At 36.1% G+C, this 66,188-nt stretch overlaps 2 protein-coding genes across 5 annotated transcripts; both read right to left on the reverse strand.

The window, feature by feature from the left end:
- Positions 1 to 4,392: 4,392 nt before the first annotated feature.
- On the reverse strand, positions 4,393 to 29,857 carry LOC149781639 (alanine--glyoxylate aminotransferase-like). Its single transcript, XM_089935705.1, has 13 exons — positions 29,718 to 29,857; positions 28,352 to 28,585; positions 27,426 to 27,504; positions 24,896 to 25,009; positions 21,317 to 21,381; positions 20,716 to 20,816; positions 19,352 to 19,422; positions 16,499 to 16,583; positions 11,117 to 11,212; positions 9,199 to 9,268; positions 8,432 to 8,527; positions 5,603 to 5,685; positions 4,393 to 5,005 (listed from the first exon to the last, which is right to left on the reverse strand). The coding sequence occupies exons 2-13, from the start codon at positions 28,550 to 28,552 to the stop codon at positions 4,852 to 4,854; spliced, it is 1,215 nt and encodes a 404-aa protein (XP_089791831.1). The 5' UTR covers positions 28,553 to 28,585; positions 29,718 to 29,857; the 3' UTR covers positions 4,393 to 4,851.
- Positions 29,858 to 33,123: 3,266 nt separating this feature from the next.
- Positions 33,124 to 55,870, reverse strand: LOC149781640 (uncharacterized). Of its 4 annotated transcripts, none has more exons than XM_089935707.1 (6): positions 55,786 to 55,870; positions 51,175 to 51,284; positions 48,888 to 49,066; positions 45,323 to 45,644; positions 34,774 to 34,991; positions 33,124 to 33,750 (listed from the first exon to the last, which is right to left on the reverse strand). In XM_089935707.1, exons 2-6 carry the CDS (start codon positions 51,248 to 51,250, stop codon positions 33,319 to 33,321), a joined length of 1,227 nt encoding a protein of 408 aa, XP_089791833.1. In that variant the 5' UTR covers positions 51,251 to 51,284; positions 55,786 to 55,870; the 3' UTR covers positions 33,124 to 33,318. The 4 variants fall into 4 exon arrangements, with proteins under 4 accessions (XP_089791833.1, XP_089791832.1, XP_089791834.1 ...); XM_089935706.1 differs by having other exon boundaries at positions 55,759 to 55,848; XM_089935708.1 differs by lacking the exon at positions 55,786 to 55,870 and adding an exon at positions 51,492 to 54,011.
- Between the last annotated feature and the right edge of the window lie 10,318 nt (positions 55,871 to 66,188).

A 66,188-nucleotide genomic window follows, 5' to 3' on the forward strand; every position in this document is an offset into this window, starting at 1 on the left:
CAATAGCAATTATGAGGGAATATGTTGATTATTTGTAGAGCTTGATTATTTAGAATTAAATTGTGACTAGTTCATAATTTGACTCTTTAACTAGCTATCAGAACTGCACGTGCTAGAGCAAGCCCACATTTATTTCCATACGTATCCACATTATTAAAATAGTGTAATTTTCATTATGGATATATGTCTCATTGTCTCTTTACTAAACCATCTCAGTTTATACTTCAATCATTTCTCGTTGATGAGAAATGAATGGAGCAATTTAATTTAGGAGAGAAAGGATTTGAAGGATACGAGTCTTTGTGACGAAAATTCCAGGACTATACAACACAATTATACGAGCCATTGGACAACGATATTGGTGGTGATGCTTCGTATATGTCACTGAGTGACATGGTTATGCAGATTGGTATATATTCATTGGATAAAGCACTGGATATTAGATAAACATAATTTAATTGTCTTGGATAATATACCAGGCCCTCTTTTGCCTTTAGCCAGGTATACCATTCGTTTTACGCCAAAGATGAAAGTTGTCTCTGGGACGGTTACACGCGTTCTTCGGGACATCTTCTGTTGTGTGCTAGTTTCACTATCACACATCGTTTCTGTCATGATTGAACGTGTTTCATCTGGACATCATTCCATAGTTTGCTAATTTGACTTTCACATATTGCCTCTGGCAGGACTACACATGTTTCGACATGACATTTTCAGCTGAGTATTTGTTTCACTTTCACACATAGTCTCGGACACGACGGTAATTTTAAAGTCACAATAAATGACATACAGAGCTGTTAGTTTATGTTTATGGTGTTTTAATTTTTGATAGATGAACTTTCTTCAGATAATATGTATCAATGACTTTATCTACATTGAAACATAATCTTTGACTTTTCGATACTTTTTCTAATAAATTAAAATATTCAACACCATTTTGTAGAGAGATTGTATTTGTAATGCTTGTTTATCTGCGACTACACCAATCTTCATTGCAGTGTTATGATATCATCCAATATAATGATGGTTAGGTCAACCATGTTCTAATATAACTAACATGTCAGTATATCTTTGCCTTGTAGTTCATTAAGTCTAAAAGGTATGATGGTTTCTCTCACTTTCTCATGGCACAGATTTTTATCTCTCACATCCAAACTTTCGAAAATATTTACGGACACGTCAAATATATTTTCAGTTTTAATTATCCGCAATTATTACCGCAATTATATATATATATATATATATATATATATATATATATATATATATATATATATATATATATATATATATATATATATATATATATATATATATATATATATATATATATATGTGTGTGTGTGTGTGTGTGTGTGTGTGATTGAAACCCTATTCGTATGTTTGTGCATAAATATATTACCCCCACTTCATCTTCCCGGGCATGAAGACTGTTTTGTCAAGAAAATAAAAATGATGAAATTCTTAACGCCTCATTGTTAGCAAACTTTACATATTCACTCAGTATTTTGGTGAAGTCGTGCAGCGAGTTGCTATGGTACATAAAGGTCTTAAGTGTTGCTGTGGAACATAAAGGTCTTAAGTGTTGCTGTGGAACATAAAGGTCTTAAGTGTTGCTGTGGAACATAAAGGTCTTAAGTGTTGCTGTGGAACATAAAGGTCTTAAGTGTTGCTGTGGAACATAAAGGTCTTAAGTGTTGCTGTGGAACATAAAGGTCTTAAGTGTTGCTGTGGAACATAAAGGTCTTAAGTGTTGCTGTGGAACATAAAGGTCTTAAGTGTTGCTGTGGAACATAAAGGTCTTAAGTGTTGCTGTGGAACAAAGGTCTTAAGTGTTGCTGTGGAACACAATGGTCTTAAGTGTTGCTGTGGAACATAAAGCTTTTAAGTGTTGTTGTGGAACATAAAGGTTTTAAGTGTTGCTGTGGAACAGAAAGGTTTTAAGTGTTGCTGTGGAACAGAAAGGTTTTAAGTATTGCTGTGGAACAGACAGGTTTTAAGTGTTGTTGTGGAACAAAGGTCCTAAGGGTTGCTGTGGAACATAAAGGTCTTAAGTGTTGCTGTGGAACATAAAGATCTTAAGTGTTAATGTGGAACATAAAGGTCTTAAGTGTTAATGTGGAACAAAGGTCTTAAGTGTTGCCGTGGAACATAAAGGTCTTAAGTGTTGCTGTGGAACTTAAAGGTCTTAAGTGTTGCTGTGGAACTTAAAGGTCTTAAGTGTTGCTGTGGAACTTAAAGGTCTTAAGTGTTGCTGTGGAACATAAAGTTCTTAAGTGTTGCTGTGGAACATAAAGGTCTTAAGTATTGCTGTAGAACATAAAGGTTTTAAGTGTTGCTGTGGAACATAAAGATTGTAAGTGTTGTTGTGGAACAAAGGTCCTAAATGTTGCTGTGGAACATAAAGGTTTTAAGTGTTGCTATGGAACATAAAGGTCTTAAGTGTTCTGTGGAACATAAAGGTCCTAAGTGTTGCTGTGGAAGATAAAGGTCGTAAGTGTTGCTGTGGAACTTAAAGGTCTTAAGTGTTGCTGTGGAACATAAAGGTCTTAAGTATTGCTGTAGAACATAAAGATTTCAAGTGTTCATGTGGAACTTAAATATTGTAAGTGTTGTTGTGGAACAAAGGTCCTAAGTGTTGCTGTGGAACATAAAGGTTTTAAGTGTTGCTATGGAACATAAAGGTCTTAAGTGTTCTGTGGAATATAAAGGTCCTAAGTGTTGCTGTGGAACATAACGGTCTTAAGTGTTGCTGTGGAGCATAAAGGTCTTAAGTGTTGCTGTGGAACACAAAGGTCGTAAGTGTTCCTGTGGAACATAAAGGTCTTTAAGTGTTAATGTGGAACAAAGGTCTTAAGTATCGCCGTGGAACATAAAGGTCTTAAGTGTAGCTGTGGAACTTAAAGGTCTTAAGTGTTGCTATGGAACTTAAAGGTCTTAAGTGTTGCTGTGGAAGATGAAGGTCTTAAGTATTGCTGTAGAACATACAGGTTTTAAGTGTTGCTGTGGAACATAAAGATTGTAAGTGTTGTTGTGGAACAAAGGTCCTAAGTGTTGCTGTGGAACATAAAGGTTTTAAGTGTTGCTATGGAACATAAAGGTCTTAAGTGTTCTGTGGAACATAAAGGTCCTAAGTGTTGCTGTGGAACATAAAGGTCTTAAGTGTTGCTGTGGAGCATAAAGGACTTAAGTGTTGCTGTGGAACATAAAGGTCTTAAGTGTTGCTGTGGAACATAAAGATCTTAAGTGTTGCCGTGGAACATAAAGGTCTTAAGTGTTGCTGTGGAACATAAAGGTCTTAAGTGTTGCTATGGAACAAAGGTCTTAAGTGTTGCTGTGGAACATAAAGGTCTTAAGTGTTGATGTGGAAAGTAGATGTCTTTTATAAAGTGTTGCTGTGGATAATAGATGTCTTTTATAAAATGTTGTTGTTTTTGTAAGGTTTAACGCCATTTTTCAGCACAATATATGCTATACATGGCGGCCAGTATAATTGGTAGAGGAAGAACCCTGGAAAACTCCGGGAAGAACCACCGACCCACGAGAAACTACTGGCAGGCTTTCTCATGTACCATCGTTAGCCGTGACTGAGACTCGAACTTACGCAGACAGAGGTGAGATGGCAGTGATCCGTAACAGTGTGCACTTTAGACCACTCGGGGCCCCCTTATAAAATGTTACTTTAGAAAACAGAGGTCTTTTTTAAGTGCTTCTGTGGAAAATAAAGATGATTTTTTAAAGTGTTGCTATGAAACATCATGCTACAGACATCTTCTATTAAATATTGCTGTAGAAAAGCATGCATTATTACAGAATCATGTATATTTCATCTCATCTGTACGAGATATTTCATTGCCATTTTTAAAAATGGAGCAGTTACAACAACTGCTGCTCTTGCCACCACTACAACACGACGATAATAATGACCACAATACATCATTAGTATCACAACCATCATCCATAAGAAAACAATACTAAATCCAAAACAACAGCTACCACTTTTACGAACATTTTTACTGCTGCTACTGCTAATATAAGGTGGTGAAATAGAAAGTAAGTATGCTGGGCTTTTTTTGTACCAGACATGCTTAGATATGAACATATGGTTCAGATACCAACAGACTAAATGTTTCGGGCTAGCTAGGACGGCTAGTATGTGATAACTCTTATTTCGACCGTTTTACTACTAATACTGTGGCTGATACTTGTACATGGAAAAAACGTCATTGATCTCTCCTGACTGGTTATTCGTTGTTCAAAGAAAATTGATACTTCTTAATAGATTTCTAGTTTGTGCTTATATTTTCTGATTTATTAAGAATCAACCATGTTATTACAAGAGGTAAAATTCACAATTGAAATAAATCTATTTAAATTAGCAGCAGATACAAATTCGGGACAATACGATTTTATTTACGTTCCAAGCTACGCACATGTGCTTGCAAAATGGAAATCCATTGGAACATCTACCGTTTAGTGAGCACTGGTTTCAACTCTGTGGGTCAAAATATAATACAAGCTTAATATTTGTAACAATAAAAAAGCAAACGACAATCAGGACTACAGAGAAAACGCTGGTATAATTGTCTGAATATATTTAAGAACTGAGTTTAATTATACCAGCAAAGAATTACAAAAATATTTCTCACATAATTTCATTTCGAAATTATCGAATACTCTCTCTCTCCCTCTCTGATTGGATTCACCAGTTCTGATTATATCTATAAAATCCACAAATATTCCATCAATAATTCGCCTTGATGCTATTTTTTTGACTAAATGTATGCCACTCTCACGGTAGTAACGGCGTGTAGAAGAATTCAAAAATGCATCTCCATGTTCCTTTAACGATTAAAGCTTGGAATATCCTGTCATTTTCAATCCCTCATCGAGTGCTCTCAAAACGAGGCGGACATTGTCAGGTGTACAGTTGTAGCCCATCACACCAATCCTCCAAACCTTTCCCGCCAGGGCTCCAAGCCCTCCTGCTATCTCAACTCGGTACCTTAATAATAATAATGATAATAATAATAATAATAATAATATCTGATATGAAATCTGAATATTATCTAAGATTTGCACCATGCGGTGTTGAACTTAACTAAAATTAAAACAGAAAAAATAAATAGGGTCCATCACAGGATGAAATTTTCTTCCACATCCAAAACCATTAAACACCAAAATCCACTTTTTTTCAACTATGTGATATAAGTTGATATAACTCTTTGGTCAAACGAATGAGAAAATAATGTTTGTTTCTTAAGTCCTGTTTCTTTCTTTCTTCATTTCGGATAGTCAGAAGAAACGTTTATTACTAGCATTGTTATTTAGTTATTTCTCACATGTATATTCATGTGTTTAGAGATCAGTCCAAACAAGAACGATAACGAGTAGTATTTTGCTGTTGTCGCTGTTTTGAGCATTACCTTCAATGGATAATAATCATCATCATCATCATCATCATCATCATCAGCAACACATTTTCACAAATCTTGCTAAAAGTCACTGCGTAATAAATTGTGTTAGCAACTCTAGAAAAAGACAAAATAGTGGTACAAATAGACATATTCAGTAGTACAAGAAACTGAAATATATTGGTTACGTTTTCATTGCATATTCCGTCACTGCCTTCCAATCCACACCATCGGGAACCTTCACAGCAGTTACACATGGGTTTCTGATGGCCTGGAAATAAACAAGTACGTTTCTATTAATGGTAGAACCAGCGCGAACTAGCGGATTCATGACTGAGAGTAACTTAGGGTTGAACCACCCAGCTTGGTGGCTTGACGACTGACAGTCAGATAGGGTAGAAGAACGCGGCCTATTGGGTTGATGAAAGAGTCAGATTGGGTGGAACCACGCGAAATAGCGGGTTAACGACTGAGAATCAGATAGGGTTGAAAAAGCGCGGTTTAGCGGGTTCATGAATGAGAGACAGATAGGGTTCAAACAAACGGCCTATCGGTTGATGACCGTGAGTTAGATAGGTAGAACCATGCGGCCTTGTGGGTTGATGACTGAGAGTCCAATAGGCTAGAACCACGCGGCATAGCGAGGTGATAGATAAGAGTCAGATATGGTAGAACCATGCGGCCTTGTGGGTTGATGACTGAGAGTCCAATAGGCTAGAACCACGCGGCATAGCGAGGTGATAGATAAGAGTCAGATATGGTAGAACCATGTGGCCTAGTACGTTGATGACTGAGAATTAGATAGAACCATGCGGCCTAGTGGGTTGATGACTGAAAGTAAAATAGGGTAGAACCACACGGCCTATTGGTTTGATGAGAGTCAGAAAGTGTAGAACCATACTGCCTAGTGGATTAATGACTGAGAGTCGGATAGGGTGGAACCATGCGGCCTAGCGGGTTCGTGAATGCTAGACTGATAGGGTAGAACATGACGGCCTAGTGGATTGATGACTGAGACTCAGAGTTAGAGGGTCAATGACTCGCCATGATGTTATGAAACTCGCTGCTTGCTTTAGGAGTCAACTCGGCTCTCACTGTGAAAAAGCATGCGCAATACAGAGTTTGTGTGCAGTGAATAATAAATGTCACTAACATTTATGAACAATCAATTTAGTAGCAATGAGAAGTGAATGTTGTATAAAGCTTGGAGAAATTGAGCATGAGTGGTATTTCTGCAAGTACAGTTTGCCTATACAATAGATGTTTGTCAGTCCTGAGCAACTTTGACAGTGGTTCCTTATTAAAAGGGTAGGGAGACCATCACATTATGCTCCTGAATCTGTGGTATGGTTTGAAGTTACATTGGCATGTACCGAATGGTCCTTCATATTTTCACGTCTACGGTACTACGGTACGCAGCCATATAAACTTCTTGAAATATGACTTCCTATCATCTGTTGGGTAGGATCTGATGCCAATTGTCTGCTGTAAGCACGGTGCGTCTGTGAGGAAAGAAACCACGAAAGGACGCGATTGCTAGTTTTCTATGTTTTATATTTCGGGTGGACTCTTCTGTCGAGGAGTCTAGATTTGTTAATATGCTCCTCAATGTATCTCATATATCCTCTCCTTCTAAGGTAACCGTAAGCTCTCAGAGTTTTGTTTTCAAAAGTTGCCAGATTTAAATTTATTTGGTCTGAATGCACATGCCGTTATGAAGCTTTCGACACATATATTTGTAACAGAGCAATTGTAAACAGTTACCAACATTTCAGACTAATCACTCTCTTCGTTTAGACAGGAAACAAATTACTCAAATCTAGACTCAAAAACCGAGAGAAAACACAGAATATTACATGTTGGAATGGAGAATCTACAAACAAGAGTTAAGTAATGGTAGGAAAGAAAGAAACAATATTTCTAATGGTCCTAAAATTAGCAAACTATGTGTCTTTTTTGTATTGTCAAATTAGTAGAGTCTTTTTAAACAATAATTAAAGATGAGGTAGTTTGAGCGAATACATATTCATTGTACTGAAAACAAAATTGTTTTACCTAGTTCCAGGATGAGGACAAAGGACATAAAATATTCGTGGTGAAAATTAACGCCGTTTTAGACTTGATATTAAGGGATGTACCAGAGTTATGGTCGTAAAAAGGAGAGATATGGAATATTTTACTTTTGGAAGCACGAATTGCATACGCATGAAAAACGAAAGCCTTACCGTAATGTTGATAATATTGAATTGGGAAGGTAGGATCTGCTTTTGTTCAAATTATTCATGAGTTTTCATATAAAGTATCCGTGTCATATGTGTGTTTTATATCCTTTGATGGGTAGGGATTGGCGGATTGGCGCGTTTCATATTAATCTTGCTGTGAATGCGACTCTCGTTGATATCCCGTTGTTTCTGAAACGAATCATTTAGCAAACATTTTCAGCAGCATCGATTTCGCATGTCAGGAGATAAATTATATTTCTTACTGGACATTTTAAATACTGATTGACAGTAAAGATATTAATTGTCACCAAACTTCGGAACGATTCGGTCTCCGGCATATGGAGCATCATTAAAACCGATGCCAGTCAATCCGATTGGCAAGCATAATTGCCAAGCACTGAGCAGCTTAAATGAGCCTGCTATACACCTCAGTGGTCGGAGTTTCAATTCTAGCTTCAGAAAATGCCACGCCAGTATTATAATCATAGAAAATAAATTTTAGAGATTGATCGAAATTATTGTACAATTTTATTACTGTTTTGCACTTGAAACAAAATTATGTAATGTGTTTTATATTGTAATCCTCAATTAATGCGCATTAGAAACGTGTATTTGTCTACTCCGAGACCAACCCAGTTGTAAATTACGTATATATATATATATATATATATATATATATATATATATATATATATATATATATATATATATATATATATATATATATATATATATATATATATATATATATATGTATGTATGTATGTATGTATGTATGTATGTACGTATGTATACCTTATTTGTCACGAGAAGCTCAAGACCAATTTTTTCCAGGCCTTCGTGAAGCAATTCCGCACACTGCTTATGTATTTTCCAGCTTTCCTCAAGTCCCTGTAAAAGTCTAAATTGTTCATACAGGCAGAGGAAAAGCGGATTAAATTAATGAAAGACAAAGCGCTTCACAGTAAAAGGTTTTAGGTCATACCAGAAACTTGGACAAACTGTCCATTATTGACCAAAGAAATTATCAAAGAATTATGTGAAAAGACTTCACTTCATTATAATGAACATAGAGCTGGTGTTGAGAAGTCACGTGTATAGAATGAAATTAGTATTTAGCCTGGAAAGGAAATTAAAGAAACATTAAAATCTGCCTTCATAAACCTGTTGGCGTGAAACTGTGAGGTACGTATGTAGGCTTAGACGTAGCTAGATCAGATAATCAAGATAATTACATGGAGAATGCCAACACGTCAATTTTAGGAACTGACCAGATGTCATTCGCTATTAACATAGGGCGTGGCTTATGCTAATTATATGTTTATCCAAGCATGTTTTCTGCATGTACAAATTTAGTATTAGCATCCGAATATTTATATTAAGGTCAGCCAAACTTTTGTAATCCGACTTGTATTGTATTCCCTGAAAAGGCTGGATAAACAAGGTCAAATTGTAATTACAAAATGATACCATTTCCTAAAATAATGCAGAATAATCAGAACGTTTATAAACCGTCCAAATGAAATCTTTGGATCAAAAGTAAACTAGATTATTTTGTATACCTGTTCTGCTAATCTTGCAAGACCCTCTCTTAATGCATAGATGGTACTTATTGGACTGGTGTGATGGTACCTGGCAAAGATAAACCAAGAATTACATCAGGGTCTGTGCTGGTTGTTTTCCTTACTGCTCTGTCTTTGTTCTACTGATTACTCTCCTAAGAAACTATATAAACTCAGATCTATCAGCGTATTATAGGATGTCAGATCTGAGTCTATATAGTGTCCTGGTGAAGCCGATAGATAAGCGAAGATATAGGTATTCTCCTGAAAATATTACGTGAAAGGACCTCAAACTTTGTTCACTTAAAGCCCCAAATCCACCGTTACGTACAAAAAGTCGTATATGCCAAATCATCTGAATAATGCTGAATCTTGAAAAAATATTGGTCCTAAACATCGTTGGGTGCAGATAATATCAACGTTTCACCACATCATGAACCATGGAATTCCTCGCTCGAACAGAGAAACCCGGTTATTTTTCACGTGCACGATTTAATCAGATGTTGATTGGCGACATCAGTGCTCCAACCGATTTTAGCCGAAATCTGGAACTCAATATTGTATGATATTATTATTGTAATCATAAGAAACCATCACAACGTTATGTCGCCTACAGCATGTGATCCTTTTGTGGTACGCTATTTTCATTTTCCGTTTGATATGACGCATAACTTGGCCTATCATTTACGAGTATATTTTTTTCTTCAAAAGCTGAATTGACGTAACGTTATTTTTACAAGTCATAATAGAAATACAGATTCCTTGAAAACGTCATGCTCAGTTGACAGTATGTTATAGGTGTCTCAATGTAAACTTTTAAATCCGTATCTATAACACAATGCATACAAGATATCTCATGCAAAGCATTTTTATGCTCATCTAATTTATATATTTTCTTTCTTAACTGAATAATTTATCCAGGATTCCATATTTAAAAAAATACACGATGATAACAATATGTCCACATGGTTAAATATGATAACCATTATCATTATCAGCAGCAGCAGTGTTGATCTGAAAAGAGATCCTGGCAAACTCACGACTTTTAGACAGTGATATGTGTCGGTTTGTCAAACAGTGTGGACGGACGGACGGACGGACGGACGGACAGAAAGACAAACAGACAGGTAGATAGATAGATAGATAGATAGATAGATAGATAGAATATGTGCTATAAATAGGTGTTTTCAGATTGTTAAATCAATCTTAATTTCCAAATGGACTGATGAGTCTCGTGGTTACCGCTGCGACTTGAGGTAGTGTGAAATATGTCACGTGGGCGGTACTGCGATAGAGTAGGAAAATATTGTGATGTAGATCCTTAGGGAGTATAGAACAACGAACGAGAGGACGATTCATTAACTCCTATTGGCATTTGTTCTTTTTTTTAAATATCAATCGTCAAATGTATTTAATGTGTTAAGATATAATTTGAGATGAACTAGTTGTTTGGATTGATAAAGTGCTCATTGACTCTGGACTAAAATAATATGCTTGGATTATTGTAAATACATTCAAAGAACTTTCTGACGATGTCATAGTGACAAATGAAGACTCTAGTTGCCTTAGCACATTCAAGGGGACTAGTACGTTAGCACAATCAGTACCAGGAATTCGTTCCGAACACTCCATTCGTTTCGACTTGGGTCAAACGTTTTAGGATTATATTAGGTTTAATTAATAATACTGTAAGTTCCTTTTAAACATTCACTTTATAATTTAGACAGCTAAATGATTTGCTAAGTTTCACAAAACGTTTGAATTTCCACTTTTAATACTAATTTACGACCATAGAGTGACAACATTACATACACATGCATGCTGCCAAGGGCGATGAACATTATTTTCAAAAATAAGATACATCCATTATACTCTGTACAAGGAAGTTAAGGGAGAAAGGGACGAGAGGAATTTTTACCGTCTGACGTCTCCATCACAACCCCAGTAGTTGGCAAGATGATTCATATCAAAATTAAAGGACCTAACCCGTGTCACTCTCTTCTTTACTTTTTCTCTGAAATGGAAATCAAATATCACTCAAAATTCAATAATTTTAATCTTTCATAACTATCTTCAAAATAAAGGTAGAACAGACTGAAATTCTAATTATCTTTAATATTGCTTGTTCTACATCCAAAGACAACAGGTGTGGTTAATGGCTTTCAAGCCTTAGGTCACAATTTAAGTTTTTGTGCTCAGTTTTGTGAATAAGGGGTTAGTGATACTGTAATTAAACTTTTCAATACATCCAATCAGCTTCACTATATTTCTGAAAGCTACACTGCCGGAAGGAGAGCATAAGACCAAATTCCTGCTAGACAAAACTTGTTCGAATGTTTGGTAGGGTAAGAAGTCGCAAAATGTTATCCTTTATATGCAAGCATTCGCATTTGTTATTTAAGAATTAAGAATCCAAATCACACAGACACGCATACTTTGGTGTCGTTATGTAACTCGATCCGTGAAAATGTTTGTACTGGGAAATATGAAGCTGGATTTCCAATCATCTGGAAAACATCTATCCGAAACCTCCTCTGGAATAATTTCAATCTTCTTGAGGATCTTTGCATAACTCTTATCAATTTAATTTCCTCATTAATCTGACAATATTTGCCATTATATTTAATACAGAGCGGTCGACAAATAGTGCACTTACCAGCCAGAAGGAACCATTTATCCATCAACACATTAATCCATAAGCAAATTTCACGGTAGCATTTGCCATATTTTCAAGACAGAAAAATAAATTGTCAAGGAATCTGTGAATTTTAAAGTTTAGCACATGGTTATCCACCAGAATCCGTATTTGGAGGGTCTTTTATACACAGGGGTAAATTTACAATCAATATTAAGGATAACACACGTATGTCACAGTTTCACCTCCTCCAAAGATCAGAAGTTATATACGACAGTGACACCGATCACTAATTAACCAAGAATGACCCAACCACGGATATTCATGCCATATGTAACTTTTCCTTATAATAATAGCCTATATACTACAAGTTAGGTGTGGGTTCAGTATCGTTTTATTATTTACAATTTAATTTTCTAAATTGGAACTGATGAAAATGAAACATTTTCTTGTAATAAATATTAACTATTTACTGTTAATTTCAAAATAACAGCAATATATTAAACGTGATAATACCTCAATACTATGCAACGTTTTATGTTCTTTTTTGGTTCACGCATAAAAACTGTACTTCGTATGACACAGTCACGCCACAGTCCTCATTAAAATTATTTGTATTAATGCACCGCAGGTAACATTGGCCCGTGAACTATATTGCACAAGTGAAAAGTTCTTTTTTACTTTAAAGGAAAGTATTGGGTGAGAAAAGAATCTACGCTGGGGTTTGGATCGAGACAAGGAAATCCAAGTCGCAGGGTTACATTATATATATCTCCCCCTCGGCAAGCCTCGAGGGTAGACAAATATTGTAAACCCTTGACTGGGATTTCCTTGTCTCCGTCCAAGCTCCACCATAGATTATACATATGTCCCGCTCAACCAACCGTCATAGATTCTCACGGCGATTCACAGACAATGGGAATTACCATTACAAAACTCCCTGGGACGATTCACGGACAAGATTTATACGGACAAAAGGTTGGGACTCTGTAGCAACAAAAACTATCGGGTATGTCTAGGGACAATATGAATGGTGAGTGACGTCACGGTACTGGACATTGGCAACAATGTTGCAAGGGGCTGACTTCAATCGGGCCAAACACTGACAGCCAAAAAATCTTTAATGCCTGGCGGGGCGGGACATTTAACTTTATAGACATAGAATGACCTACCAAACAATCCATAGAGATGAGACTGCTAATCTAAAATAAATTTGTATACAAAACAAGACTCATACTAACAAAATCCACGTTGTTTACTATCAATGCATTGTGGAGAAGGAACTATTTTATCTACAAAACACACCATTAACTACAATCACCTCAGCAAAAGAGTTAGCGGTTCTAGTCACGGTACTTTCACACAAAACAAACACATTGAGCAGGGACAAGGTTTTTTTTGTTAGGGGAAAAAAACAAACAAACAAACAAACACATAAACGTATCACACACATATATACACATACACACGCTTTTTTGTTAACGGATAAGTTTTGTTATGTAAAATACAAACACAAACACATAGGAACTTACGCGCGCACACAAACAAAATAAACACTCACAAACGAACGCGTGCATACAAAAACACACCCATACACACACATACAAATACGTTTATGTTAAAGGATAAGGTTTTTGTTAATGGAAGAAAATAAACACACAAACACATCCAAACGTATGCACGCAAACGAACAAAATACACACACAAACAAAATGCACACACATACAAACGCGTGCATGCAAAACAAATACATACACACACTATTATTTGTGTTTTGGGACTGTTTTAAAAAAAACACACACACACACATATACACAAACGTGCCCGCTCACACAAACACGCACAAAACAAACATAAACACACACATAAACACACAAACACTCCGAGCTTCAGCTGAACCGAGCAGGAGATCTCGTAGTTAATTATACACAAGATATGTATATATCTGAGTAGTCAGCTGAGCTAGTCTATGTGATCCGTTATGCGTTAGAATATTTTTGTATTTAGAGACATATGATCAGGTACGCTATAGCTATGCAGATTAAAATTGTTGCGTAGCTTTAATGTCCCTGCAATTTCCCTAAATGTGTCTTTACAATGCCCCTTTTCAATGCCCCTTTTCTATGTCCATATGTTTTGTTTGTATAGTGAAGCTTAGGTATCGGTGAGTAAGTAAGACAAATAGATCTGTTCAAGAGGCTCTGAGAGTTAAGCTGAACTGAGCATGAGATCTCATAGCTATTTATAGATGGGTTATTTATAAATTTGATTAGTTAGCTACATTTTATATCCATTGGATTTCTATGTCTATTTTTTTTTCTCTATAGTGTCCCTAAAGTGTCGCTAAGTATGATACTTTTATGTCCTTCTTTTTGTATTTCGTGGTCAATTTTTACTAGAGACAAAGTGGGTCACCTGAATGAGCGCTACCGTAGGTAGGTGGGTAGAATGAATTTCATAGGGACAAAGGGAGTTGTATAGGGACAAAAAATGACCAACTCTCTCTCTCTCTCTCTCTCTCTCTCACACACACACACACACACACACACACACACACACACTAAACGTTATGTTAGCTTAGAATGTAAACGAAGAAGATGAAATTTCACAAAATAGCTTATCCCTTACACCACAAAAATACTATCCATCACATTAATAATGCCATTTAACACACACACCCTAACACACTATCCCAAAATTCTTTCTTTCATTATCTCAGAATGTAAACGAAGAAGATGAAATCTCACAACGAAGACTATCCCTTACACCACAAAAATATTATCCATCACACAACTCTGCTATCCAACATTTCATTCTCACTATCCAAAATGCCATGTGTTTGCTTAGAATGTAAGAGGAGATGAAATCTCACAAAATATATTGTCTCTTACACTACAAAAACTACTATGGGGAAAAACACTAGTATATATTTATAGTCACAACTTGGAGGAAATTCCTCTGGCAAAAACCAGTATAAATTTATAGCGTCAGCTTGTGTGACGATCCTGTTTAAAATCCCTAGTATCTTTTTATAGCTACAACCTGTGTAAAGCCCCATCGAAAAGCCCAAGTCTATATTTCTAGCCTCAACATTTCTAGCTTCAATGACGTCACTGTAACAATGTTTGTCCGTTTTTATTTCTCTCCGTTTCTTAAGAGTGTAGTAGAACCAGATTTTGTTTTAGCGCTGTCCATATTTTTGTTGGAAACTTCGCCACATTGTTTGTAGCGTATGGTGCCAAATACGACATATCCTAAATTGGGATATCCAACAAATGTTATGGTAGACTGAAAACAATTGCATATGAATATTTCTCACATAGAATATATCGTTGTCCTGTGTGTGTATGTGTGTGTGTGTGTGTGTGTGTGTTAATTAGGATTTTTAACGTAGCTTTAACAATTTTTCAGTCAATCTCTATGATGTCTGCAGTATTGCAGATTTTAGTGATGCCTAACACTGGGGCATCATGCTGCAGACATGTAGCAGGATTTCCCACCTAGTCATATTATCCTGACACCAGGTGGACAAGTCCTAACACTAACCTCTTAATGCTGAGCGCCTAGCGAGGCAGCCGTTAGTACCAGTCTTTGGAATGACTCGGCCGGGGTTCGAACCCACGACGTCTCGCTTCCGATGCGGACGCTCTAACCTCTTAAGCCACTAGGATAAACTCGGAAAATGTATGTACTCATTTGAAAAATAAATTCAGTAGAATACCTCAATCCTTAAATTTTTTTCACTCGGTAGGATTTGCAGTAGGATATTTTCCCAACATAATAATGCGAAGCGTATGATCTGGTTTAACTTGATATCCTTGACAGTTGTTTCTGAGTAGAATAATGTAGTCAAAACGTCAGAAAACTCGCATCTCTGGCCAGAAAAATTCAACTTTCATCGAATAAACTGAATTTGATTAATTGCATATAGCATCGAGGTAACGTCGTCAAGTCATGAGCTTTTTGGAATACTTGTTAAAAGAAATCCGATATTTTATATCCTAATATTCGGCTAAATCATATCGCAGCAATATTTATTGATGAGATAATAATAATAATTTTAAAAAAATATTAAAAAAATGAAATGGAGAAAATAGAGGTGCTGATTTTAAGAAAAATTAATGCAGAGCGAATAAGATGATCTTTCTACGCTTAGATGCTCTTGAACACAACACTTGCGACCTTATTGTAATACTGAAGGACTGCATTGTGATATCATGTTGTAATGCTGAAGGACTGCATTGTGATATCATGTGATATCAGCCATTGGATGTACTCAAAGTCGAACATTTGCAAGCAAAGAATGCAATATATACATATATATATATATATATATATATATATATATATATATATATATATATATATATATATATATATATATATATATATATATATATATATATATATATATATATATATATATATATATATATATATATAAACGTTGTGGCCTGGCTGGTTAAAACAAAAGTAAGTTTGAGTTTACATTGATAAATCGTCTATCATTTCAACAAAACATTAGTACATAATGATTTCTGGCCACATATTCAGGAAACAAGCAATTCCTTGATTAACTACTCCTTGTATGCAGCTATGTAAATTTCTTCAGTCATAAAAGCTAGTGCATTATACATTATGGGAAGAACAAAATCCATTACTTACTTGGCTCTCTCTGAGAAGGATATCGGACTTGCTCCCGGTGGGGAACTGAGCACCTTCTGGGCTCCAGTGTAGAGGACGTCGATTTCTACGAAGACAAAGATAGAATGAGGGCAAATCTAATCATTAAGGACAATGGTGTAGCTAGGATATTGGGGCCTATGCAGAGCTTACCAACGGGCCTCTGCAATGTTAATTGCAATTTCGCTGGTCCAAAATTACGGTATTTGATGGGTGGATGTTGCTTTTTCCCAGTTTCGTTCTATAATGTAACAAACAAATAAAAATTGTTTGGAAGGGTCGTGGGCCCCCTGAATTTGTGTCTACTATGCTTTCCATACTCTTCCTATGTTGTAGCTATGCCCCTGCTTCCAGGGAAAATTGAAAGCTTTGATAAAATGCAGAAACTTCATCCGGACCATCCTGTTCTCTTTTAGCCAATATTTAATCCGCTCAAGGGTTACAGTACACCGCTAAAATGAGGAGTATCTCATATTCTCATAATGCAAAGTTAAGATACACCTACATGCCATTCACCTACTAGAACTGGCATGTTTTGTTTACAACCATCAGGAAAACAAAGTTGACCGATCATGAAAATTGCCAGGTCATGAAAATGGATGCTTATTTGTGTTTTGGAAGTATATTTTATAAAGCAGGAAGTAAACTAATTTCGCCATTCATTGAAATACAGAAGTAAACGTTTAAATCATAGGTGTTTCTATTTTCAAAACGTGGTCGAATAAAATATTTACTCTGTCAAAAGCACGCTCCGGTGGCCTAATGGTTAGAGCGTCCGCCTCGGATGCGGGAGGTCGTGGGTTTGAACCGAGGCCAAGTCATACCAAAGACTTACAAAAATGATACTAACAGCTGCCTCGCTAGGCGCTCAGCATTAAGAGGTTAGTGTTAGGTTTGGTCAGCCTGGTGTCGGGATAATGTGTCTGGGTGGGACATCATGTTACATGTATGCGGCATGATGCCCCAGTGCTAGACATCACTATAAACTGCCACACTGCAGACATCGTAGCGATATGACTGAATAATTTTTTAAAGATACGTTAAAAATCCTAATCACACACACACACACACACTGTCAAAAAGACAAAATAAGGTTATCAGCTCTTTTTCCATAAATAACCTTTGAAGATCAGAAAATGAAGAAAAAAATGCTATGCCATACAGATTTGTCTCAAAATGATTACAAATGTGTAAAATCAGTAGAATCCCTCTTCGGTAATATTTTTCGTAATGAAAATGAGAGAGAGAGAGAGAGAGAGAGAGAGAGCAAACATATGAGATATATGCGTATTGCTTCAATTACTTTCATGTCTTCTTCTCAGCTTCAACGAAAAGAGCCGAGTGATATTCTAATATATATGCAATGATCAATGCTTCTCTCGATTTGCCATCTTCGAAACTAATACTTTTCCTTGTATCAAATATTGACCGAACACTCTCACCGTAAACTTGTTCCAAAGACATATTTCTGATGTATGTTTCTAAGCCCAGCTTTAACACGTTTTCAGTCATATTGCTACGATGTATGCAGTGTGGCAGTTTATAGTGATCTAGCACTGGGACATCATGTCGCAGACATGTAGCATGGTGCCCCACCCAGTTACATTTTCCTGACACCAGGCCGACCAGTCCTAACACTAACCTCTTAATGCTGAACGCCAAGCGAGGCAGCTGTTAGCATAATTTTTGTAAGTCTTTGATATGACTCGGCCGGGGATCGAACCCACGACCTCCCGCATCCGAGGCGGACGCTCTAACCACTAAGCTACCAGAGCGGTCTATATGGTCGTAAACTAGGTAACAGAAAAGAGCGACATCCAACAGGTTTTGTAAAATTCAACAAAAAATTCGTTTCCTTAGACACAAAATGAAAATTTACAAAGAGCTTACAGTTATGTGAATTAAATCCTAAATAGTCCTAAAAATCACAAGCCCAAATGTATTAAGTTCCAACTGAATTCCAGTGGTATTCCAAATAATTTCCAATATTGGATGTGTTGATGTTTATGTAGTCTTGAATGTGCTAACGTGCCAATGGCATTGAAAGTGGTGAAGTGTTACAGGCTTCTGATGTATTACAGTAATATAATCAAATTTGTCATTGTCTGAATTAGTATAATTCCAAATTAATGTTTTATTCCAAGAACATTATTGAGCACTTTGTAATTCGAGTGAATACTAATTTGAATAAATAAATCCATCCAGATTAAAAACTGAACTCAACTAATAAGATTTGGTTCTGCTTCAGATGTTAAGGCAAGAATTAGTAATTGTTCGAGTAAATAACATTATATATAAAAAACACTAAGACGCAATAATAGAGCCAGGATGTAGGTCAGTCTTTTGTCTCAAACATTCAATGTTGAAAACCAGTTCAGGAATATCCAAGTGTGAAACTGATTTCCTAGACTCAGATTTCTTTTTAAAATCAAATTTACCTCCAGTCAGAATGGTTTGAATATTTAATATGTACTCATTGAGACATATTAGGTATGTATTATACTGTTTACAAAATAAATCTCACTGGTCAGGTACAGCATTATCTTAATTTTAGACAAATGTTAATAACAAAATATTGACGTACATAGCATATAATCATTAAGAAAAGCCAACAAACAAAACAAATTAATCATATATAACAGAGGGCCTGAGTTTATTTTATGATTGTTAATGATTCAATGTTCTGACTTGCCAGGTAACGGGTTTCTCACTGAAGACAGTCAAATTTGCCTAAAATTGCAAATATTTCCGATTGCATTGGTAATGAAACACCTTAAAATCAATGCCCAATAACGTTGTTTCTTAAATTCTAACACATACGTATACGATACGAACCCCATTTATCCATAAACAAAGGAACTCCTCCACATGCTGCAACGGAATCAACCAGCAGAAGACAGTTGTACCTGCAAAAGAGTACGCATCTTTTATTTTATCCAACGTAACCAGTTCGTCTTGGAAAATGTACTGCCATTTTTAATGGGTGTTTTTTTAACCGGCTGATGCTCATTATAAGATTACTAGATTCTTATACTACTTGTATTAACATATTCGTATTGCTTGCCACTGTATTGCGCTTAGACAAACTTTAGAGAATATATGAAAGAAAACATAAACTAGTCATTGGTAATAATAATCGTCTTCGTTTTCTATCAAACTTTCATAGATGGAACAACGCCTCTATCGCGTTTCTAAACTATAATATATTTCGTTTTCAAGAACTAATGAGAAAGTACGTGTTTTCAATGACAAGAATATCTAATAGTAAGAAATATATCTTGAAATATCTGTTGAATTATGAGATTCGTTATATTTATCGGATTATAGATAGATGGAACAAATTTCTCTTAAAATATCTTACATTATTTCATTCTATACAATGAAGGACATATTTGGCTGTTGTAGTTGTGTTTATACTTGGACATACGATACCTATGATTTTATGTTTAGGATATTTGTATATTTTATTTTTTATTTAGATACAAGGAATATGCAGTGTGAAAAAAGGAATTTGTATCTCATCTTAAAAAAATTTAAAGCAGCTAAATGGATTACGTCTCAGTCTCTAACTCGTAGGTACTTCAAAGTAGTATCCTTATATACAAGGAAATCAAAGTCGAGAACGACACCACCATCACATCTGTAGTTTTTTCTTATGTTTATGCAGATAAATTCCAACTGCAAAGTTGCACACAAATAAACTGTTTTCTTAATAATTCCACCTTTATATAGCAACCGAAAGACAGAAAGAAAACTCAACGTTAGTGGCATATGAACAGTCCACTATTCGAATCTTTTATTTTTATTCGTCATTATTACTTTCAATCAATATGTTGGTAATGGAATCAAAAAACATATAGAAATTTAGCATATTATACGTCAGAACAACGTCACATTAACGGTACAACGTGTTGTGTCCTTGCTATTTGAGCAAACAGCATGCTTAAGGACAAATCATAGTGGCCGACTTGGCATGATGTTGGCAGGATTTGAACAATCGCTTTCTAGTCGTGAATACGACGCATTAATCGCTACAACGCTCTCCTCGTTGTGTTTTGTGTATGTCTGTATTGTTTTGCTGTATTGTTTTTATTGAGGCAAAAACTATTTGTTAACTTACAATTTGTTCTCTCCAAAACGGTCGTTATATATGGGAAGATTTTATCTGAAATTTTATTAAATCTGGAATCTTTTCTTACTTATGGCACAGGGTACCGACGCCTTCAAGTGGCTGCAATGTGGAACCTGACGACTCGCCATGGGTCAGAAACAGCAAAGATGGTTTGTACTTTTTCAGTGCCTGGAACAGACATATAATTAACATGAGAGCTGACAGTCAATAAATATAAACGATACGTTTAGAACAAAAATGCTCTAGTCATACAAATAATAGGTTGATTTTGTTTTTAAATACATATGATTCTCATGATCGCAGATTTCGCATGACACTTGAGCAAACCAGCCGAAATTTATAATATTATATCAGATACAGAGGCCTGCTTCGATAAAATATGGTGTCATATCCTTGAATTTATCAATTGTTTGTACAGAGAAATTAACAGAAAATAGTATGAACAGGTCGAATCACATTCAAAGATTATACAAACATCGCACGAAATTATTGAGGCTATCATGCTTATAGGATTATGTATTCGTCAACATCGGTTATTACTCTTTTCTGCATGGCAAGAGGGTCATCCTTATGGCAGGTTTGCATTGTGTAACATTAAACAATGCAAGCATATGAAAATAATATGCAAAAGTATAAAATGGTACAAAATATAGAAGAGAATTTCTCACTTCTTCTATCTCATCGAGTGTATACACCTCTCCCATCGGTCGATTCATTTTCTTGACATCGATTCCTGAAAGATGTCGACAAACAAATCAACCATTGCGGAACATACTTACAAATATAAAATACCGTTTCAGATTTCATTAGCAAGACAACCAACAGAGGAAGCCAACTTTAAGAAAATGACATTTATCAGGGGAAAGATATTCTGAAAATGCAACGCCTTTATCAAGGGAAAGGTATTCTCACAATGCAAATATGACGTGCAATGTAAGTGAAATTTGTAACTTAAAAATATTCACCATGACAACCATCATAAATTTTAACTATTTAAAACAAAATTTTTAAATATTCTTCAGTTGGAACTGTGTTCTTAAAACCTAAGGCCACATAAATCTCAATTCGCTACACAGTTATTATCAAAAACCGTCTCTCTCTCTCTCTCTCTCTCTCTCTCTCTCTCTTTCTCTCATTCTCTCTCACACACATGCACACACCACGCACACACACGCACACACACACACACAGACACACACACACACAGACACAGACAAACACACACACACACTCCCCCAATATCAAACTAAACAAAACCTTACCAGGTGGAAATATTTAAACTAGTAACAATAGCAGCAACAAGAAAACATTACAAATTGCATATAATTTATGAAGAAGAATACTTAAAGATGCATTAAGGAAATGGAATTGTACCATTTCAATTAACTTAATACTCACTATCAAATCTCCCCTCCCTATCTCCCCCTCTGTCTGTCTGTCTGTCTCTCTCTCTCTCTCTCTCTCTTGTATCGGCATTAACTCCATCATTAGCGAGCCGGTTTTTTCACAATCTGTAGGTTGGTGGTTCGAATCTCGCCCAGACTAGATGTTAGGGGGCAAATTTATGCCGATCTATGAAGAACACATTAATTTGAGACCAAAGAACAATTAATTAGATTTATGGAGACAGGCGCTTGTTAAATAGCTATACTGCAAGAATTTCTAAATGTTTGGTCAGGGACGGTAGTGAGGCTAATTATGCTTTTGTTTTTATAGCAGCCAGACGGACTATTAGGGACACGGTTAAACTTCGATTTCATAGTGGAACTGTCAAAAATTTAAAATTTCCATAAACCGTTAGTTGCAACGTAGAAGGTCGAACTGATCACACATTTGGCGCCTAGTTATAAAAGGCGGTAAATATATTTAATCCTGACTGGTTACGCTAAATAAGGGGCGTGTTTCCCAGACTAAATTTCTTAGTTTTAAATATCGCCACATCGAAAAAATCTAATTAGTCTAAGCTTTGCTGTAAGAGTAAACATGCGTGGACTCTGAGAGGAATTTGAAAGATATTATCTCTCGTAAAACACTTATCCAATGGACCAGATGTCTGAAGGTACAACGGTCACAATTTTGGGCTAAGAGCGAGAAAACGTTGAAAGCACAGGTATGTGCGTCAAAATTTCCTGAAAATCCTTTATGCCAATATAATGTATTACTTGAATTAGTTGATAATATGTGCATGAATTTAGTTGTTTAAATTCGTAAATCAATTCTCTTGACATGAGTATAACTGTGTTGAGTATATATATATATATATATATATATATATATATATATATATATATATATATATATATATATATATATATATATATATATATATGAATTCGTACAATAATCTTCCTTATACAAGATTGTCGAATTGTTCGAATTTGTCGTCTTGTTTGTATAGGAATTGGGTATTCTAAGAATTCATGTATAACCTTTATATAATTTGACTAATTGTTTGAATTTGTCGTCTTGTTTGTATTGGAATTGGGTATTCTAAGAATTCATGTATAACCGTTATTGATATGAGTTGCGGGAATCCATTTGAATTCACCGATCTTATTTGATTTCACGTATGATAAAGACTTGAATGTGTGTATTCGCTGAAATAGCGTAATTACGACCTGTAAAGAATTTCATTCATTCATTTGTGTAATTGAGACGAGAGTGGAACAGTTACAGCCATTAGGAAGCACATTAATTTTATGAAACTATGATTGTTTTGGTCTGACATACTTGGCCCGTTAAATAGCCTTTGGTATATGTTTGAATGCCGATAGTAAGATCTGAAAACGAGAAGGAGAGAATGATCTATTTCCAGTAGGGTAGCCAACGGAATATTTAGGTCGCTTTTTGTTTATTTTTAAACGGGAAAATAACTCTTCCGACGTATCATCAGATGTATCTATGCACTGACGACTTCGATTGTTCACTCGATCGTATGATGACTAATTCTATCAGTAAAACAGATCGGCTATTGTTATAAATATATTCGTGTTTTTAAACTCGGTGAAAGATTTGTTCCAAAGAAGTGTATCTTCCTAATGTATTGTATTATCTCCAGTGTTAATTGATTAAATTTTGATTCTTTTGGTACGGGGGCTCGTGTCGTTCTGTTCTATATATCTGCTCAGATCTCTATTTATTCCACCTATAAGTTGACTCGATCCAGGCAATAACACCGAGGGCGGTCATCTCCTAGATAACGAGAACCGAATAAAGCGGACACCTTGAAAAAAGGCATAATCCGCCAATCAACCCACACACTTTGCAAGTGAGGGGCGTACCTTTACACTAGCAAGGGAGCACTTGCCATGGTGAGCCTATGGGATATCCATTTTCCTCTGCACTGGATAGACTTTATTGCATATAAATGCCGTCAATCACACTCACAAGATCCAGCTTCTGAACCATTTCCAATTAATTTCCAAGAAAACGTATTATTATGGATTCAATGATTTTACCGCCTATTTTTTACTGACATCTACACTCATGTCTTAAATGTAAGGTTTCCATCGGCTGACTTCTAAATGAAATCCAACAAACCAGATCATTATTTTATATAAGAATAAGAGTTAATGAGGACTTCATGCTCGATGTGAAGGAGAAAATAGTAGTAGTAAATAAACATTAAATTCCAGATTACATCCGAGTGAGCGAAACAGAGACAGCCAGAGAAAGGGAGATATACAATTAGAGGGAAGGAGAGTTGACTCTACCTACACAAAACCTCAGTATTACGAATTCCCAGCAATAACGAACATGCATTTTGTGACGAAAAAGAGCAGCATAACTATACAGAGTATTTCGCTTTAGTGAATTTAAGGTCGTTACAAATGATTATAACAATAACACCTAACGTCTCTTTATAACACGGTATGGCCTAAAGTCGTCACAAATGATTATAATAACACTTAACGTATCTTTATAACAAGGTATGACCGTACATTTTGCGATAAGTTCCGTATTTTTCTTATGTATTTTGAGGTATTTTCATCTGTGATTTTCACCTCATTCGTCGTCATTTCCTACGATTACAGATTTCATCATTTGTGTTCCTAGAACATGCAAGATAATAATAATAATCATCGTCTTGTCATTTGTCAATAACTGACCTTTAAAATACTGAGGACCTTAAATGTGGTGCTACACTGGCAGAGTTTCAAAGTCTACAGTAACTGGAGTACAAGCGAAATGCTATTGAGGACAAGAATATGCAAAACAACAGATTGGAATGAACATCTATCACTTACCCTGCCTGTCCACCATATCTGCAAACCTCTCTCCCCAAAATCCGTTAATTCCCACTAAAGCCGTATCACCGGGCTCCAAAAGATTCAGACATGCAGTTTCCATGGCTGCGTGACCTTTCATTAGATAGATAGATACATATATACATGCATATATGCATGCATGTATACATACATACATGCATACATACATACTTTCCAAATTCTATTAAGTGTTACAATGTTTTGATCAATGATAATATGTAAACATACCTTATCGCTCTACTTTTAGGGATTGATTTTTCACCTTAGGAAACAACTGTGACAAATTTTGGCATCGACGTTAATCCATCTTGAAATCCTCGAAAATCCAAGCGTGTATAAACCAAAATAGTAACGTTTTGTAAACGAAAACTAAAAACAGTTATTTTATTTAGTTTGTTATACTTGTTCGAATCCATTATTTAGTTTGTTATACTTGTTTGAATCCATTATTTAGTTTGTTATACTTGTTTGAATTCATTATTTAGTTTGTAATCTTGTTTGAATCCATTGCTTAGTTTGGTATAGTTGTTTCAATCCATTATTTAGTTTGTTATACTTGTTTAAATCCATTATTTAGTTTTTTATGCTTATTTGAATCCATTATTTAGTTCGTAATGCTTGTTTGAATCCTTTGTTTAGTTTGTTATGCTTATTTGAATCCATTGTTTATTTTGTTATGCTTGTTTAAATCCATTCTTTAGTTTTTTATACTTTTTTGAATCCATTATTTAGTTTGTTATGCTTGTTTGAATCCATTATATACGTTGTTATACTTGTTTGAATACATTATTTAGTTTGGTATACCTATTTGAAAACATTGCTTAGCTTGGTATACTTGTTTGAATCCATTATTTAGTTTGTTATACTTGTTTGAATCCATTAATTAATTTGTTATACTTGTTTGAATCATTAATTAATTTGTTTATACTTGTTTGAATACATTTAGTTTGTTATACTTGTTTGAATCCATTAATTAATTTGTTATACTTGTTTGAATCCATTCATTAATTTGTTATACTTGTTTGAATACGTGATTTAGTTTGTTATACCTATTTGAAAACATTGCTTAGCTTGGTATACTTGTTTGAATCCATTAATTAATTTGTTATACTTGTTTGAATACATTTAGTTTGTTATACTTGTTTGAATCCATTAATTAATTTGTTATACTTGTTTGAATCCATTAATTAATTTGTTATACTTGTTTGAATCCATTAATTAATTTGTTATACTTGTTTGAAATCCATTAATTAATTTGTTATACTTGTTCGAATACATTATTTAGTTTGTTATACCTATTTGAAAACATTGCTTAGCTTGGTATACTTGTTTGAATCCATTAATTAATTTGTTATACTTGTTTGAATCCATTAATTAATTTGTTATACTTGTTTGAATCCATTAATTAATTTGTTATACTTGTTTGAATCCATTAATTAATTTGTTATACTTGTTTGAAACCATTATTTATTTTGTTATACTTGTTTGAAATCCATTAATTAATTTTGTTATATTTATTTGAATACATTATTTAGTTTGTTACACCTATTTGAAAACATTGCTTAGCTTGGTATACTTGTTTAAATCCATTAATTAATTTGTTATACTTGTTTGAATCCATTAATTAATTTGTTATACTTGTTTGAATACATTAATTAATTTGTTATACTTGTTTGAAATCCATTAATTAATTTGTTATACTTGTTTGAATACATTATTTAGTTTGTTATACCTATTTGAAAACATTGCTTAGCTTGGTATACTTGTTTGAATCCATTAATTAATTTGTTATACTTGTTTGAATCCATTAATTAATTTGTTATACTTGTTTGAATCCATTAATTAATTTGTTATACTTGTTTGAAACCATTATTTATTTTGTTATACTTGTTTGAAATCCATTAATTAATTTGTTATATTTGTTTGAATACATTATATAGTTTGTTATACCTATTTGAAAACATTGCTTAGCTTGGTATACTTGTTTGAAACCATTAATTAGTTTGTTATGCTTGTTTGAATCCATTAATTAATTTGTTATACTTGTTTGAATACAGTATTTTTATGCTCAGCCTACATTTCGAGAATCCATCTTGCCAAAGTTCGAATCTGGTCTGGACTTCAAATATTAGCAAGAATTATTTGCTACATTCACATGTATGCTTCTGAGCTTGTAATATCACATTCGGCTTGGGCCAATGGACCTCATTGAAGCACAATTTTATATTGTCATAGACACATATTTAACCAGTGACGATTATTATCAGGATTTTCTCTGTCCGATTTCTTATACTTTCTTTCTTTTTAAAAACCTCTTGTAACCTGTCCTTGAATGCTAACGTTGCAAAACAATTATTTCATCTACGGGCCTTACCTTGTGTTTCAGTCTCTACACTCGTTAAATTCACATTCAACATTAAAATATTATTTTACGAATACACAAAAGTACTTGCAACTGTTATATTCGGTGACACAAATAAATGTAATAAAAATCAGAATCATGCTTTACCTGATCCTGATACACAGATTGTCCATTCATTATTCGTCTGGAAGACATACTTTATTCCGGCCTTGACCTCGTCCATTATCTGAATATATATATAATACAGCGAAAACGACATATTACAGTCTACATCGTATTTAGAAGCTGCGATGACACGGTGGTTAAGGCATTAAATTCATAACTGAAAATATGTGGATTCGATTTCCACTATCAGTCCAGCCGGGATCTGACCTCGTGGTGTCTCCTTAGGCAAGGTATTTTACTCTGCTTGCCTTGGCTCAACCTGAGCTTCAAAGTGCCATACTAGGTGGAGGGGAAATACTCGCTCTATTTTGATCTATACCCTGTTGATTTAATTCTAATGATTATATCTAAAATTAAGTAAATGTATGTTTCTTGAACGCTTTTCTTTACATAGTTTTTTATTCATCGCCTTCTTCTTCTTCTTCTTCCCGCGATATAGAACGTTGGATCCAGCGATCGCCTAATTGATACCAGTACGATTTGATTACTTCCATTGGGAGAGGCACATGTTTCCCATTTCCTCGGCATGATATAACTAATAATATATTTTAAAAAATGTCGTTAAAACCAACAAAATAATTTTTGTTTTCTTCCATCCTTCAGCTCAACGATTTTTAAGCATAACCCTTGAATATTTCTCATGTCAAGCAGAAGTTGTTTCCCCTGCTGACAGAGCTGAGCACAGTGTCCAAGTCATTTATGCTATACAAGTTAAGATTTTGCGTCATTTGACAAAACATACTTTTTCTACACTTTGTTTGCGCCTTAGTCATGCAACACACGATTCGCTATATTTTAAAATGCAAACGTAAGAAATTATGAATTAAATTATTGCATCATAAACGGTAATGTTAACACTTATCACATGACCAGTTAAGATTAGTGAGTGACAAGTAAACGCAACTCACCATCGTGAATTCAGGATGCATATGTCCTAGCAGGGGTAATGCGCTGGCCCCTAGGACCCGTGGAGGACAGTTTGAAGGTCCAGGCCCCATCAGTACCTTGTGGGGAAAATTCATCGGCTTGAAAAGGCATTCTGGTGGAGGCGATACTGTGGACATCTGTGCAAGATTGTCATCTAGCACACGTATCTGCCGTGTAGTCATCAGTAGCGGTCGAGTCGGTTCCAGCGAGAATTTCTGTAAACATTTCCAGATGAAACTGATATTCCTACGCATATAGCATAATGTACCCATTTTCTAGCACTGTTCCAGGTGAACTAGATTATAGAGTTTGGCCTACATGTACAGGTGTATACATGACAATATCACATGTATAATGAAAACGTGCTGACACGTTGGCCTGTCCCGTTCTTGACCTAGCTGTTGACCGCTCGCCTGTCTGCATTTTATATCGTTATTACTCGAGTATATTGAGACTTGGGTGAGTTCGTTCAATTCATTATGCTTGAGGAATAAAGTGGGACAAATGGAATTACTCGTCATTCAGGTTGAAAAATGATAGATAGATAGATAGATTAGATGAGAGAGAGAGAGAGAGAGAGAGAGAGAGATAGGAGGTATGTCGAGATACTTTAATAGTCAGTTGTATGTTTGTGTATATACTGACTTACATACGTACACACACACACACACACACACACACACACACATATATATATATATATATATATATATATATATATATATATATATATACATATATATATGCAAAGCAATTAAAACGGCACAAATACAAAAAAAGTGTTTTATGCTAAAACAGCTCTTCGTCAGGGGAAAATTACGATTTACAGACAAATTAAACACTAACCGCAAAGCAAAGTTAATTTTTTTATTCCTACACGCTTGAATGACAGTGAAGTATACAAAGGACAGAAGAAAGAAATAAGAAATAATTGATAAATGGTCTAAATTATTTATCTTTTTTATGCTGTCATCAGTCCAACAAAGATGTGTATAAAAAATCACAAGTACATAAAAGAGTGGTAAATATATATATATATATATATATATATATATATATATATATATATATATATATATATATATAAGTCATAGTTAGAGATAGATAGATAGATAGATAGATAGATAGATAGATAGATAGATAGGTAGGTAGGTAGGTAGGTAGATAGGTAGGTAGATAGATAGATAGATAGGTAGATAGGTAGATAGATAGATAGATAGAACCCCGTGTGGACGAATGGATAATAATCAACATCCTTTCAGAATAAATAATATTACTCAGCTATCGACTGCAAAGACAATTCATGTTTAAAAAGATAACCCATTTTAAAAAATCTTTTCTACTTACGTTGTCTAACGAGGTCACACGGTTCTGCGAGGAGTCGATTCCAAAAACCAAAGACCTTCTTTATTCAGTGGCGACCTTCTACACTGGTGAAAAAGCAAAGCTCATTCAGATTAAATGGGCTATTTATGCAGCACAAAAATATACTCGGGTGCATGTCGACGCATTGATTAACAGAAAATTGCATTTTATCCTCGATCTATTTGGACAATCTGGACTACTTGTGCGATTGGTCTGACTGTGAGATTAACCGAGAAGTTACGAACAAAAAAAACAAACAAGTAGTTTTTGATGCATTCGCAACTCATCGGTCAATCATTATTTCCCAAATAGCCGTTTTGCTCCGAATAGTATCTCTCGGCATACATTACAGCGTGCGGAACATCGCTCGGCCATTTCCGTCGGTGTGTGAAATAACCCTGCTTGGTCCCGTGTATTGCTATAAATTTCCTTCCACGACAGTGAAGTATTACGATCGGCTAGGGTACCAGGCTAGAAATCACATCAAAACAAGTTGTTGGAATTAAAATCAATTTGGTGTTTGGTGAATCGCCTCGGGCGGAAGGAATGCCTCATTTACTGAGTCCAAGAGGAAAATAAAATACAAAATGAAAGAATTTATAGACTTTAAAATTTAGCTTCAGATTGGTGTGGATTACAAATTCTAATGTGGCGAGTTTCGCTCAGGGTCGGATCAAGGAAAATGAAGTACGGGGGCACTTGCCCCCACTCTACCATGCGTCATTGCATGTGGGCCTTTTGATTGCTATTGATAAAATTCCATTTGCTTAAATAAATAAACCATATGCGCATTACAAAGTTATTTTTTAAGTCACAACCGTTACGACTGAATTGGGTTTCTTTGAAAAAGTGGTTTCGCTTGTCCTTTGGGTGACTTGCAACGAGCTCTAAGCTGATGTACAGTTGATTTTTTGTATATGACTGTCATCTGTAATATCGCATAATTCATTTAATACTTAGAAAGTTTAATTCAACATCTATGCGGTACTTAGTATTTCAAAACAGTAGGTATACATATATGGGATAAAAGGAGTTTGAAAATGGGTACACAATTTCTTGTAGGTACATTACCTACAAAGACAGCAATATGGCAGGAAGGAAACCAGGTCTTCAGGTCATTAAAAAGAAAGCCAGTCTTTCTCAAAGAAGCCGATGAGAAATCGCGCGTGTGTGCTTGTGTGTGTGAGAGAGACAGCGACAGACAGAAACAGATGTAGAGAATTGATAAGATATTGTAAAATAAGCAATCTTTATAATAAAACAACTTTATTTTGTCTAAAATACAGAAAAGAAATTCAGCTAAAAACTTACGGGTCTGTATAAATGTACACATTTTACATTGTATGGCATGAGAAGAGAGAAAAGTCAAAAAAGAAAATACAAAATTAATATTATAAAATCAAATAAAAATTTAATCAATCATTGTACATCATGTAGTATTTTTGATTGCCGATAAAAGCATCAAAGAGTAACTTACGAACTAAAGACAATCCATTTGTATGGAAAAGGGTAACTTTCACATTTAACATGATTCATTTGTACGAAATAGGATAACATGTACATAAAATAGATATATTTGTCTCAAAAGTAATACTTTACACAATATGGGCAATCCATTTGTGTGGAAAAAGTTAACTCATCAAAAACAATTCATTTGTACGGAACAGAGTAACTTACACATTTAACATGATCCATTGGTGCAGAACAGGGTAACTTATATATTTCATATGATCCATTGGTACCGAACAGGGTAACTTGCACATTTCATATGATCCATTGGGTCGGAACAGAATAACTTATACAAAACAAAAAGGCATACCCTAGTCGTTTTCGGCAACAAAAATTTAGAATATTTCCAATGAATCACTAATTTATTTTAAAAACCAAAGAACTATAACTACTTTTAGCAAATTAAAAATTCATGATTGAGGACGAAACTGATTTAAACTCTTGGAAACTTCTTGCATGTTTTCTGTTTGCATGCAGTCAAGGGGCAAATACAAATATAATGTCAGATATTGGGACACATATTCACGAAAACTTTCCATGTGTTTCCGCTTGCACCTATCTAAGTGACACATGCAGATTATAAGAAAGATAATAGACAACAAAAAAATGAATTAAGTGCTGTTCCTTATTATTTGTTCCCACATAAGTATTTCGTATGTATTTTGCACTTGCGTAGCCTAAAACGTAACGATCATATAAAAATGGTTTTAAGCATCACATTCATAAAATGTTTAATACCTTTTCAAAGGTAAATTGTTTTACTACATATGTATCTTGAATGCAAGCCAAATAAGTAAGTATCGAAACATGGCGATCCTTAAGAGGGACAGTTTAATCTATTTGAAGCATAACCCTCATCTCTCAGACACAGACTGATTTTTATTGAACGATTTAAAAATTACACCACACATGTTCATTATCAGACTTTCAATTTCTTACCGTAACCACCTTTGCAAAAGTATCAGTTAGGATTATTTCTGCATGTGTGATGCGATAGGGAAGTATAACTTTAAAACTCTAATTAACATCAGCCAGAACATTTTAAAAGACAACAAAATCATCATATTCACTATCTAATGTGATGTTTTTCAACATTGGTTTCTCTAGTGTATTGCTTTTGCAGTCTCTGTTGAAATATATATTAGTGTTTAAGTATGAAGGTTGATGCTTTGGACCCACATTGAATATAATCATCTTAATATAGCAATCTCTCTCTCTCTCTCTCTCTCTCTCTCTCTCTCTCCGGTATCAAAGTTTAAAATCTAAGAACCCATACTGAAACAAGACTCAAGAGTTTAACAATACACTCACCCTTTCTCCACCCCTTCGTCACAAGTAGACATGACCTTTTGTCAAAAAGCGCAGGTCGTATCACCTTTTCTCCCTGTATTGTTTGAGTTGTGAAGCGGGCGATTTGTAGACATTGTTCTTGGAACGATGTTATGATTGAAAAGCACACAAGAATGATTCGAACTGAATGTAATATATATGGGATTTGATCACTTTCTTAAATTTGTTTACGGAAATGAAACCTTCAAATTTTTTATATTCATGGCTGTGTGAACTTCCAGACATTACACGTACATACATATTATTCAGCTGCCAAGCATAGTTGGATCACTGATGTTTAAATGCCGCGGTAATAGGCATACCGAGGTAATAGAACGTGTCACTACATTGTTAGACGAGCACATCAAAAGTAAATACATGTAAGGTATGAAAATATATTCCGTCAAAATTTAATGAATAACACATAATTTTTAATTTGTGAGGAGAAGACAGTTGTGTGAAAGAAAACCATGTGCTTAGAAAAGTTTCCAGCTCCAAAAATGTCAAGGCATTTGGCAATATATATATATATATATATATATATATATATATATATATATATATATATATATATATATCCAGAAGCTGTCACTTTACGATCATTGTAAGGAATAAGTGTGCAAAGGTAAATAATGAAAGTAATAAAATCTCAAGATGAATGAGACTGGTATCACCTATCGGTCTGTTTTACTAATTATGCAATTATACTCAGTGTTTACTTGATTATCTCCTTTCTACGTTCGCTTCATTCAGCAACCGATTGTTTATGTGAGGACACCCCGGACTTTCCTTCTCTTTGTGACTCTATGTCCTTAATAGTGCTTGTAAACTCAGCTTTTCCCATCTCTACCTCTTCGACGTAGTTGTATGTGTTGTTTCCATACCATTTGGGTTCTGACGCATCCCGCTGAATCTTTCGCTGCTCCTTAAGATTTGCAGATGACGGATGACTGCCAAGTTTGAAAAGCGGTTTTCCGGCTTTGTACCTTCTTTTAGCACGTGTCACCAATGGGATGAGAAGAGCCAAGAAGATAATTAGGAGAAGTAACACTCCGGAAAATATGGCGGCAGCAGCTGGATACCCGGATGATGTATCCACTTGAACATTATGGTCAATCCTTACGACAAAAGGAACTGGTGTGGAGACCTCACGGCCATCGGTTGCACATAAAACCACCTAGATAACAAAATTAGGTTCGAATTAGGTGAGGTTTACTAAAAGGATTTTATCATTTTGACCTCAAATATAACCTACAAAATTATGGAAATAAATTTCATCGTATCTTTTATGATAAAAAAGAAAAGTATATTCCTAGAGTTGAAAGAAGTATGAAAATAATTTTTAAGTAAATCACCCTTCCAAATGAATGAAACCATGTGAATTCAGTTTGTATTAAGTATGCTGTACATCGACGTTTATTCTTTAATTGCTCAGCAAGATGTAAAATATTTATACCTGTGATGGAATGAAATAGAACGGAATTCAAACCATTTTAGTTTGCGAATAGTCGATGTTCATTAGATATTCTGTCTTGCAAGAAAAGCAAATGATTTTATATGATCGCTGCAGGGAAGTGTGGTAAACTGTTGATGCTTGATGAACAAGTGTTTCTTGGAATCATAGCCCGTAAATATATGCTGACTTTGAATGAGTAATTGGTATGACGTAAAGTGAAGAGTAGTAGTGAACATCTAGCATTTTTGTAAAGCTATTCCAGGTACAAGTTTTGCCAAATTTCGATTCTATTGCTTTTGATGCTTTGTACAAAGCTAATAATTAATTCAGGGGGAAAAATGACGAAACATTACTCAAGAGGTTTACAACTATATATATACAAGTTCTTGATTCTTTAAACGAATGAATCGTTCCGATATGGAGATTTTCTAAAGATTTCTTTAGAAACAAAACAGTTGTTCTTTTCAGGAAAAAATATAGAAAGATTTATGACTTTATCTTAAATTTTTATCTGATGAACTTTCTGTGAAACATTCAGTATTGCTAAGTAAGCAGAGTTTCAGCCAACAAAATGCCATCTTTCATGAAACTGCAGCCTGGTCATGGGTTCACAGTCTGGAACATCAAGTTTTCTGGATTCTTTGGACTGTACTCCCAGCGTTTTCAAAGAATTTGCTTCATGACTACAATTTTCTAGATTCGAAAAAATGTTAACGATTGGTTGAGTTTTTAAAACAAACTTACAAAAAATTCGTCCATATCAGCGTCTTTCAGTTTGGATGAATCATTCACGATGATGAAAAAAAAATCGTCCACATCAAAAGTCTCTGTATCCCTCACTCGTATAGTCAGATTCTTCAGCAATAATTCTGCCATAGAATTGATTTCATTGTTGCCAGTATTTCCAGTACCCCGTCTCTTTCTTCCAGTTCCTGGTGGTGAGGTTCGATTCGTTCTTGTTACTTAAGTAATAGAGAACAAAATAATAATAATTATTTTATTTAAAAACAGTTACTTGGTGTCAGCATTTGACAATACGAAGTAACCAAGTACAACCAGAAACAGTACAATATCAGATCTGTACATAAAACTCTTCTCACTTTTATCAGCAGGAAGACTGAACAGACAAAACAATAGATGCATCATTTCGCAAATATAAGGTTTACAACAAAATTGGCCATACGATGTCAGAAAGGCCAAATTGGGTGGGGCTGAACATGCCATTAGGTCTACGAATTAGAGAACCAATTAGAGAAATCAATTAGCGAAGACAATTAGAAAGGGAAGACCCGCCACTATGTGCTATCCCGATGCTGCTTCAGGGTTTACAAAATAGTAGCTGCAGTAGTGATATGTCGGTAATTAAATCGTCGTTGTAATAATAATGAGTAATTCTGCGCTAACCATGCAGTATCGTACAGCTAAATTAGCTCGACAACGACCCTAGGCGTTTGAGAAATATCTCTCCGTTCGTGATTCCATCAAACATTAAAAACACTAGCGTCAGGAGGCCAGAAAGGGATTTGCAGAAAGTGCAACAGAGTTGTTTAAACCAGTCACGGAGGCTACTAAAAATATTTTTCCCACGTGAGACAAACCGCTAAGGCAACTCGAAAAATCGCAGAGAAACCAAGACTACTTAACGGATTCTACGAGAACTTCCAGCTGAAATAGCTACTGCTCAGCCACAGTTACAAAAATAAATACAGCAAGTACTTGAAGGCATTGATCAAGCTCGTGTTGAGATCAGCGATGTGAAGGATCCTGTGCACCAAAAACCAAAACCAGAACAAAAACCACCATCCCTATTTACCGAAGAAGGTCGTAAGCTACTTCGAGAGAATACTATAGCGGTTGCAACATTCCGATATTCAGATCGTGATAAATTATTAGATCCAAACATCGTCAATGTTTTAAGAACAAGAGTGGGTTCCTTTTATATTAAGACAGTCCCATGGTATAACTAGAAGCATTAATAAATATGAGGATGTATTTAAAACATTTGTGAAACAAGTCCAAAAAAAGGGCGCCATTACTTGGAAATATAGTATCGCCCGAAAAATCACAATTTAGATCACCTCGTGTTCAGGAAGAAAAAACAACTGGAGGTGGTCTTGCCACTCATGGGTTATCTGAAATTCGTTAACGAAAACAAATACCTGTGAGCCAATATAATTTTTTCACAATTATGTCCATATCGATGTTGATCGACTAGAAATTTTGATTGCTGGAAGACGAGCGGCAATAATTCCTCAGGAATCATCAATGAAGCAGCTGATATTTGCAAGCCATTATTCACTGGTATTATCATGGACGCTAGTATTTATCGGTCACTTATGGATGAAATTGTCGACGATTAATACACTGACGGTCCCTTCAGTGACTAGGTTGCAGTTAGATCAGTGATACGAAAATAATATGATCATGCAGAATACCCAATGTGGACCTGTGATGGTCAGGGTGAGAAATTCACCCTTGCCTACGAATAAAGTTATCTACGGAGATGGACTCGGTGATGTTGTTCAAGGTCTATTCAAAACTGTAGCCCCAAAGGTGGTTCTGACTTCAAAATAACAATGAATTAAGGCCATTGACGTTGTTCGTGACAAGGCTAATGGCACTGTTTGTGATGTTGCTGGTAAAGCATTCTCAGCGACCAAACAAAGACTCGCACGATTAATACGCAGATCGGCATCGATCCGGCCGCAGCTAGTAAAACTGCCCAGCACCGAAGTGATGTCAGCAGTTGTCAGTAAAATAATAAATTAAGCTGCAATTGAACGATTGAGAGAATGAACTGGCGTGCCATTGACACAAAAACAAGCCGCCGAGAGAGAAAGGAATATAACAGGATGTCTGAAAGCATGAAATGGTCTGACTCGACGTCGTTTTCAACAAAGACGAATATAATGTTCAAGCGTATATCTGATACCGCATTTGACATGGATGCACCAGTCCTTCAGGATGAATTAGTACGTAGTTGTCATTATTATTCTTATGATGCGCGTGCACCTGACGCATGTGGACAAATCAAGCTGTAAGTGCAAGATACAAGCAGATATTTCTTGCCAGCTAATGTATTCACTGAGATTGAATATCGACTTTTGAAAGCAGTTATTACAGCGTATGGGTTTTTAGATCGAGTTGATTTTTGTTAATAATGGTATTATGGCGTTGTTCAACAGTGCCACATACATGATTAATGGAAAGAATATTTAATCATGTCTCGAAAATGTTGAGCTTACCACAACGATACTGGGTCTGGCAAGATATTCCGACGATTATTCTCCGTCCGCTGGTTCCTCAATGATGTTCGTAAAGTTTACCACTGATCGCCCCGAGAGCAGTAACGTGAGAATGAACGCCGCTGAAACTGAGGTCAGAAACGTCAACTTTGGCGCCAAACACACGCTGATGCTTGTCAGAAAATCCAAGAACAATGATACAATATGGCGCCACGATTCAGTTGATGCTGGTAAAGTAGTGCTGACAAACTTTCGTTGTGGATGCCAACAATGACACTATCGCTGAATGAATAAGAACGGATGAAGCCTTTCATTGATAGTGGCGGCAAATCAACGTTGCCGTGGTTGATGATGAATACGGATAGCATTAAAAGCAACGTTACTGGGCTATTTACATGGTATATAGCATCAAAGCAAGGGGTTTCAGCTTCACGATATATATTCATAGCGTTTCAGGAAAAAACCGAGTCAATTTACAGACGCGAAATCCAATGGCGTTTGATACTTATGCGATTAGTGAAATTTCTCTGAGCATAAACGGACATCAAGATCCATCCGAAGAAGTATTACTGAATTTTGAAAACAATCATGTTGCATATGCATATCGTCGATTGATGACATTCATGGGATGTGATCAGAACGTTAATTCTGGTTTGCAGATATCTCAGCGGGATTCCACATCATTATATCCGCTCTATTACTTTTCGCTGAAACACTTTTATTTGTTCACGTAATCGGTCGTTGATATACACGTTTGAGCTCGTGTAACACAACCAGCTTTCATTGTTAATTACGGAGCAATCGCTGTTATACTGTCAGACAAAACAATGCTGCTTGAAGGCGTTGGGGGACGATGAAAATCATTGATGCACCAGTGGAAAATATGTAATCGAATCTCAAGCGATCCTTGCAAAGCAATTGGATCGTTCACAGTGTTATATAAATGTCATATTATCAAGTGATAGGCACTCTGACCCCTGCTTAGATTAAAAGTTACAACTGGCATCAGCGAAGAATTCTGGAATTAAATATCACCTAAATCAACGGCGTTGCAAGACCCAAATAAATTATCCTTGACAGAAAGTCAGCCCAAACACTACAATGACGCCAAGAAATCAAAGCGTGCGACTTGAACTTTCTGCAGGTGCCATCAAAAACGTAGAAAAAAACAGGTGGTATATTTCCTCTTCTTGCCGCTTTATAGGGGCGGACTGCCGCTACAGCTCCAGGTACTCACTGGGTTGCATACGCGGTTGATCCACTTAGTGTTGTTTATTTCGATTCAAATGGATTGGCACCACCAAATGAATTTTAAAAGTATATCATCAGAATCACTAGCGATTCCGTCTGGTATTCAACGTTACCACCACAGACTATGCGGTCCAGAAGCACTTGCTGTACTTGATGCTATTTTAAGGTCATCAGAACCACCGCATAAAGCCTTGCACGAGTACACTAGCGGTCGATTTAAACACGTTTAGAGTTTATAATGGTAGATATTTACGGAAGATCTCTCGCTAGAGCTAAGAAACATCCTGACGTTAATTGTCAAAATGTGTGACACAAGACGAGCTTGCTGATCTTATGCGCCTCGCCGGGGTTGAACAGCATGAGGTTGTTGTTTTTCAGGATCAGCATGGGTGGCTAAAGACGGGCAATATCAAGTGGGTGGATACTATCCTGCGAGTGTCAAGTGCGACCAACGAAAACATCGTGGTACTTAATGATGGTGAAAGAATCCATGACTCAAGCGTATCACTCGGAGTGCCCAAAGGTGAGATCTTCAGACATATTGCTAAAACCGGCGATACAATAACTGGCGAACTAAACATGTGCGGGAATAGAATTGCTAATTTGAAAGACCGCTGTCATAATCCACTGTTGCCACGGGTACATTTCAGACTGACAGATCAAAATATGCATCTTCTTGATACACGTCGAGAAGAGATATTACTGTGTTTGTGCGAAACAGACCCTAGATCGTGAAACGATCCAACCCAGAACGCCAGTGTTCTAACGTTCAATCGCTAGACCGTGACTGGTTCAGCGATCCATGGTCCAACGGTCCAGCGTATGATCCCAACGGAAATTATACAGTGTTTCACAAGGTAAAACAAAATATACTTTATTAGTGTTCAAATCGTAGAACGGTAGCGTTGGAATGTTTTGCGTTCTGAACTCAGAGCATTTCACGCTGACACGGTCCGACGATAAAATATACAGTGTTTCACACAGTAAAACAAAATACTCATTTTCTTGCTGTCCGCTTATCGCCAGGGATCTGCAAGATCATTTACGATCCACATGGATATTTTATTGTCCAAACCATTATTTTTATTACTCGGATCGCAAAACAATCCCACGTAAAACGACTCACGCAGAGCTTTCCATGTCACGATCGGTTTGTTCACAGTCTAACACAGACTCAGATTCACCATTATGATCTGACATAAATTTCTCTAACTGTCTTACACGCATTCCCACAATTTATTTTGTTTCATATTCCCCATACAGCTCAAATCTAAAAAAAAAATTTCATCGCCATTACAAGTGGAACGAATTCCTGAACTTGTGTATCATCGGTGACATTAGCAAGAGACATTCTCATTGCCAACTGTAGTAACCTTTAATCTGATGGGAGTGTGTAGCTTCCTTCGGATTTTATTTTTTTATGTTTCAAAATCATTTGTGATTTTTCATCATTGAGTTGGTCAGTAAGTAGTATACCTGTATTATGTATTAATATTTTCTTAATTCATCATATTATAACATTATTTCTTTAATATAATTGATGGAACGTTTCACATTCTAATGTGCTAGCACAAAAGAAGATGACTAGGCCAAGGTGGTGCCCATTGGCAACTATTTCCTGGGGGGTTTGGCATACTGCTTGCATTAAGCTTATGGCGCTCGTATATTATTTACGTCCAACGGGCTTCAATATTAATTAACGTTAATTTATGCGTTGATACTACTCCCTTGTGAATTTCTAGATTGTCAGAGGGCAATCTAAGCGACATGACTTCCCCTGGGAACTATGTGTACACAGTCAAACAATTGACGCCAATCAGTATTTAACCAGGTTGGATTTCAACATTATACTCACAACCATCCTCCCCAACCCCAGCTGCCTTCTATTTATATAGAAAAATAATTTTCTTTATTCTTTGTCGTGATTCAAACCTGTACTGATTAATTACCATTGTTAGACGCTCTATTGATTGTGCAGCATTTATACTTTTGAGATCGTATACTCGGAAGTTGTATATATGCAGTTACAGACTGCTGGAAGAAAATAAAGCAATCTTCCCCCCTTATACAGGTATGGAAATGGGGGCATGTTATTTTTCGGCGAGTTCACCGATTAAGTAATACAGCCATCATTTCCATACCAAAATATGGGCTATTTAATGTCCTGTAAAGCGAATTATTACACGTAAGACCAATCCGTTTATCAGAGATTGATTTTATTATAGTGATAGGTTACCTGCGGGGCATAAAAGTGCCTATTCTTCAGCTATACTAATGAGAAAAAATCGAAGCCTTTTCGTGACTAAAAAACACATAATCCACCAGGGGGATATATCATATAATTCATATATAGGGTTCAGAAACAGGCGTTTGCAAATAGAGGCACATATCATGAAGGAACCTGCATTCTAATTTTGTGTGCCTAGGTATATCAATAACGCAGACAGATAAAATTAGAATGTGTTGTCGTGTTCTCTCTGAAAATTCGTGTGTGTGGCTTGAAGACAATCCGTGTACTGTTTAGTCGGGTGGCGTTAGTCATTGCAGAGTTTTCTATCTTAAATAAATAATTTTACTACCTTTTATAATAGTCTTTTGCAACATTTAAAATATGTTTTAGCTTGATGGACATTCTATTTGGCTGTGAGTTTTCACACGCACAAAAATATATTTACACTATTTTCACACAAGTCATGCTGTTTAAAGTCCTTCCCGTCGTATATCGAAAATCGCTAGCGATCCGCGTTCTGCGTTCTGTGTCAGATACTGAAATTTTATTCGCTGATTATTATTTGACAATGCCGAATTGCATTTGCCATATGCAACACCATCGTGCTATCGTACTGAAGCCATGGAAGCACCAACGTATTTGCCAACTGCATTTATTAAAGGAAACTCTCTCTCTCTCTCTCTCTCTCTCTCTCTCTCTCTCTGTGACTGGTATCAGGTATCAACGGACCATATTATGAGCGTGAATATCCCGTGACCTCAGTAACCGCGACTCTGTGTCGAATTGGTTTTGGGGAGTGGGTACTGTGAACAGTCACATTGCTTAAAATCCAACAACAATCATGGATTTGATCAATCTGTGCTACCGTGTGGTGAACATTATCGTACTGAATCTCTTCATGATCAAATAGCAAGGTTGCACTAACATACACAGCCGACACAGATCTAGAAAACATTGCTGAATAATTGTTTTACTATCTCTTCCGTCGCTGTGCACGTTTGCTGACAGAAAAATTAACGGAGACTATCACCTCAAGCCTTTCTTGAATATTCAACGCTGTGTCAAATATGGACACGGAGGTCTCTGGAATACTAAATATTACTACAAAGATGTCATCACACAATTAATTTGGCTGTGTGTTATCGCGGAAGCTTTCTTCGACTGTGGGTGGTATTTTGGCAGATTTGGGCATCCAGCACATGAGCTGACTTGAGCTGCGATAAATGGTCACTGCCGCTGGATTTCGATTTAATTGGATTTGCCGAGGTTAAATCATTTGAATTTGCTGAGAATATTTATCTGGTCATCGTTATTTGGTTTGGTCGTAATTTTAACGAACAAAGTCAAGAGATAAATCCCATGGACTACTGCGCAAAGAATAAACGTAGTTGGGTTCCAATAGTGCTACTGAAATATAAGCTTGATGCGAATATACTGTTATCGCAGACAGTGACTGGCGCAATAATCACATATATAAGTCAAACCGAGGTTTGTTTGTCAAGCGAGGAAGATAGCAATGACAAGGATGTATCATTCGCCAAGGCTATAGGTCGGAAACTCATTTGTAAATTTATACATGGAGCCTTATCGTGTAATAAACAACGTTCTACAAGATTGATCACCGACTACGCAGAACTCGATTTATAATTGACGATACGACAAACATAGGTATATTTATAAGTCAAGACCTTGTAAATCTACTGGATGGAACCAAGTTAGGCACTATTATCAGCCACTGAGATGGTGACTCGTCGCAGTTTACTCATTTAAGATCTTCGATGCTCGCTTATGTATCAATAAACCTGATGTCGATGATCAACCGATTTCCTAAGGAAGGTGTCAGAGTCGACACGGGCTCGTTTTATATCAGTAGGTCAAACATAACACTTCTAGGTAAACTTTCAGCGGGCGATGTTCCATGGGGTGGGGGGTGGGGTGGGTACTGACGAATAAAAAACGAGATGACACTTGATTATTCTGAGACTGCAGATTATAAACCTGTTCCCGGGTATTACGCAAATATACAATTGTCGAAACCATCACTGGCATCCTCGGTGTACGATCTTGTATCGCAACTTAAAACATTTTATCTTAGTGGCACTGGTGTTATTGGTAAAACTACACGCACGTCAAATTGTTTAGGGATTCACACATGGTTCTGCTAACCCCAGCTCATTTACTTGTCAGGGACATGAAAGTGAGAGGGGTTAAGTCCCATACTTATCACAGTTTCTTTCGATTGCGTGGTAATGCGTGGACTTCAGAGAGGATGGATGAGAAACATGATCCAAAAATCATCATCTGGGATGAGATATGTACGGTACCTAAATATACTTAAAAATGTCTCTTGATTGGTTATTGATGCAATTAACAGCGGTGATCATTGTCAACCACCACCCTTTGTCGGAGAATCACCACATAGTTGGTTGAAAGAATCCGTAGGTTATTACGAAGAAATGTTATACGACCACAGGACCACTGATGACTCGCTGAGAGAGCTAAAGGCGCTAATACGACTGAAACCTCACAAGATTCAATGTGAGATAATGCGTGAGGTAATTCCAGAGACTACGATTGATAATTTCCGTAACTTATGGCGACCTAGCGATCTTCTAGGAAAATAGTTAGCGATTCACTTCAGCGTAAAATATTTGTACTTAATCAGGAGAAATTGTCAGCTCTACGTGTGCAGTTGTGTTATCGCGCTGCAGATACCCGTCGACAGAATATTGATGTTGAGATTCCCGGATCGTCGGAGAAACCAAAGCTCTTTCTTAATGATATCGTTGTTGTACGCGTTAATGTTGTTGCGAAAGCTTTATCGGAGCCATCGAGTGATTGGACTCTTATATATGCTATAACCTTTCATTCTTCACAGGGACTAACAATCGCAGATATTAACATTTGGATTGTCGATGATCAAATGGTCACATTTATTGTATTTAGCAGTATCGAGGGTTACAAAAATGTCTCAATTACGGAGGATTGTCGTAGACAATTCTAAGATGGCTGTGGAAGATAATCGAGTTCAGAAAACCAATGATGATATGGTAAGGAAAATATTATCTGGTTATCAGCGAAATGAGAAAAGCATAAATGGGAGTTTGATCTTGATTCTGAGTTCGTCATGGAGTTGAAACAACGAGAACACGATCACTGTGCGCGCTGTAATACAGTAATATTGTGCCAATATTTTCCTAAAGATCCACGACAATTTACCGTGGACAGAATTAATAGTAGTATCGGCGACACATGTATCAATGTGATTTTGACTTTTATTGAATGTAACCGATGTCGAGGGGCCAACCCTTGGTGCCAGTGCCATGATGCGCTAGCGAATCCATGCTGGCAGTAATCGGGTATCTTCATGAATTACTTGCAATTATACACGGACAAATCCACTCTGTTCATTTTTTCAGAAATGTCACGAGGCTTTTCTTTCAAAATCGTTAATACCGCCAGATTCGTTTTCATAGTGCATGTTCTCTCATACAAGACAAAGTATACTTCATATGATTAAATCAAAATAATTTATATAATAACTTATCAGCACTTATCCTGAGTTCATTTCATATCAAAGATCATCTTATTTTAACGTGCAGTAAGCAATCGCTTCATAAATCTGTTGACAAGGTTGTAGGTTAAAGATATGATTGTCCAATTTACGTCATAGGTTCTATGTTTAGGTATGGCACGTAAAAGATAAAAATATATGAAACTGGTTGTCTGTGTGTTGCGGGCGTTCTTCATGCAACCGTCATCAAATAGTGTGTGTGTGTGTGTGTGTGTGTGTGATATCGCTACGATGTCTGCAGTGTGGCAGTTTATAGTGATGTCTAGCACTGGGGCATCATGCCGCAGACATGTAGCATGATGTCCCACCCAGTCACATTATCCTGACACCAGGCCGACTAGTCCTAACACTAACCTCTTAATGCTGAGCGCCAAGCGAGGCAGTTGCCATGATTGTAAGTCTTTGGTTTGACTCGGCCGGGGATCGAACCCACGACCTCCCGCATCTGAGGCGGTCCCTCTAACCACTAGGGCTACGGAGCGGTCAGTCAAATAATGACATCGATGTATCCCATTAATGGAGTTATGGGCTAAATAATACATCAAATGCGCAATCGAGTGGGCATTTCGGGTGCAAAAGAGAGGCTTCTAGTTTTGCGGAGTTCAAATAATGGAAAGTCGAAGTATATTTACTTACTTTAAATATACGGATAATTAAATTGTATGCATTCATTTTTCTTAAAAGAATGTTCTGCCATCGTTGACACTCTCATCTTGATAGCAAAGCTATAAATCTAGAATATCTCAAGAGATGTTGTACAATCTACTGCTGTAGCTGATGGTTTTCAATTTATTTAATATTAAATTAGGTACTGAAAAATCTTCACTATATGCGTGATATGTATTTGTCCCACCTTTATTAACTCGTTAAAAACAGATAAATAAATAATCATACAACGGTATTTAATTCTGAATGGTCACCCTTATATAGAAATGATTGAGCATGGATCCCTATGACGAGGAAAGATGGCGATAAACAAACTATTTATCTTACCATTGTAATTCGATGAAATGTCGACGTTTCCAGTCGCTGTTGACATTGCAACAGATGCTTGTGAAGTGATAGGCGTTTTTGTTGTAGAGGTCAGCCTTACAGAACTTGATGTGGCAGTGACTAGCATGATTGAAAACGAATTGCCTTCATGGGGTATCTCTGTTTCCAAAGGTGTAGATCCTCGAGTTTTCGCGTTAGGCACGACGGAAGAAGTTGATGTCGTAAAGGAAGTCTTCGACTTCTGTATTAGATTGGTGGTTACCTTTTGTAGGGATTCCTTTCTGGTACTACTGGTACCATTGTTTGACTTTATTGTCTTTCTCTACAGGATATACAAAGTCTTTCATAAAATAAATTAAAAAAGTAGAAAATCGAATAGATTCTACAGATAATACTAGACTGAGAGATTAGTATCTTTGATGCGAATAATGTATGTTCCTTTAAAGAATTATCATTAGCACAGATGTCCGATTTCGTGCAATAATAATAATAATAATAATAATAATAATAATAATAATAATTATAAGAATAATCTAAGAGACAAATAGATCTATATCTTATACATTTATGAGAGAGAGAGAGAGAGAGAGAGAGAGAGAGAGAGAGAGAGAGAGAGAGATTCATCCAATCAACAGAACAGTCAAGAAGTATTATGCACCTCTTACCAGGGTTTCATAGTTGAACGATAAAAATGTCATTGCAGCTTGTATAAAGTTTCTAATTGGTATAGGGGAACCAAAATAACTTATGTTTTTCATCAGATTTGTATACCTAGAAACATATTTACCTATTATTATTGTTGTTATTATTATTATTATTATTACATATATACAACTTCAACTGTGACATCAGCAAATTCAAAGAGGTGCAAACACATAGTAAAACAGTCCAAGCACAATAAGTAATTCAAGAAAAACGAACCTGTGTTCGACGAGGAAGATAAGAATGATTGCATCAAAGTGTTATATTAATTGAAAGTAACAACATTCTGAACCAATATAATGGGCAACCAGATATATCCAATACCATTCTGGACCAACATATAGGGCAACCAGATATATCCAATACCATTCTGGACCAGCATATAGGGCAATCAAATATATCCAGTAACAGTCACAAGAATCCATGGTAGATTATCAGCTCAACTTTAGAAGTATATGCACAACAGCAGTCTTTAAACATTGATTAAAAAAGATCGCACTGTGATGATAATAAAAGACTAAATAGGAGGTCTGACGGTGAGAACCTATAGACCAACAGCATGCATAGCTATGACATGGAGGTTACATACTGGAATGATTTCGATATAGTGTATGAACACACAAATAGCAACTGACTACTCTAAGCAGAGCAGAGGGACTGTAGACTAAGGTCGTGGGTGACAAAAGGGCATTTACCAATCGGAAAAATCATGCTTCGAAAATGTAAAATGAGACTAAAAGACCTTTGTATGGCGTGGATAAAAAGCCAGAAAGCCGATGATACAATATATCATTCTTGAACATTAGAGTGTAACAAGTATTGGCATGGCAACAAATAAACGAAGAATCATGGCAGGCAGCAAGGAGCCTTAAAGAATATAACTCACAATTTAGGGCATTTTCATGGGGATGTCAAGATCAATGAGGGTGTCTTTTGAAGGTTCTGTCTTACAGATGATGATCCCGACTGCACTCATTCTTCAGAGGCACCGTAGTGAAGGTTTGCCAAATCAGGAAAGAGCTCACCAATACCTACTGTTCGTGGACGATCGTGGACATGGCGAGATGAGTTTGAAACAGGCTTTAGAAAGTAAGGATTGCCACCACTGGCATACAGATGGATTTTACAATTGACAAAAGCACGGCAGCCTCTAGGCATCAAACGTGGCAAACAATATAAATATAAAGCAGAAGTTAAAAAAATACCAGGCAAACCAAGATTGAAAAAGGGAAGGATGAAGACTACAAATATATGTACCAAGGATCTTTCGTTCGGCAGATATAATTATAAATGAAGAGATAAAGACTAAAATCAGACAATAGGACATCTGGAGGCTGTACAAAGTACTGGATTCCAATCTAAATGATGGTGACACAGTTGTGGCCATCAATATCAGGGCAGTCTTCGTTATCTCGTACACAATGGGATCCTGCATTCGATCAAAAATTGTTTGAAGACGTTTATAAAAAATTAGGAAGCCACTGAACATTCATGATTCAATGCGACTAAGAGCAAACTAGGTTATAGACTGTTCATTCCCGGCAAAATCTAGGGAAGAGGCTTTAAATGCTGTCATAAACAGAAACGAGAAGACCATGCAAGTATATCGGAGACACTGATGAGGAATTCCTAGACTTAGTCCAGGAGGAAAATCTTTTCAAACAGAAGACAAACGCAATGGTTATTGGTAAGGGAAACAGACACTAGTCCGTTTTGAACACCTAGTTATAGTGTTAACTGAAAAACTAAAGAACGAAACAGAAAAATTGTATTGGCAGTTTTCCAGTCACTCGTGGTCGACAAAATGAAAGCAAATGAACAAAATGAAGACGTTGGACCATTGTGCAGAATATGCATTGTAAAGATGAGAGAGACACGAGTGAAGTAACCTAGGACAGTGTGAGTTTCGGCACGACAAACCAAGCTCCTGCGTTTCACTCGCAGCTAAGAGATTCGGACTAGAGTGCACAAACAAGTGGTACTATCACAAGACAGCGAAAACAATCGATAACAGCAAAAGTGAAAAGTCTGTTGGATTTCAAAAACCCGATTAGTATCAGGATACCTCATGGGAGGCCAGATCTATGCTGGTTGACAAAGAGGAAAACCTAATCTAAATCATATACACGGCAACATCGAGCGAATCTCATTCAGTAGTCAAAGAGCCAGAAAGAGTGAGCTGGCTCGAGTACTTACAAAGGTTTGGAAACCTCAAAGACCGATTCAACTGAGAAGCATTAACATGCATTGCAAGAACAAAACACACTGAAAGCGCAAGAAATAGCGAAAATTCCAGAAAAACTATATCAAGCGATTTCCTTCAGAACAGCGACTGTTCTTAGACTGTGATATCTAAGGCTACGAAACGTCGTCTGATTCCACGAATAAAGAGCAGCCAAAAATACCACCAAATGATAATAATAATAATAATAATAATAATAATAATAATAATAATAATAATAATAGAAACAGGTGCACTCCTTTCGTTTCTTAATTTTGTTATTACTATATAGATAGAGATATAAATGTGAGTACATCATCACTGTTTACAGTTGATGTATTTTCAGCCGTGATACATTGCACGTGATTATATCATTTCTTCCCAGAAACTATGTCCAGATATACAGTTCAGTATGTCATGTAGGTAAGTAATTATACAAGTAATTTACTATGCATGTAATATGTCTGTTTGTGTACATGTATGTGTACGTTCAATATATATATATATATATATATATATATATATATATATATATATATATATATATATATATATATATATATATATATATATATGTGTGTGTGTGTGTGTGTGTGTGTGTGTGTGTGTGTGTGAAGAAGTACAGTGTAAGCAGCAGCGTACATTTATATTTTCCTTTATAATTATCTTTAGGTTCGTGACTGGGTTTGATAGCTTCTCCCCTTCAATATTTCCCTCTATCACGGGAACCCTGCTCCCTTTTTGAGCATCATCTTGTATCCGACCCTCAAGGTAACGGCCATCTGCATCCAACGTGTACTCATAATACTGCACTTCGTCATCTAGAAACAAGAATAAAGAATTTTCATGGAAAAGTTGTTCTTATTCCTTTTAATATATAACTAATCAAATTATCACAGCTATCGAGTGCTTGTCGAGATTGACAGTTTAACGATTTACAACGTTAAACTAATTTTCTACAATTTAACTACAAACCAGTCGCGTAATAAAGTTGGAAATGGTATATGTCTCCAACATGTATTTGGTATTCATGATACAGCCTTACTGTGGTTCAAGTCTTACTTGGTCAACAGGACACAAATTGTTTCTGCAAATAGAATACACTCCAGCCCAGTTAATATATGTTGTGATGTTCCAAAGGGTTCTGTTTTTGGACCTGTTCTCATCATTCTATACACTCAGCCGCTCTCAAGTGTCATAGATCATCATCCAGTGTCTCACCAATTGTACGCTGACGACACCCGAATACACAAATCTAGCCACCCAAGTGAAGTCGATGCTACCATCCAAGGTGTAGAGAGGTGCATTTCAGATGTGAAATCTTGGATGACATGTAACAAGCCGCAGATGAATGATGATATAACTGAGGCCATTATGATCACAACACAAAGACGTTCTCAGTCACATCCTTTACATCAAACAATAAATATCAGTAACACCAACATTAAATTCACACAGTTGGTATGAAACCTAGATGTCACTCTGGACAGTACTCTCAAGTTGCACCAGCATGTCATGAACATATGCAAGGCTGCATATCTTGAGCTGAGACGCATCAGCTCCATTCGCAAATATCTTTCAGTTGATGGCACTAAAACACTTGTATTTTCAAGACTGGACTATTGTAACTCAATTCTGTCTGGTTCCTCTCAATATCTACTTCAGAAACTTCAAAAAGTTCAAAACACAGCTGCTTGGATCATACTTAGAGTACCACGATCAGAGCCCACCTCCCCGCTGCTCTGTACCCTACACTGGCTATCCATTCGATCCACAATCAAACACAAAATGTGTTCTCTGTGCTACGTTTCACTGACGGACTCAGGTCCAACATACGTATCCGACCTCACCTATATGTACACACCAGTAAGATACTTACGCTCCTTTTCTGACAATCGTATACTCATTATTCATACTACGAAAACGAAGTCATATGGACAACGTTCTTTTGCATACCAGGGCCCAGCAACGTGGAATGAATTGCCCACTGAACTTAGACACAAAGACACAGAGATCCCATTCAAGAGTGCTCTTAAAACTCACTTATTTCGACTGCCAAAAACAAACTTAAAGACCTAATAATGTTCCCTACCTTAAATATTTATAGCATGCTGTTTATTTTTTCTAAAATTTCATGGTGTTTGTTTTTTATAATAATATCATTATATTTGTTTAATGTTATATGTGTTGTCTAATGTTGTAAAGCGCTTAGAGCTTCTAAAGACTGGGCGCTATACAAAGTCCTCATTATAATTGTTGTTATTATTATTATTATTATTATTATTATTATATGTTCCTTTGGAAACTGTTTTTATCAACTTTTAGTCACTAGCTCGTGTAAGAGTCCGTCACAGATTAGATCATCATTATGGCATGAAAAAGGTAATGTCGAATAAAAATATAAGTTATTCAGTTTTTAGGTAGATCTAGCAAATCATTACCGAGTTTATCACCTAAACACACCGTGAGAAAGCTTGCCGGTAGCTTTTTGTGGGTCGGTGGTTCTTCCCGGGGTTTTCCCGGGTTCTTCCTCCACCGTTAATACTGACACCCATGCATAGCCTAACGTGTGCTAAAAAATGGCGTTAAACCCACAACAACAACAAAAAACACCGTGTATTCCCGTAAGTTATTCGTTTGTTTCAGCGACTTCCGCAGACTGTCGTGAATTATGTTGCGTAATAACACTGGTAGACAACGGCGGAGAGCCTCTGAATTTCCGTCGTAAGTCACCAATATATGGGCATGTCTGATATATCAGTTATTAATTGCTTAATGTCATTTTCTATAAGTCAATTGTATTACTTACATCACTTACGTAATGTATTAAACATTTATTAATAGTTGTTTAATAATTATCATAAACATTTCTCCACATTTACTGGTAACTTATAACTGTTTTCTTCAATTTCTAAGATAATCGTCATACCGTTTTCTGAAGAAGCCTTTATGAGGACAGTGAAGCATTGGAAGATTGTCCAAAGGTAAAGCAATCTTGTCATCATTCAGCATGTATCTTTTCCACTGTAGACGACGGTTCTGAAATAAACAAATTTCGATAATATTTTAACGCTTCTCTGCCTCTGATATTGTCAAATTATAGTAGCATAAAGTAGTGCCTTGTGTCCGAGCCTTACGTATTGTCGTCAGTATGCATCCTGACATTCTGAACAATTATCAGTAGTTAAACTGGCTGTGCTATCGTCAGGAGTTAACCTGGCCTCCTGCATTATAGTAAGTAGTTACCGGGGCCTCCTACAAGGTCCTCGTTAGTAATGCTGGCCTGCTGAACCGTCGTGGTAAATATCTTGGTTTCATGCCCTATCTTTATTAGTTAGCGTGGTCTCCATTACTATCAACATTATTATACACGGCAGCCTATCGTGAGCTAGTCTGACCTCACGTATTATCGTCATCCGATACCTTAGCCACCCGACACTATCGCCAGTAGTTACAATTACTTCCTGTACCATCTTCTTTAGTTATCCTAGCCTACTGCTGTTAGTAATTATCAAAAGTTTCGTCAGAAATCACACTCGTCTGTAGATGTCCTGCCTTTCCCGTGTTATCGTAATTGTTTATCCTAGTCTCCAGCACTGTTCCAAGTAAGTGCCCTGACCTCCTGAACTATTCACAGTAAGTGTCGTCAGTCGTAGTTAACATGAATGCATGTCTTTATAAAAACGAAAAAAGATTGATATTTTTGGAGAACGTATCATTAAACCTTAATAGATGGTTGCTACAGGCCTGTGGTGCTTGGTACATTAACTGCTTTTAGATGGTTGCTACAGGTCTGTGGTGCTTGACACATGAACTGGTTATAGATGGTTGCTACAGGTATGTGGTGCTTGGCACATGAACTGCTTTTAGATGGTTGCTACAATCCTATGGTGCTTGGCACATGAACTGCTTATAGATGGTTCCTACAAGTCTGTGGTGCTTGGCACATGAACTGCTTTTAGATGGTTGCTACAAGCCTATGGTGCTTGGCACATGAACTGCTTATAGATGGTTCCTACAAGTCTGTGGTGCTTGGCACATGAACTGCTTTTAGATGGTTGCTACAAGCCTATGGTGCTTGGCACATGAACTGCTTATAGATGGTTCCTACAAGTCTGTGGTGCTTGGCACATGAACTGCTTTTAGATGGTTGCTACAAGCCTATGGTGCTTGGCACATGAACTGCTTATAGATGGTTCCTACAAGTCTGTGGTGCTTGGCACATGAACTGCTTTTAGATGGTTGCTACAAGCCTATGGTGCTTGGCACATGAACTGCTTTTAGATGGTTGCTACAAGCCTATGGTGCTTGGCACATGAACTGCTTATAGATGGTTCCTACAAGTATATGGTCCTTAGCACACGTACTGCTTTCTCTTTCAAACTGCTGATTATACTGAGCTTCATCACTCTACTGCAAATACTTGTATTTAACACAAAACGAGTACAATATTCGTTCACGAGTCCGAATAAATGCATCTCTATGTCATAAACCAGAAAAAAGAGAATATATGTAAAACGGAAGGACAGTCTGGTCAATTCCATATGAGAGAGATAATTTAGAAATTCTCACCTCAACTTTAGGTAGTACGAATCAAAAAAAGATAAGTAGAGCAATACGACAGGAAGTGACCCCAGGAGTGTGTACAAAACATGGGATACACATCAAACAACCCCAACAATGTGTGCAAACATAAAGATCGCTTAATACATGGAATACACAGCAAATAACACCAAGAGTGTGTGCGAACATACAGATCACTTAATTCATGGGATAAAGAGCAAATAACACCAAGTGTGTATGCAAACATACAGATCGCTGAATTCATGAGATAAAGAGCAAATAACACCAAGAGTGTGTGCAAACATACATTGGACACAGCAAATAACACCAAGAGTGTGTGCAAATATAAATATCCCTTATTACATGGGATACACAGCAAATAACCCCAAGAGTTTGTGCAAACATACAGATCCCTTAATACACTGGATACACAACAAATGACTCAAAGACTGTGCAAACATATAGATCCCTTAATACATAGGCTACACAACAAATGACCCCAAGAGTGTATGCAAACATACAGAACCCTTAATTCATGGGATACACAGCAAATGGCCCCAAGAGTATGTGCAAACATAAAGATCCCTTAATACATGGGATGCATGACAACATTCTCACACACGTGTGTGTGTTTTATGTTCAATGAGTTGTTGTACGAATTTAAAGGAGTAAAGACCAACCCAGTTACCATAGCAATAATAATCGCTGATGTGTCCAGGGTATCATGATGGGGTCGGTAGCTGAATGGAAAGCAATTTGTACTCGTGACGAAAAACTGCAGTTTTGAATCCTACCCAGACGAAGCTCTGTCGGACGCTGTGGTATCTGTTAGTCCCTTTAGACTGGCACGATATCACCTTGTATGTATTGATAAACATCAATCAACCTATCATTCAATCACCGGGACACCTGCTAAACTTCTTATAGGGTGCATCCTCACAATAAAAAGTTGACAGTCAAGAAAAGGGTATAAACACATCCATGTCAAATCATTCGTTCACTGTAGGCATACCTAGCCTTACCTTCATCGTCGTGTCAAATGTACAACCCATTATCACTGCTACATTCTGATAATTTACACTAAAAGTGCAAAATTTCAGATCTGTTACAGAGTACCCATCTATGTACAATGTATTCTCACGGGATGGACAAGCTGGTCATCGTGTTACTTGTTAATCCTTACAGGATAACGTGTAGCCTCAATACAGTAACTCACTCTCTCACAATCGTAATAGTGGTTATTTTTAATTGTTTTATTTTTTCTTTGATATATCGAGAAACGAATCTTTCAAATATTAAATAGACCAGTAAATATATTTTAACTACATCCATTTTTATCCCATGAACACAAAGAATCGTGCATTTACCTCGACTATTTTCTCTTTATGTCCTTCATTTTCTCTTTGTTTGTACCCATTTACTGTTCGTCTGCGTGTATGTCTGTCTGTCTTTCCAAAGGATACGTCCTCGCTAAGTTATATTCAAATATACCAACATTAACCCATACTGTTTTTCTGTACAATATACTGAAAATGTTTACTAACTATGGATACAAATAAGGAAAAAGATTAATTGCCAACGACTGTTTCTCATTGTTTTCAAACATGGTCTACAGTCCAAGGCCAAACGCGAGCTTATTATCTATTAGGATAAAAGTGCACGTGCTACCAAAACAAAAGACATTATAATACTCCAATGTTACGCTTAGTATAATGGGAATGCAGTTATATACATGTACGTTTATTCCACACATATTAACGTACAATTTATGCCACAGAAATTTATGACATTTACATGCGATAAATCTCTCTCTCTCTCTCTCTCTCTCTCTCTCTCTCAGCAATCGGTGGACTTCATCCTCTTAAGTTTCCTTTATTTCCTTCCTTAGTCAATCCAGGAAGAGCGCCATGTGGCACGTTTGATGAAAATGACGCAAGTTTGGGAGGAATCTGAGATTTTACAACGACCACACGGCAGCAGTGTGTCTTAAAAGACACGTGTAGAGCCTCTCACCCTTTAAATTAACGTAGTTAGGAGCGTTTCCTACATCAGAACTCAATATCAGCTCAAAATGGCAAAAATTATATATATATATATATATATATATATATATATATATATATATATATATATATATATATATATATATATATATATATATATATATATATATATATAAACTATTGTATGTTACGTGATATATACTTTATGTTTGAAAAATATCGGAGTCAAGAATTTTGCAAGGAAACGACGAAATAGGACTTAGGATTTTTGGAATCGTTATATGCCCAGGCATATCTTTTCTGGCATGGAACATCAGATATAATGATGTAATGAAGAGGAGCAGACTTGAAATGTAATCATTTGTGCGGTGTGGGGGACAGAGGGTCTGACTATCATGTGGTAGCCCTGCGAGTGCAGTTAACCGATTTGATGAGAATATCCACTAGTATGGATACTATTTTGCCATTCTATTACACATAGAGTCTGAAAATGATGGTACGAGTTTGATTGTCTTTAGAGAGTGGGGTACGGACTAACTTAGATACCAACAATTAGTTCTTTTAAAACTGACATGCCCAACAATAATTATAGATGAACATTATAGAAAATTGAGTATTAGACCTGGTCCAATCAACATTTATACTCCAATTTCTTGATTTTTGTTTAAAATTACATTTACTCCTCTGTGAAGTGATATCATGTAGACTTTATCACACATTCTCTATATCCAGCTTAGAGGTTCATTTCTACACATGTACCTTTATTTATCATCGTCTCATGCATATGCATCAAGTTTAGATACACCAACAAAAAAAACCTTCAAAATCAAACAAAACGTAAACCATACAGGGTAGATGTTATCAAACATTAGTCCAGAAGCGCCATGAAAATTGGCAAGCGAGAATTATGAGCAATTTAAAAATAAATTAAACATAAAGTTTCTTACCTTAAACTGGGCTTCTAATAACCTTACCTATCTGTATCTGACCACCTATTCGTGTGTCAACATCAGCCCAGAGATCATATGTGAATAAATATACTGACGGAACTGGTTGACGTAAATAGGGACTAACCGTATTAAACTCATGTATCTGCTAAACATTTTTGAGGTCATTTTTATTGGCTGAAACACGTTTAAAATATTGTATTGTGTGATGATTACCCTTCGCTCAAACAAAACATGACTTATCAAAAAATCTATATAAAAAAATATAATTACAGACGTATAGCTCGGTTGAAGGAGATCGTCTACGGAGAAATTATGTAGATGCATACAACAAACTTCATATTACGTACCGTATAACATCATATGTGTGTGATCGTTGGGTTGTATTCGGGTAAATACGGAAAACAAAGCGTCATGCCCGCAGAATGCATTCACTGACGTATTAATTCTCGTGAAATGTTCCTCTTTCTGTTTGCCTTGTTTTGTATCAAAATTTACCCATGTTACACTTTTGTATGCACTGTGCCCATGTTAGAATTTTGTATATATTGTCTCCATGTTATGATTTTGTTTCCGTTGTACCCATGTTACACTTTTGATGCATTGTACCAATATTATACTTTTGTATCTATTGACTCCATGTTATGATTTTGTTTCCGTTGTGCCCATGTTACACTTCTGATGCATTGTACCAATGTTATACTTTTGTATCTATTGACTCCATGTTATGATTTTGTTTCCGTTGTGCCCATGTTACACTTTTGATGCATTGTACCAATATTATACTTTTGTATCTATTGACTCCATGTTATGATTTTGTTTCCGTTGTGCCCATGTTACACTTCTGATGCATTGTACCAATATTATACTTTTGTATCTATTGACTCCATGTTATGATTTTGTTTCCGTTGTACCCATGTTACACTTCTGATGCATTGTACCAATGTTATACTTTTGTATCTATTGACTCCATGTTATGATTTTGTTTCCGTTGTACCCATGTTACACTTTTGATGCATTGTACCAATATTATACTTTTGTATCTATTGACTCCATGTTATGATTTTGTTTCCGTTGTACCCATGTTACACTTTTGATGCATTGTACCAATATTATACTTTTGTATCTATTGACTCCATGTTATGATTTTGTTTCCGTTGTACCCATGTTTCACTTCTCACTTCTGTGTCTACTCCTTAGTAAAATCGCCAAGAGGTCAAAATGTCGATATCACGGATCTTATTAACGATGTTATATACTTTATTACACAGAAAAACTATCCATGAATCAATCATCAATTTATCAGTATAATATTCTATCTGTCTGTCATTCTATTTAAACGTATTTGTCTGGTCGACACACTTCTCCACAAAAGCACCCACCTAAATATATTCTGAGTCCTTTTGAACTTAAATTTGTGCTGAGATCACTCTATGCCAATCTAAAACGCATAAAAATACATCTATCACCATTTTTTTTTTCAGCATGGAAATCTAATCCTCACACTTATGATCAGAAGGTTTGTTCTTCTGATAAGTTTTGCTGTTTTAGGAGCTGATATCCACTAGACAGTGTGCATTCAATTTGATTTACAATAATGTATGCAAGAACATATACACCCAGTGATGTAGTGTTAAATAAAGAAATGAGAGAACGCAATAAAGAAGTGAAGGGATGCATGTTACTCAGTTGGGGGAGTAGACAAAAGTAAGTGAACGCGTCCAAACAAAATTGAGGGAACGCCGTTTCTATGCATTGCCACAGCCCTACACCACCATATATATATATACCTCTACAATTGGGTCATTATCTGTCCATCGCATCCTCTTTATCAGGTTTTTATTTATATAAAGGAGTAATGTAGCATTACTCCAAGAACTGGCCTAAGAATATATATCATATGAGGATGTATATTAAAATCCCTATGGTTGACGAATCTAGGGACCTTGATTACTAAATATTACTACGAATAATGACAACCTAGCGCTAAACAAGCAATTTCAATAATTCACTCAATACTGGGTTTCTGCTTGGTATCGAACCTGGACCTCTTTATGCGAGATAAGGCAATTATCACCTGCCTGTACGTTCCAGTGCCCATACTACCACGGCTACTGCCACATCACCAAAAAGTCCCCTTTATCAGGTGTTGTGCTACATCATTAGGTAAGCACGTGTTCATCATATCTCTCTCTCAATTGAGGGACGTCAAGCTAAGAAAAAGAAAACAATGTTCATTTGATAACACTCATGACATTAAGATCTCAGCCAGTATGTGAATCCCAGGTGCATAGCTTTGTATCTGGTTATGGCACAATTCGACCTCTGATTTATGTAGGATAAGTCCCCCAGAGTGCTTGATGAAAATCAGATGGCCGCGTTATTACAATTTATATCCACCTAAGGTCAATATCACTGCAATTCTCTTTCGTTATAGATAATGGCAATGAAATCACTCGATAACTCACAAGCTCTCACGTACTTGTAGGGGATCTTATATATATATATATATATATATATATATATATATATATATATATATATATATATATATATATATATATATATATATATATATATATATATAGATAGATACATACATACATACATACATACATACATACATATATGTAATAGTAATAGCTATTGGTAATAGATAAATAGCAAAGACAACCGATCTATCATCAGCTCTAAATTAATAGCTCTTTACTTAGGTGCTTAATTTATAAGATTTTCAAACTCTATTTTTATACTTTCGTGTCAAGAATGTATTGATGTATTAAACCCTAAGGCGATAATTCAAGCATGTGTTTTTAACAAAATGAAGATTCTGTCTCTTATAATAATTTAAATATTTATAACAAAACAATTTTAAGGACATTGTTTCGTTTTCTTCTTTTAATTTGCTACTTGTAAAGTCGCAAGAATTTAACAGAAATACAATTCCCCGTTTGTGCCACAGTGATGAAAAAGCCTCAAAAATATTGTAACGAAACGTAACCCTTCAAAACTTCTATTATAGTCAAAACAGCTGTTGCTCTCTGTGATACATCTACACTAAAAGCAAGATATATTACATGACGATGCTTTATCTACTCTCTCTCTCTCTCTCTCTCTCTCTCTCTCTCTCTCTCTCTCTCTCTGTGTATCTGTGTGTGTGTATGTGTCTGTCTATATTTAATGAATATCTTGCTTTGATTACGTTGTCAAATAATGGTTCACGATCCCCAGATTGTTGGTTATCGACAATTGATATATCAGTACTACATAAACGACTTCATTAAATTGTAAGAAAAGTCTAAGCAGTCTTGCTAATACAATTAGAATGGGATAGTCCAAATATCTCTCTCTCTCTCTCTCTCACACACACACACACACACACACACAAACCCTTAGATCCCGTGTATATTATATCCATACAATGGAATGAGATCTATTGGAGCCAAAACAATTATCATTTGTATTCAGTATTGTAGTAATGCAATCTGTTGTCATGATGCATCATAACTGTGAAGTCCAATTACGGCAACAGATTACACTTAATAGGATGTAACTTCTATTGTGCTACATAGTAACTTGCACTGTGCTAATTGTAAATTTGTCTGCTAGATTGTAACTTTCACTGTTTTCATTATTTCTTTGTCTGTGCTATATTGTTGCATTGTAACTTTCACTGTGCTTTGTTATATATTTCACTGTTACATTATAACTTTTACTTTATTACATTGTAACTTTCACTGTGCTTAAGTAAAACTTGCACTGTTCTACATTGTAACTTTCACTGTGCTTTATTTTAACTTTCACTGTGCTACATTGTAACGTTCACTGCGATTTGTTATAACTTTCACTGTTACATTATATCTTTAACTGTGCTTTAGTATAACTTTCACTGTATTACATTGCAACTTTCACTGTGCTTAAGTAAAACTTTCTCTGTGCTACATTATAACTTTCACTGTGCTTTATTATAACTTTCACTGTGCTACATGGTAACTTTCGCTGTGCTACATAGTAAATTTTACTGTGCTTTATTATAACTTTCACTGTACTACATTGTAAAATTGCAGACTGTGAAGTGTCGAATTGCAGTGAACTTTAAAGTTGAATGCATTGAGCATTAAAATTATATCGCATTTAACCCAGAAAAGTCTTTGTAAAAGGTCACTTCGACCTTTCTTCGTTCATCTCTCCCCCCCCCCCATGTTAGTGTAAACTTCAAATGGGCAGCATTGCAACTCAGTGAAATTGACCGGTGTATCTTAACACGGTCCTTAAAAAGTAAATATTTGAGCTACCAACCCTAACCCCTTGGTAGGAACCTATGTCCACTTATCACTTTATTCAAAGGGAAATTGTTACGCATCGTCGTTCACAGATTATGAGCTGTCTAAACCTGATGAAAGGAATTATTTCTTTGGAAAAAAATTAGGGACCGCTACCTACGATTGGACAGAATAAATTAAGGCGTGCGCTTAAGAAGAATCAGACTTTAAAGTGACGACCTTAGTCGAAATTCTTTAGTCTAAAATCTCCTAAAAGATTGAAGAGTCTTTACTCCGTGGAAAGTCTAAAGAGAATAGTGCATTCCTCGTTAAACAAGAAAGGGACTAGGTGGCCGTCTTGTAAAAAAAAGACAGGTTTTAGTGCTAGGACGCACAAGTTCTGAAAGAGAACAGCAATACGGTATGCAATTTTTTTTACAGTTATTAGTTCATTGGTAGAATTGATTGATTGCGATCCAAATGTTCATATGTGTAGGATTTCATAGGGTTATAAGAAATAACTTCCTTTGTTTGTTAGGAGGATACATATTATCGTGAGTTAAGGATAATTAGCTAATTATATCTGATTTTGTAATGTTTGAATAATCTTTTAGGTTAAGGATTGCTGTGAGTTACAATTTGTTCATTTCATGCAATAGTAATCGAACATGTAGTAGCATGTAAAAGAATAAGGTATTATTCGATAGACGCTCACGTGGTAATTTAAGACCTGCCGCTGGAAGAGAGGTCAATGTCCGTCCGTACTAAGTCACAATTTACGCAGTGTGTGGAGCCAACATGCTCCGAGTAACTTAAGTGAATTGTATGTACATCTAGAGAGTGGGTTATACAGCATCATTGGGGCAATTTGTCCTTTAAGGAACCGCTTTCAGAGAGAGTCGAGATAGTCTGAAGACAGAAATCCGAGGAAAAGAGAAGGACGAGGTCAGAATAAAAGGACCAGGAAGTCCATGAAAGGACAAAAGCATAGAGCTTAGGAAGGATGTACTAGGACGACGTTGATATACGATCAAGGAAAGGAAGATGATGTAAATCGATCGTGGACATTGCGCTCTTTAGTCGTCATCACCTCTCGTTATGATGAGGAAATAAATCCAGATTGGACACACCGGTTAAATTCCATTGACACAATCTTACTTGAATTGGAATTGCCGTTATCAATTTGTACTGATTAAATGTGTTATTTTCTTGTCAAAGAGGGCTCGTATTGCTTCATTTCTTCCCAGTATTCTCGCTCAGTTCTCTGTTGAAATTTCATTTTTCTTTCACTCCCGCCGGGCTATAATATAGAGAGAGGTCATCCTCTAGATAACGAGAGCCAAATCCAATTAACCACCCCTCTTACTAAGAGGTCGACGTTACACAGACCTAGGGTGATGCAAATTAGAATGTATATTGCATATTAACAAAGATATTCTTTCTCATTGTTATACTTATGCAGTTAAAATTATAGGAGATAGATACAAAGAACAAAGAATTTTTTTTATAAAAAAAAAAACACATTTATAACAACAAGTTTTACATTTATTATTGATAGGATGCGGATTAGTATTAAATGCTTGTTCCGTGATATTATCACTTAGTTTGACCAGAAGAAAACGTATAGCACAGTGAGTATGTCGACCTCTTATTCATTTTGATGGTACAGACAAAGCATCATTAAGTGGCATTTCTGGATGTCGGTATGGAGCTAAATTAACAGACAGCAAGTACATAACAAGAACACTTTTAACTATTAAAATACACTAGCTACATTAAAAGAACACAAACGGATATGCCGCTGTATTCACAATTGAAACATTGTATGACGTTGGGTCAGTCGTTAAAAATATACAAAATTTCAGCATCAAAAGACGGTCAAAGTTGTCAGTTGTTTAGATTTTGACAGTATAGAAACAAATAATGAGGATTTAATACACTGTACGAAATATATCTAAACTCATTCCATATGTGTCTGGCATATATTTCCAGTTAGTTCACAAAATGTATGCACCCGCCATATTGTTATGTATATTTAATTTAATTGTTTGCTTGTTTGTTTAATAATTTTATTCCATTACATGCTATTGTAATGTAGCATTGTATGCTGGACTTGACCTTGTCCAAAACTGAGATCATTTCTGCTTGATCTGATTGTCCTTTTTATTTTTTTTATTTTTACATGTGTATGAGCTTATTATCAGGATTATTATTCAGGTAAACAAGAAGGATTAAATATGTTCATCAGGGTCGGGGTTTCGGAAATTCCTAAGTGAATTTTGTAGGCTACTGTGTTGTAAATAAATAAGGCTTATTGGGTCATTATAGAAGGTTATTTTTCATTAGGTAATGGTTGATTTTAGAAAATGCTAATTGTGACCTGAGGTCAAATAGAGAACTATATTATCTTGTGACTGTGGAGATTTTACCAATCGTGCTTTAACATCTAGCACTTTAAGCTGTATTTCGTTGTGACAAGTTTGAGCTGAATTTTATTTTCTTCAAAGTATTGAATTCAAGTGGTTATTTTCTCTGGAAATACAGAAGTGTTCAGACAAAATTCTTGGAGAAAGACATTTACTGGAATTTATACTGAATTCAAACCTGGAATAACAGTTCTGTGATTCAACAAGAGACTGTTGACACATCAGCACTTCGCAGGCCATAACAGGCACGTCATCACCTTCAATTTTGGATCTCTTCGGGAGTTGAACTGAGTTTTATGCAGGACTTGTCATTACTAGGACTTGTGTCATTAGTTTTAGATTAATTCTGGATTTAATTCGCAATACCGTAAGTTTCTTTCTTCTCATTTTCACTTTGTGTTCCAGGGATATAAATTATTTGTTATATTATGCAAAGCTTGCTGTCTTCACTCTTTTCTGTTACTTCTTTTAAGAGCATAGAATCGTAACAATATATAAGGGAAGTTATCGCATCATGTTGTTCTTCAACTTGTGCGGTAAGATCACGGCCATTGTGTGAGACGAATTACGTCTGAAAATGCTAAACCTATGGTGCTCACAGAAAAAGACAAGAAAGATTATATTCAACAGCCATTTTGTCGCAGTTGTGAGAACCATATGAAGTTTTAAAAGTTTGAGGCAACGATCACTTTACTGGAATATATAGAAGTCGCGCTTGTAACGACTGAATGTGCGTTACAAATGTCCCCAGGAAATTCCACTCTTTATATATAACTTGTCAGGATATGACAGTCATTTATCACTGGGTATGTGCGTGAAGATCGTGATCAAGACGTTACATTCTCCCGAGCATCAAAGCATAAGTTCATCTAGTTCAAAATGCTTAAGGTAGAAAAATGCATACAAGATGTTATTAAACAAAATAACTTTAAAGAAAAGGTTTAGCTCCGAAGACAGCGTCAGATTCGTAGGTCAGTCTCCAGCGCTGTTTGCGAAGAATTTAACTGCTGAAATATTCTTTGAACAGATACAAATAATTCATTTCCAAACTTATGTCTCACCCTTTTTGTATTTCTAAAACGTCAATAGATTTAACAAATATCACTATCTCAGAATCAAATTTGTAGTCAACATGGTTTAATAAAAATATATAACATATAACAAAAAGACAACTAATATGCATAAGATGCGATTATATACTTTAACTTTAAAAGATCGAGCGCTTTTGATGACTGCTACATTACGACAGACAACATATCTTAATGTTGTGTTGTATCTAGGAGTATATAGAAATGTATGTATCATATCAAAATAAAGGCTAGATCTCTTCGTCTCTACAGTGCTCTGAGATTCACGCAAGACACCTTTTTACAGATTGCCGACTTGCTGTATGATTACATTTTTCGAATGTTTGGGATTTGTTAGCATGAAAAACAAAAAGATCAAAGTAAGCAAAAGCGATCCATGCTAACTTTATTAGAACTCTGCAGGCAGCTAATGTATAAGAGTTCATTTTAAAACAATTTTTAAAAAACAAATTGGTATTAAACTTCATGATGTCAGATAGAGACTCGCACTGTATCTTCGGTAAAACAAAAAATGTATGCAACGACGTGAAACAAAACATTTATTCGTTAGATACCACCCATAGTGATTTCTACCAAATCATCATCGACCGGAGCCAGTCCAGAAGAAGGCCATGGGCTTCGTAAATGTTAAAGGTAGTTAAAACTGATTACGTCCCGTTCCTGGGTTTGTTTTTTAACAAACAAATGCCCAAACGGTCCTTTTGAGGACCACCCACTTCCCTCGAAAAGAGACATAGTTCATTTTGACAGAATCAATTAAAACTAAAATGCTCTTTTTTCCCATGATATACGTGTGTGAGTGCGTGAATGTAGGTTCATATACTCTAAAATCAAAACCAAGAGACACTTACGTTTTCAGTCTGGTCTATTCTGATACTAATTTTACAATCAAATTCACAACACAACACAACACTTTAAAAAGTTCACAGACTTCGTCTGTGACTCTGTTCACTCTCTCTCTGTGTTTTTTTTTTTAAAATAAAATTTCTTCACCTTCACGGGGTTTTTCACCTCTTCGTCCTCACTTTCTCCTCGACTTCTTTTCTTCTCTTTCTGTACGTTTCTGGGTTCTTCTTTTGGGGAGGGTCCTCTTCTTCTTCCTGTTCTGAACCCCTCTCTTCCTCTTGCTCCTGTTCTTTCTTAGGGCATTCTGAAGGCCAATGTGCTTTTTCTTGACACTGATAACAGGTATCTTAACTTTTTTCTCTTCTGACACCTGTTTACATTTTTGACGGTCTGAACACTCCGAAGACCAATGTCCTTTCTTCTTACAGATATAGCAAGTATCTTGACTTTTATCTCGAAAGGAGGGTGAGTAGTCCGTTGGCTTGTCTGAATAAAACTTTCTTATGACACCTCGCAAAGTTCTGATCAGAAGTTCGATCTGTGTGGGCTCTTCCATCCTTATGGATGGCTAGAGTGTGAAATGAATACTGAAAGGGAAGACACTTACTCATTATATATATATATATATATATATATATATATATATATATATATATATATATATATATACTGGTTTGACATGGATATAAAAGGGCCTAAAATGTAATCATTTGACTTTTGCAGTCAAGATGAAACCATCGCATCATGTCGCAGAGAAGGGAGAAGAAGGTACGAGACAGAAACGTGATGCATCGCCTCGTACAGCACCTGAAGTCTTGGCACAAATTCATGCCAGTCATTTTCAAGATGACTTGAGTGAGACACAATCGAGACCCAGAGAGTCTACACTTAACCATAGCTCACCACCATTAACTCCTGAAAAGTACTACAACATTCGAGAGACGGAAAAGAGCTAACTAGAAAGTTGAGAATCACGGCTTGCACGTACACGGTGAAGTTTACATATTGTAGATGGCAGAGGGGATCATCACCTAGGCGTGGGATTCTTTGTTAAGGACATTAAAACGACAATGTCAAGCCAAAGAAGACGATCGCTTGAGACTTTCCATTCATCACGACAGTTTAAAGTCCCTCGATTGGATCGAGCTCAGCAGCCCAGCAGAATTAAACTTTCAAAAGTAATTGACAAGATTCAGCACGTGCAACAATCCAAAGACAAGTGTCACATCAACAATCGAACAGCCACACTGTTCATGACCAACATATCGCTATCTCAACGGACCGGACACAAAAAAGCTGTTATTGGTCGACAACCTTCGTAGCATCAAGCGCAGCCTTGTCCAAATTAATAACCCACAAGACCAGATGTGTTTAGCCCGTGCCATTGTGGTGGGACGGACATATGCAAATAACAAAGGCACGGAAGAATGGAAAAGATCACATACCACCGAATAATTAGCCGGATTTTTCTACTTGAGCGAAGGAGATACAGTCCATTGATTAATTTTTCGTGTGTCAATATACCAGTGGGAGCATAAGGATTCGACTTACTTGGAACATGCTAGATGGTCTCCGGATTGTCACTACCTACCTTTAGTGGGACCGAGTCATTGAAGTAACATACCATGTCGTTTAAGAAACCAGCTTGGCTAGGATTCAAACTTTGGACAACACGTAAACAATTATTTAAACCCCATTTAAAGAATAATATTCAAAGATTACCAAACGAACTGCAAGAGAAGATCTACAAGGAAGTTTGGCAGGGACTTGCCAGAGTAAAATCGCAATGGGTGACTGTGGAACGTTTG

Source organism: Sinohyriopsis cumingii, chromosome 15 (genome assembly GCF_028554795.1).
Source record: "Sinohyriopsis cumingii isolate HCF-2022 chromosome 15, ASM2855479v2, whole genome shotgun sequence".
Classification (NCBI taxonomy): Eukaryota; Metazoa; Mollusca; class Bivalvia; order Unionida; family Unionidae; genus Sinohyriopsis; species Sinohyriopsis cumingii.

Bases quoted from the DNA above. Each gene is read 5' to 3' on its own strand.
- LOC149781639 (XM_089935705.1), bottom strand. From the start codon at position 28,552: ATGACTACACGGCAGATACGTGTGCTAGATGACAATCTTGCACAGATG. The intron at 16,584-19,351 runs GTTCGTATCGTA...TTGTCTTCGTAG, and splicing joins TTTGTTTATGGATAAATGGG to AAATCGACGTCCTCTACACT. The intron at 5,006-5,602 runs GTAACCAATATA...ATTATTATTAAG, and splicing joins ACGGAATATGCAATGAAAAC to GTACCGAGTTGAGATAGCAG.
- LOC149781640 (XM_089935707.1), bottom strand. From the start codon at position 51,250: ATGATGACAAGATTGCTTTACCTTTGGACAATCTTCCAATGCTTCACT. The intron at 45,645-48,887 runs GTACGCTGCTGC...TATATCCTGTAG, and splicing joins TTATAAAGGAAAATATAAAT to AGAAAGACAATAAAGTCAAA. The intron at 33,751-34,773 runs GTAAGTTTGTTT...TTTGTTATCTAG, and splicing joins CTGATATGGACGAATTTTTT to GTGGTTTTATGTGCAACCGA.